Source organism: Adiantum capillus-veneris, chromosome 9, assembly GCF_014529385.1.
Source record: "Adiantum capillus-veneris isolate H3 chromosome 9, ASM1452938v2, whole genome shotgun sequence".
Lineage (NCBI taxonomy): Eukaryota > Viridiplantae > Streptophyta > Polypodiopsida > Polypodiales > Pteridaceae > Adiantum > Adiantum capillus-veneris.
In genome coordinates, this window is record NC_140939.1 from 133,097,017 (window position 1) to 133,169,105 (window position 72,089).

The 72,089-nt window shown below is 40.9% G+C and overlaps 2 protein-coding genes across 3 annotated transcripts; both read right to left on the reverse strand.

Annotated features, from left to right (window-relative positions):
• Positions 1-24,857: 24,857 nt before the first annotated feature.
• On the reverse strand, positions 24,858-26,230 carry LOC147451200 (uncharacterized). Its single transcript, XM_086520161.1, has 4 exons — positions 26,154-26,230; positions 25,726-25,751; positions 25,548-25,622; positions 24,858-25,104 (listed from the first exon to the last, which is right to left on the reverse strand). The coding sequence occupies exons 1-4, from the start codon at positions 26,228-26,230 to the stop codon at positions 24,944-24,946; spliced, it is 339 nt and encodes a 112-aa protein (XP_086376287.1). The 3' UTR covers positions 24,858-24,943.
• Positions 26,054-30,702, reverse strand: LOC147451201 (RNA-binding protein 1-like). Of its 2 annotated transcripts, XM_086520159.1 has the most exons (8): positions 30,546-30,700; positions 30,366-30,447; positions 29,672-29,772; positions 29,276-29,588; positions 29,092-29,153; positions 28,925-29,003; positions 26,452-26,621; positions 26,054-26,275 (listed from the first exon to the last, which is right to left on the reverse strand). In XM_086520159.1, exons 2-7 carry the CDS (start codon positions 30,439-30,441, stop codon positions 26,473-26,475), a joined length of 780 nt encoding a protein of 259 aa, XP_086376285.1. In that variant the 5' UTR covers positions 30,442-30,447; positions 30,546-30,700; the 3' UTR covers positions 26,054-26,275; positions 26,452-26,472. The 2 variants fall into 2 exon arrangements, with proteins under 2 accessions (XP_086376285.1, XP_086376286.1); XM_086520160.1 differs by lacking the exons at positions 26,054-26,275; positions 26,452-26,621 and adding an exon at positions 26,891-27,152 and having other exon boundaries at positions 30,546-30,702.
• Between the last annotated feature and the right edge of the window lie 41,387 nt (positions 30,703-72,089).

Below are 72,089 nucleotides of genomic sequence, written 5' to 3' on the forward strand. Positions count from 1 at the left end.
CACTGCCACATACGGACTACCTGTCTTTTTATCACCTCACAAACCAATCACACACCATCAACACTAAACTATGATAATACTATCTATGGAAAACAATCTAGGCGAGTCACACGCTCCCTAGCACTCTCCTAAGATCTCAAAAGTCCAACTCTCGAATCCTACCTAAAGTATAATAACAAGACTCTAGAGAACCACAGGAACTTCTACCTGATAGGACTAGTCTAAGGTCACCTACCTAGGGCTCTTGTCCATGGCAGCGGCGCCAATTTTGTCGGGTAGATACACTCCTCGGAGTTTCTAGAAAAGTTAGAACCAGGCGAACAAACAAGATGTCAACCAATGATGGAGCTTGACCCATAGGCGCATGGAAACAAATAGATGGATGTCAATCACCTACTCGACCTTCTAGAGATAATCACTACCAAGGGAAATCAACTCAAAGCACACTATGTGTATGCAGCTGCTACCTTACCTATGATACTTATGCTCATCGAAACACGACCTAATTTTTTCAAATCATCACGAAACTCAAGGGGTAAACTCTACACACCTATAGGACACTACCCTAAAGTCTCTAACTCAATCTACTACCATCAAACACTTGTGCCAAAAACGCGTCTGAAGACGGGCATGAAATCGCAAGTCACCGATTCTCAACATACTTAGGCCTAAAGTGTAGTTAAACTCATCGTGAACACAATGACCTAAAGCAATCACAAAACGGATGCGCGGTTATAGAGAAAACTCACTTTGAAGCTCGTCGGAGAGCTCTTCACGAGGAGACCGGAATCGTGCAAGCTTAGTGTGGAAGCGTAGCTCTCACCATTGCTAACACGATGTTGTAGTCATCTCCACATTGTAGCTTCGGTGGTACACGTAGAGAGGAGAAGAAGACCTCACTCCCTCTCCGACAAAAAGCACGCAATCATGGTACACTTAGTAGAGCTCCAAAAGATGATTCAGCCTTGGAGGTTAATACTCATCAAAATTAACTCCTACTTTCTACCATGGGCTCTGCTGATCCGCATATTTGATAAGTTACAATCTGGAAAGTTGATTGAGTCCCGAAAAATAATTACAATTGAGTCCGTCAACTTAAATAATACAAGAATGGGCTTTTTAGTTGTGGAGTATCTTCCGTTCAACATGTACATATGTACATATATATACATATACATGTGTACATATACATATATAGATATGTACATATACATATATACATATGTACATATATATCAAAGCATCGTTAAGCTCGACATCTTATGGCATACACACATTGGGATGTGCTCTTGGATTAGCTTATCACAACTTTTTGTCCTTGAATTTTTATCAAAGCTAGTTCTTTCCTTCACAAGGAAAACCTGTGGAATCTGTGAGCTACACTTTTGATGGGTAATATGCGGTTACCCGATTTGATTTCCATTGTTGCTTGTAGTTCTTCATTTCAACACGTTTCCAAATCCCAATTCTATTTGCCATAGCATTAGTGGGAGCTTGCTTCTTTCTTGATACTTGGGATTGCAATTGTAGTTGTGGCATCCCTTCAAAGCTCCTGGCTTCAATGACGTTATAAGCATAGAGAGAGAGAGAGAGAGAGAGAGAGAGAGAGAGAGAGAGAACTAATGGTCAATGGGACCATTGTTATCTATTTCAAGTGTCTTGCTTTCCCGAAATGTGATTCTTATACCATTTGCACATTCTTTCTCAAGAAAAAGAGGAGCTTAGAAAAAGGAGGATTGCATGGGTTTAGATTATTGAAAGAAAATTTGAGAATGGGAAGCATGTACTCTTGGTAAAACTCATTGTTGGTGATTCCAAGAGAAGCTTCTTGCACTAATTGGTGAAAATGGATTCTTTGTCTTGGAAAAGCATGTAATTGTATTTAGGACTGAAAATCACATTGTTTGGAGCTATGTCCATTAACTTTGCATCTTTTGTTCATGGTTTTGATAAATATGTAGAGATACAATTGTATCTTAGATTGAAAATCACATTGTTTGAAGCTATGTCCATCAACTTTGCATCATTAATTCATGGGTTTGAGAGCTTTCAACCAGACGGATTGCGATAAGCTCAAGCTCCATCAACACCTTCCCAACATCTCCATGCTCCTCTAAACTAAGGTAGAATTTTCTATGTCAAGCCAATGTAAAGTAAAGCTCCACTCTTCACCTTGTTTTTTAAAGTGTCTCAAGGTTGGGTTTGGATACTTATGGGTGTTGTGTATCTAGCCTAATTGTGGTGTACTTAAGAAAGAACAAAAAGGGCATCAGTGCGACGGAAATAAGGGTCTCTATTGGCAATGTACCATGGTCGTTGAAGATGATATGATAGTGTGTTTATTTAAAACAAGGGATTTATCATTTTGCTATTGGCGATGTACCATTGTCGTTGAAGATGACATGATAGTGTGTTTATTTAAAATAAGGGATTTATCATTTTGCTAGAAATTTACAGAGGGGTTATAAAAAGTTCTTACAATAAGTTACATACGGTTTTTAAAAGTGTCCTCGAGCACATGTGATATCCATGACTTATACATATTGGACAACTTGAGAGTAGGTGACATGTATTTGTTGGCAAAATTTAGTCAAGGATTGCTTATTTTTCGTTCAACAACATAGTAGGATGAGAACACGTAAGATAGGGGGCCTTTGGAAATACCTCTCTCTCTCTCTCTCTCTCTCTCTCTCTCTCTCTCTCTCTCTCTCTCTCTCTCTCTCTCTCTCTCTCTCTCTCTCTCTCTCTCTCTCTCTCTCTCTATTACCATTAGTGGGTGCTTAGCACCCAATAGTGATAAGAGAGAGAAAAAAAATAGAGCATGTGTAAAGAGAGAGTAGGATGAAAGAGATAGACTTAAGGAGGGTGAGGGCAAGATTATTTTTTTCAAATTAACTACTTTGTATGTCAATTTTCTTTATATAAACAACTATATCCACTCTTTATCCCCTACGCTCTCTCTCTCTCTCTCTCTCTCTCTCTCTCTCTCTCTCTCTCTCTCTCTCACGCTAGCAACTCTAGCGTGAGAGAGAGAGAGAGAGGACAAAATAAATTTTCAACCTATTCAAATCAAAGTATCTCCTTTTCATTCCTTAAATATTCCCTCACTAGGTCTCTCTCTCATTACTCACAGACAATCACAGATTTCCTTTCGACGGATTGTGCGATGAAAGAAGAGGGCTTATCTAGCTCAGCTAGAGAAGGAGTTCTATAAACTATTTTTGAGCCAGGACTCAAGCAAAGCATGGAGATTCTTTCATGAGCACTGATGCCCACCGGCTATCACATCCACTAAGACTAGGGCTGAGTATGCATCATCTCTTTACACAGTTCCAGGACAGTCGCTTCTACCATACCCCCCGATTCCATGTCCAGACATGCTTTTTCTTTACCACTGAGATGGTAACGGAGCACTTTATACATGTCCAAGATATGCTTGCAAACTTCTTGCATTAATGTTCAAAACGGAGCCATGTGTGAGGGTTTTCTCGATACTTGGAGTATGTCAATTCTTGTGCTTATTTTCAAGGCAAGAGATACAATGCTGCCTAAGAACTATCACACCATTATGATTGGCCAGGTTATATGCTTTTATTTTTGAGCAGCAATTGAGTAGATGGGCTGAGAGAGCAGGCATACGAGCATCAGGACAGGCATGTTTCATGAGATATTTTTCCACTCTTGATCATATTTTGACACTGAGAGCTATTAGTGAGGAGGGCAGATCGCATGCTAGGAGGATTTATTGTAATTTTGTGGACTTTTGCAAAGCATTTGACACAATCCCTAGAGCTCAAATGATGCACAGTTCACAAGAAATGGGTATACCCATAGAGCTAATTTGGGGGATCATGGCCCTATACAGGACAGTTGTGGGTCAGGTCCGCACTCCCAAGGGGGTATCTGCACTTTTTCACTCCACTATTGGGGAGAAACAGGGTTGTCCACACTCTCTACTTTATTTGGTATTTATGTGGATGAGGTTTTTTAATATATTGAGAGGAGAGGCGACAAAGGAGCACAGTTAGCAGGGACTTGGATCTCATTGCTACTATATGCAGATGATATTGTGTTAATCTTAGATTCACCAGAGGGAATGCAACGACATTTGGATACAGCACACATTTGCTAGTGATAGCGGCTTATTGGTGAACCTTGGCAAGACCAAGGTTATGGTGTTCAACACCACACCACAGTGGGTCGGGAGATCTGCACCTACCTTTGCATATGGTCAAGAAACGGTGGAGTATACAAATGCATACACTTACCTTGGTGTGGTCTTTAGCGGCCCATTGTTTTCTTTGAGGAGAGTAGTAGACACTAGGCTGACGAGAGCATATGCGGCTTTAGAGAAGATGGAGAGGATGTGTTCATCACAGGTTCAGTTTCAGGAACCTCAAACGAAACGTTGGGCTTTTCGACACTTTGGTCACATCAGGTACGCTTTATGGGGTGCAAATTTGGGGGCCATCAATGGACCGCCATAGTTGGCGGGCTGGCAGTACTGATGGATGGAAGTGCATGGAGAGGCCTCTAGTCTCTATGATTTCTCGGATGATTAGGGCCAAACCCTTTGTACCACATGAGATTATCCATGCAGAGCTCATTGCTCCACCATTGGTCATTGATTCACTCACCATATCTGTTTCTTTCATGCACAGTATCTAGTATCTCCCTAGAGACAAATATGCACGTCTAGCTTTGGAGTCTTCTTAACAGCTTGCCTCACAGGGAGACACCTCTTGTTGGTATGCATAGATGACAGCTTGGTTCAAGCTGCATGGTTTTGACATAGATAGACTACCCCCTTTCCAATGTTCGTTTGATGCACCCTCCTTGTCTCTCATACGGACCGAGATCACACTAAAAGGACATGGATATATCCGATGCATGTGCTTGGCACAAAGATTGCTTTTTACATAGAGCATCTCCTTGAGCTTACAAAGGATGGTTTTGTGATCAAGCCCGCCTACATGGACACTCACCTATCCCATGGATTACGATGTGCTATTAGACAGATGTGCACATTGTCACATCAGTTAGAGATTGAGATTGATAGATTTAGAGGAGTACCAACAGAGGCCAGGATTTTTCAGCTATGCCTGATAGAGCCAGAGACAGAGTTACATCACATCTGCCACTGCCCACCTACTATGAGATACGAGGTTGTTTCCACTGCGTATTCAGAGAGGGTTTTGGAACATTGCCCAAAGTTATGAGATATCAAGATCAGAGATGCCTTGGGCTATTTTTATTAGAGTTGCGCACACAGGGAAAGCCTCATGAGAAGACTAGACAGTAGGAGACACTCACAGAGGGAGATCACTCACTTTTTAGAATACAGGTGCGACATTTAGATGAGCAGGGATCGCAGCAGACTTCAGAGTCCACATGTATTAGAGGTACACTAACTGACAGGGCCACTAAACTTGGGAGATCCGGACGCCCACGATTGCGAGGGTCATCAAGACATTGGTGGAAGCTGCATCAGAGGGTCCGGACTACTTTGGCCAGACATGGGAGACACCCAATCAGACTATTCACTGAGGAGGACATTAATGAGCTCCGCCAAAACTCGATAATGGATACCATAAGATAGAATCTTGATCCCAGCATCTCAACCTTTCATCTCATTTCATTTTGTCTCATTCCTTTTCGTTTCATTTCATTTTAGCTCAGTTCAGTTTCAATTTTTCAGTTTTGTTTTGTTTGGTCAGTTTTTTACAGAGACATTGTATCAGATTCACCATTTGTAAACTCTTTTGTCTCATTGGTGAATTTGGCATTTTGAAGACGTTAATATATCATTTAATTTCATTTCTCTCTCTCCCTCCCTCCCTCTCTCTCTCTCTCTCTCTCTCTCTCTCTCTCTCTCTCTCTCTCTCTCTCTCTCTCTCTCTCTCTCTCTCTCTCTCTCTCTCTCTCTCTCTCTCTCTCTCTCTCTCTCTCTCTCTCCATTGTGTGTGAGATTTGAGTACTTAGCGCCCAGCTGAAGGGAGATTGTGTGTGTGAGTTGAGCGCTTAGCGCCCAGCTAAAGAGAGATTGTGTGTGTGAGCGCTTATTGTCCAGCTGAAGAGAGATTGTGTGTGTGAGGTCCATTGTGTGTGTGAGTTGAGCGCTTAGCGCCCAGCTGAAGAGAGATTGTGTGTGTGAGCGCTTATCGTCCAGCTGGGGAGAGAGAGAGAGAGAGAGAGAGAGAGAGAGAGAGAGAGAGAGAGAGAGAGAGAGATGGAGATTAATAGAAGATGTCGGGTTTTTTTTTTTTAATTCTCTCCTTCCTTCTCTATCATGTGTGAGTTGAGCGCTTAGCGTCCAGCTGAAGCATGAGAAAGAGAGAGAGAGAGAGAGAGAGAGAGAGATGGAGATTAATAGAAGATGTCGGGTTTTTTTTTTTTAATTCTCTCCTTCCTTCTCTATCATGTGTGAGTTGAGCACTTAGCGCCCAGCTGAAGCATGAGAGAGAGAGAGAGAGAGAGAGAGAGAGAGAGAGAGAGAGAGAGAGAGAGAGAGAGAGAGAGAGAGAGAGAGAGAGAGAGAGAGAGAGAGAGAGAGATTTTATTATCTTCCTCGAGGTCCAATATGACCTATGGGACCAAAGTTACATGTGATGTAGTATGTGTATGGCTGATGAGTGACTCTTGATGTTGGTGATGAGGGTCGCAATGGAGAGCCCACATTGTGGCTGGGAGAGGAAAGTGTGTAGGTCTCAGTCATGGTGGCTAAAAATGTGAGAGAAGCAAGTTCGGATGTGACCAAAAGTTGAGACTCTAGTAGTGTGTGGTACTCAGACTCGAACTTGCAGTGAGCATCAAGTACACAGGCAATTTGACTCTTCTCCATTGCCCCAACGCCCTGTCTTGCATCGCAGGAAATGGGAGCTAAGTCGAATGGCTGCGATAGTGCGTATCGCCGACAAGGGGATAGGATCAAGCATGTAAGTGTGACACGTTTTCCTCTTTCAGCAAAGAACATGGTTTTGCATAGTCATCTTGACTCTTCTCCATACTCTCTCTCTCTCTCTCTCTCTCTCTCTCTCTCTCTCTCTCTCTCTCTCTCTCTCTCTCTCTCTCTCTCTCTCTCTCTCTCTCTCTCTCTCTCTCTCTCTCTCTCTCTCTCTCTAGCACGCAACGGATCTCTTAGCGCCTAGCTCTAGCATGCAACGGATCTCTTAGCGCCTAGCTCTAGCACGCAATGGATCTCTCCGTTGCGTGCTAGAGCTAGGCACTAAGAGATCCATTGCGTGCTAGAGCTAGGCGTCGAGAGAGAGAGAGAGAGAGAGAGAGAGAGAGAGAGAGAGAGAGAGAGAGAGGGGGGGAGTGAGTATGTTATTAAAAAAATATTTTCTCTCTCTCTCTGTCTCTCTCTCTCTCTCTCGCACGAGAGAGAGAGAGAGAGAGAGAGTAGCGCCCACTCATCATGAGCACGAGAGAGAGAGAGAGAGAGAGAGAGAGAGAGAGAGAGAGAGAGAGAGAGAGATAGATAGATAGATTGAATTATCGTCCGCGGAGGTCAGATATGACCCATGGGACCGAGATCAAAACGTTACAAAGAAGTTCTTCTAAACAGGAGGATCGTGAGATACATCTCAATTAAGGACTGAGGGTCCAAAGGGGTGTCAAAAGGAAAGTTAAAATAAAACAAAGCTAAGAAGGGGAAGGTGAGGAGGGAGCCGGCTTGGGAGTTCGAAACTCCTGGATGATGGCTTTACCTCCTCGATAGAGTGCCCATTTCCCTGATGTGCGTGCTTCTCGCATCTTCTGGAGTTCTGCCTTTTTTGTTTGAGTTGTGCAGGTGTGAGATCTTCTGCAAACCAAAATTCAGTATCCCTGAGAAGACTTGATTGCTCAAGGAGTTCGATTCGGTTCGCCTTGGTCTTGAAGGTGAGGATTGTGTGATTTGTGCGATGCTCATGTGTAAGAAAGGTGATTGTTGTTGGATCCCATTGTACCAAGGGGGTTACTGCTTGGATACGGGCAAAGCACTCGTGAAACTTGTGATCTCCCTCCCCTTTCCAATCACTTGGGCGCCCGCCGATACGAACATTGAGGGAGATGTCCTCTTGTCGTTGTCGCTCACATAGCGTGGATGCCACATGGTTTTCGACCTTGTTGGAGATAACCTCTTGCACTTGATTGCCTTTGTGAGGGTGGTTTCTACCTCTGCCGTTGTTTTGTTGAGTCTGGCTTCCATCTGCTCTATCTCCTCTTTCTTGCCGTTTTCCATTGTGTTGAGTCGAGTCTCGATGGCAGCGATTCTCTGTTTCAGCTCGTCGTTCTCTTTGCGAAGTCTTTCGACTTCATTTTGGAGTTGGGCAGAGTTGTCCATCTTTGGGGGCGTTGCCACGACCCCAGCAAAAGTGATTTTGCCGCGGTACGAAGCCCTTGTAGCCATGCTTGTGTGTTTTTTCTGTGGTGGGAAAAGAAAAGCCAGTCGATTGGGGTTGTTGTTCAGGAGCCCATCCTGATTGGGGCTGCTATTCAGGAGACCCAAGGATGGGCTGTCAGTAGTCTCAAGATGGGAAAGGCCTCTTATTAGGTAGACTCTGTGGGTAAGCTTGGAGGTCGGAGAAATAGAATCCAAATGAAAGCAAGCCACTGATGTGACCAAAGCGGGTATGGGAGGAGCAGAGAGCGGGTATGGGAGGAGCAGAGACGCAAGGTAATGGCACGCCAGTACTTCTGGCTGAGGGCGGCAGTAGCTCATGACGAGAGAGACGCACGGCAGTAATGCCGGCTAGCTATCTGAGGGCGGCACTGGCTGGAGTTGGACCCCCCCGCAGGGCAGCCCCTCGCCCAGGGGGAGGTCGACGAAGCAGAAGACGACTAGGGTTGCACAGAGAGAGAGAGAGAGAGAGAGAGAGAGAGAGAGAGAGAGAGAGAGAGAGAGAGAGAGAGAGAGAGAGAGAGAGAGAGAGAGAGAGAGAGAGAGAGAGAGAGAGAGAGAGAGAGAGAGAGAGAGAGAGAGTTTTATTTGAAATTACATACCATAGCACATGAGACCTTTCAAAAGATACAAAGACCATAGACTACATTTATAGGAACATTGATATATCAATTAGACAGTCTATCCAAGTGATACATCAAAAAGTTACAGGCCATAGTGAGTAAACAGGTCCTATATAATATCAGTAGGTAAGTGCATAGCATGTCCATTTTTCCCATCTAAAGACGAAGGAAAGAGCACCCTTACCTGCATCCACAATAAGAAAACAACCAATCGGTTAGCCTTCAAATAGCATTATAGGTAACTTGGGTGACCCTAATTGTCATCCATGTCACCTAAGTTTTTAAATGAAAAAACTTAATGCTGTATGTGAAAAAAACAAATGATTGAGTAAGATTTCAGTAATTATTGGAGGTTATCTCTTCTGTCCAGTTCCCTTCTTGTTGTTATAAAAAAGATGAGTTCATTTAAAGTCATTCCTTTTAAGTACCATTAAATCCATTACCAATAACTTTCAGCAAGGCTCTATATTCCAACCCATTTTATGTTGTTACAAAATAGTGAAGTTCTCATTTCATAGGTGTAACAAAACCAGGCCGGTTTTCACCTTAAGATAGCAAAGTACAACTATCCAAAATGTACAGCAAACCTTTCACGCTTTTTAAACCATCTATGTACCAGAGAAGGCACAGCCAACCAATGTTAGTTAGCATTGATACAAGAAGTAAGTATATCGTGCACACCATCCAGATCAGCATTATTTTTAAGCCCAAAAAAAACCCATGATCCATTCAGTATGCCAAAGCTTCATATTACTAGAAAGTTAGTAACGAAAACAAGAACATGGCTATGAAGCCATACGGTGAAGCTACACGGTGTCAAGAAAAAAGCTAGAACCTTGGATCAATGAGTAATGCCCCAGTATATACTCCATGTACAAGAGTTATATCACTTGCAAATCCAAGAATGCAGACCAGCTACTTGGAAGATAATATAATACAGCCAGACCAGCAAGTCTTATACCAATATTATACTCACAGTAAAAACCAGTATGATCAGCAAAGTAAAAACCTTTTGTCAATCAAGCAATCAAATCCAGTATGGTCAGCCAACTGAACTAGTACTCCTTTCTATATTTTGGACCAGTAAGATTAGTAATTAAGAATACCAAGTACCAGTTCTATACAACCAGCCATCTAAGGAGACAAGTTTCCCAAACCAGGTTGAAAAAATTCCCAAGTGTAGAGTGTGTAGCCTTCAGTATGCAAGTGTTCTATTATATTTCTAATCCTCCATACCCAACTCAAAACAGCACAGCATGTGTACAGCATTAGGAACGAAGTCCTGATTCCTCATGTAAGCTTCATCCACTACCCAGAGCACCATAGTCAGTTCGGTTGTATCACCATAATACATAACCAATTCAGAGAGATAACTCCCTGCTGCGCAAATACAATTTTATGAATCATTAAATAGTGCCCAAAAAAACCGAACTATGTAGCCCTACAATCCAATTGAATGAATTTGGGGTACACTATGATAGCTTCTCCATCATGAATCATAAGGTATCTTGCTAGTATAACAAGCACCAGGTCATCAGTAAAAGATAGTTTAAATGGATGTCCACCTTATCCTATCGTGTATTGAAACAAACAAATCAGTTCGGCTTTCAAAGCCAACATCGTCAATAGGAACAACTACCCAAAGCTCAAGTAATTATAAAGTTTGAATGGGTAATCCCGGGAGTACACCTAATACACAGTTGCCCCATAAGGAACTACAGTAACCATATAGGAACATCACCAACCATAGTTTGATCAAAATGAGACTCAAACAACTCCAGTAATTCATCGGTTAAATCCTAGTTTACTCATTTGAATCATGAAAGAAATCATTAGGGAATACCTCTGAGGTTCTAGCACCAACGTTCTTACTGCATGCCATTTGGATGATGTGTATAGCCCTCACTCAGACAAGAAGGGAAAAATCTACACACAGTGAATGACTTGCTTAATGAAGGCATAGTGAGCACGAATGCTCACCTTTTATAGAATTCCAGGTTGCTTCATTCCGTATCTGTAGCACCTGTAGGTAGTAGCAATGGGCAATAGAGTCGGTCCACGGGTAGAGGAAGATTTCGCCCCAGATTCGAATCTAAACGGCGTGGTGGCAGGGAATATGCCCTTGCAGGAGTCGGTCCAAAAAACCATTACAGCATCAGGGTCGCGGTGCATTTACTTCTAGAGAAGTGCCTTATGCATGTGCCTATAGGATATTGTTCACACGTATCTCCGCAAGGTTAGGTAAAGACTGCCAATGTCACCAATACCCACCAGGTATTAAGAGGTTTTGAGGAGTGTTTTATGGAATAAAACTTCATACAACCTTAGCAGGGAACCAAAGCATAATTATAGGTTAGTGAGTTTTAATATATTAATGAATTGGCTTTTGAAGGACCAAACAAAGACTAGCCAGTTAATGAGCCACGAGGTATTAGAAGAATGGGAGGGAATAAAAGCAGACTTCTCAGACCCTGGCAAGGACTGAGAGAGAGAGAGAGAGAGAGAGAGAGAGAGAGAGAGAGAGAGAGAGAGAGAGAGAGAGAGAGAGAGAGAGAGAGAGAGAGAGAGAGAGAGAGAGAGAGAGAGAAGGAGAGAGAGTGTCATGGACTAGCAAGGGTCTATTAGTGAAGTGGAAGGGCTTTTAAAACCCTAGCAAGGACTCAGAGAGAGAGAGAGTCACAGAGAGAGAGAGAGAGAGAGAGAGAGAGAGAGAGAAAGAGAGACCCACCCTTTCCCATGGGAGGATCTACACTTAGTGTGGGGGGCCATCACCAAGTGATAAGACCCCCCCTACACCAAGTATTTAGTGTATTAATCTTAAAAGTTGTAAGAGAGTATCTTTGCTAGCTAAGGTGCCATGCCAGGGTTTTTTATTGATAAAACCTTTGATTGTGGTTATAAGTTCGGTTTTGGCAAACCCATTGGCAGCATATTTTTTGATAAGATGACAGATATCCTTGAAAGCAATAAAGAGTCGGAGGAAGAGTACATGATCAGATGCACCATAATCAGGCAGGTTTTAAGGGCAACGTTGTGGGGTCTGTTACTTCTTTTATATACGAATTCAATCTGACTAAGATTTAGGTCATCTCTTTTCCGTAAGAAATTGGTAGAAAATGAACCCGTAAGAGGTGAATGAAGATAGATTCTTAAATTAAGAAATGTAGTGTTAGTAACCCTGCGGAAGTTATTTACCATTACATATTCTTAACCAATCGGTTCAATCTGTAGGTCCTTTGGGTAGATCTCAGGCAAACATTCAAGAAATATTAAGTTGTTTATGCTAAGTACGTCATCCATGTATCTGAATGTGTGAAAAAATTGAGCCAGGCCAACTCTCAGAGGAACAATTTCTGTCTGTTTTAAAGTCCATTTGTATTCAAAAAAATCTAGGTAGAGGTTACACATAACAGGTGAGCATGAAAAACCCATCGGAATATCGTGTATCTGCCTAAAGCATTTATTCTCTAGTTGTATAAAGCAATTCTGTAATAGCCATTCAGTCAGACTTATAAGATCATTGAGGTTATAATAAAAGGGAGGGATTTCCTTGGAATTCTTAACCCATTTAGGACTTCTTTTCAGGGAAATTCTATGATAGCCTAGTGTAGACCTACGTTTAAAAACCAGTCGTCGGCAGATTTGTGTCAAGGTGTTAAGCAGCCTAGAATCTTCAAAGAGTGATATATTTTCATAACACTGTGTGATATCGGCTGTAAAAATAGAGCAAATGAATTTAGGTAGATTCATAAAAACTTATGTAGCATTTGTAGTGAGCCAAAAGGTATTTACTTCTAGACCTGTAAATGTTTTGATAGTTGTATGTTTTTCTTCACATATAGAGTGAAAATCAGTCAGCAGGCAGTGATCACTGATGTAGCCTGCATCATAATGGAATTAGATGCATCAGAGATCCATCTAAATTTATGTTTATGACTCTTGTATGTAGGAAAGAGAATTGGAATTTTTGTGTTAACAACCTCTAATTTAAAGTGTTGTTTCCCCTGGTGTCATTTCTGACAATGTGAATTCAGGATCATTTAACCTATTGTAGGCTGCTATCTTGACTAAGTGTTTACAAATAATAGTGGGGACATGAGGAGCTTTGTCTAATCCAACAGTAAGCCAATCAAGTTTGAACTTGTTAAGCCTATACGAGAGATATGGTGTTAGCCAGGTAGTATCTTGACTAATCCATGTGGGTGGGATGGTGTTAACACAATTTTGAAAGTGTGTTAAAAGTGGTTCAGATAGTCTCTTATGTTGGAGCTTATCTAAACCTAGAATGTCAGCTATGTCAGCCAAACAAGTGATTAGTGCGGCAAAAGCCAAGTGAGGGTTCAAAGGTTGAACTGGGATATGATTTAAACCTTTATTCAGTAACCCTTCAATTTCCTTATCTTTAACAATAGATAAGTTGGTAGTGCATACATGTAGACCAAAATCATTAAAATCTTTGCAAAAAGATGGAAATAAAGAGCACTTACAATCTGATAGTTGTGTAGAGGTTAAGAAGTCCGTGGAGTAAACATAGTTTTTCAAAGGTAGATCAAAGGTCCAACCAAAGATAATATCCTCCAACATGTCATAGTTCTCAAAAAGAGTGTTAAACAAACTCTGAAAGATAGATTTTGGAGAAAAATAATTAAAAAAGTTATTCGTGAAATGATAGTGTACAATATTTTTTCCATTGTTCACTGTTTTGGGAAGAAACCACTTTCCAGAAGCAGTTGAATAGATCTGAAACCACAGTTACATTCAGGAGTTAAAAATCTTCTTGATAGGTAGGTTTTTCCCTCTACCTTTTACATAGCTTCTAGATTTATAACGACCATCAGAAGAACCAGGTTGAGAAGATGGGGTAAGAAAAGAGGTGATGGAATGAGATGAAGAGCTAGGTAGTAAAGGTATTTTTAAGGTGGGTGTGTCTTTAGAATCCAGAGATGGCTTAAGTAATGAGAGAACATGTTTAATCCCTCTAGAGGAACTAAGATTTGAGATAAGATGGCCAGGTGTTTCCATCTTTAATTCTTTAAGGGCCTCATACATAAAATTCATGAAGTGTAAATAAGCGATCTGAGCTCGAACTGCTTCACGAGCTTGGTCTCCTAACTAGGAGAAAATCATTGGAAGAAAATGTTCCACAGCGTGCAAGGGAAATAGATTAGCCAAATGGTTTAAAAGGAACCAAATAGCATGGTCAAACCATAAGATATTGCTTTCACAATCTGCTTTGGCATCAAGTGCTTTGCAAGCACACTTGATGTAAGGTCTGTAGATGTTCCAGATGGACTCTGAATAAAACTCACTGCTTTGCTTTGAGAAGGCCATAGTACCTTTGGGTCAGACGTAAAGGCCAGACATTACAAGACATTTCCTTTGGTCAAGAAAATGCATGCTGAAAGGGGCTTTGATTACATCTCCTTTATCCAAAAGTTGTATTCCTTTGAGGATTTCAAGTCGACAATCCTCACTTGTTGAGGCTAGGAGGGCAGCTAGAAACACCCAGGTTTCAATAGAGATCGGGGCTACAAATGCCTTGTTCTGAAGCTCCCAGAGTTGATGGTCATATGCAATGCCTTCAATAGAAATCTGACTTGAGGGTAAGAAGGGAAAGCATTTTGACACCTTGGGGACAAGTTCCAGAAGAGTAGATTCACTGGAGGAACTAAGTCCTTCTTGAAAACCTTTGACAGCTTCCAGGGCCGCATCATCACGTCAAAAAATCCACTTGGGGGTTTTTGCCGGGTCAGCTGATCTTGAGGTAGCAAAACAAGATCCCATTCCACAGAGCTTTCTTATGTAATTGGACATTTCTGCTCCTTTAGATGAAAATTGCAGGAGGTCAGATTTGTGGCTCATTTCAATGGCAGGAAGATTGGCCACCAATTGCTGGAGGTATTGCAGACCTTCCCGATGATTAGTATCTAGATTAGCCAGGACAAGAACCCAATCATTAAAAGTAACAAGGTTCATTATAGAGTCGTGTCCTGCTCATTCAGGAATCTTGGACATTTGGTTAAGAAGAAGGATAGCATCATTATGGGTGATCAGCTTGGTCACAAGCATAGCTGCAGGAAAAAAGGTAGAGTAGACAGGTCAAGCCCTCCTGGAACAATGGCCATCTGCAAGAGACGAAAGGTTTAGAAAAAAAGTGAGATTGGTAGATAGACCAACTTGAAAACAACCAAGACCAAGGTCATAAGGGTTGTGTGGTACATCCCCTAAATCTAAGATTCTTTGGCTATTAGAGAAAAAGAATCCTAAACCTATAGTAATGTAGTCTAGGCCTTGATGGTTTGGTTAGCTACAACCAAACCACCCATATACATATTAAGAGAGAGTTTTATTTAAAATTGCATACCATAGCACATGAGACCTTTCAAAAGATACAAAGACCATAGACTACATTTATAGTAACAGTGATATATCAATTAGACAGTCTATCCAAGTGTACATCAAAAAGTTACAGGCCATAGTGAGTAAACAGGTCCTATATAATATCAGTAGGTAAGTGCATAGCATGTCCATTTTTCCCATCTAAAGACGAAGGAAAGAGCACCCTTACCTGCATCCACAATAAGAAAACAACCAATCGGTTAGCCTTCAAATAGCATTACACGTAACATGGGTGACCCTAGTTGTCATCCATGTCACCTAAGTTTTTAAATGAGAAAACTTAATGCTGTATGTGAAAAAAACAAATGATTGAGTAAGATTTCAGTAATTACTGGAGGTTATCTCTTCTGTCAAGTTCCCTTCTTGTTGTTATAAAAAAGATGAGTTCATTTAAAGTCGTTCCTTTGAAGTACCATTAAATCCATTTCAGCAAGGTTCTATATTCAAGCCCATTTTATGTTGTTACAAAATAGTGAAGTTCTCATTTCGTAGGTGTAACAAAACCAGCCCGGTTTTCACCTTAAGATAGAAAAGTACAGCTATCCAAAATGTACAGCAAACCTTCACGTTGTTTAAACCATCTGTGTACCAGAGGAGGCACAGCCAACCAATGTTAGTTAGCATTGATACAAGAAGTGAGTATATAGTGCACACCATCCAGATTAGCATTGTTTTTAAGCCCAAAAAAAACCCCCGTTCCATTCAGTATGCCAAAGCTTCATATTACTAGAAAGTTAGTAACGAAAACAGGAACATGGCTATGAAGCCATACAGTGAAGCTATACAGTGTCAAGAAAAAAGCCAGAACCTTGGATCAATGAGTAATGCCCCAGTATATACTCCATGTACAAGAGTTATATCACTTGCAAATCCAAGAATGCAGACCAGCTACTTGGAAGATAATATAATACAGCCAAACCAGCAAGTCTTATACCAATATTATACTCACAGTAAAAACCAGTATGATCAGCAAAGTAAAAACCTTTTGTCAATCAAGCAATCAAATCTAGTATGGTCAGCCAACTCAACTAGTCCTCCTTTCTATATTTTGGACCAGTAAGATTAGTAATTAAGAATACCAAGTACCAGTTCTATACAACCAGCCATCTGAGGAGACAAGTTTCCCAAACCAGGTTGAAAAAAGTCCCAAGTGTAGAGTGTGTAGCCTTCAGTATGCAAGTGTTCTATTATATTTTTTATCCTCCATACCCAACTCAAAACAGCACAGCATGTGTACAGCATTAGGAATGAAGTCTTGATACCTACGTTTAGACTTCAAACGAGCACTTATATATGCTGATATGGTGGACCAAATGTTAAGCATGATAGAGCATAAAGAGAGCCCAACATTAGAATGCAAGTGGAAAGTTTTCAAAGAAGTAATTTGCTCTTGTGCGAAGGAATGCTTTTCGGTGAAACACATGTCTTGCAAAAGGTCTAAGAAGGGTAGCACCAAGAAGAAATGGTTTGACATGGAATGTAGTCAAGCCCGAAAACACTTGCTAAGATTGGATGCAATCAAAGACAAGGAAGTTTACTTGAAATGTTCACACACATAGAAAGCACTTGTTCAAGAAGAGGAGAAGGTGGGCAGTAAAAAAAAACTTCTTTTAGCGCAAGAGAAAGCACATGCATGTGGCAAGTTTTGGCAAAATCTAAAAGGCAAGCGCGTTGAGAGCTTTGGTGACTTGACTCTTGAGGATATGTATATGCATTGCAAGAACCTTTATGAGCAGCCCAATGTTGATAAGATGGAGTGTTGTAGCTCCCTTCCGTTTATGTCTCTCTTCTTTACCATTGAAGATGTATGCCGAGCACTTGAGAAACTTGCTACTCGCAATGCAAGGGACCTTCAAGGTGTCAAGGCTGAAATGATTAAATGGACAAGCAAGAAAACACGATATTGGATATGCGATATGTTTAACCTTGCACTTCAATATGGCATGCCTCATGATTGGAGTGCAAATTGGATCAAACCTTTGCACAAAAGAGGAGATGTAAACAATGTGAACAACTATCGCACTATAATGGTTGGTTCTTTGATGGAAAAGTTATTTGGATGTATCATGGAGATGAAGATAAGTGAATGGGCTGAAAAGAATGGCAAACGTGCGCTTGGCCAAGCAGGTTTTCGAAAGCATCATAGCACTATTGATCACCTTGTCGCTCTTCGAGTTCTTATGGAAGCGTCTCGATTGAAAGGAAAAAAGTTGTATTGTTGCTTTGTGGATTTCAAGAAAGCTTCTGACATGGTACCGCGAGGAAATCTTTGGAGACATATGCAAAGCCTTCAAGTGTCGAGAGAATTTATGCATGCAGTCTTTTGCATCTACCGAAAAGTGATATGTCGACTACGTATGGGAGATGGAATTTCAGAAATTTTTGCAAGCACCATTGGTGTCAAACAAGGATGCCCACTTTCCCCAACCCTCTTTGGGCTACTCATTGATGAATTGGAATGCATGGTTCTTGATTTTATGCAGGAAGAAGGCATTGAAGAGGTTAAGATCGAAAATGCGGTGATCATGCTTTTGCTTTATGCCGATGATGTAGTGCTCTTGGCACATACCTTAGAAGATGCACAAAAGCTTATGAGTGTCTTGGAACGCTTTTGCCTACATAGCGGGCTAATCGTGAATGGATCAAAAACCAAGGTTATGCTTGTAAAGACCCTCAATGACAAAAATCCATGCATTGTATACAACAATGAGCAACTTGAAGTGGTAGATCACTTCAAGTACCTTGGCCTTGAGGTTCCATCCAATCATAAATGGAAGGATTGTGCAATACGTCGCTTGGAAGCCGGAAAGAGGGCTTATTATGCATTTGAGAACATGTGCAATGCTAGAGAGATAAGTGTTGAGCTCTCAAAAAGTACCTCTTTGACACATTGGTGACACCGGTGCTTCTTTATGGAGTGGAGGTGTGGGGTGGAAGCATCGGAAAGTCTACTTGGAAAGAGTTTGAGAATGTCCAAAAGCGTTTTCTCACCAACTTTCTCCAAGTCAAGACACAAACACCCTACATGCTCTTACTTCTTGAGTCCAGATCGCTTCCCATTGAGGTCTTGAGCATGCAAAGGGTTGTGGAGTACATGCGTAAGACACAACGTAGCCCTTTGCATCGACTTCCTAGAACCGCATATGAAGCAAGTCAAAAGGTTCAAAAGACATGCAAAAGCAAAATACTAAGTTCGGGGTGGATGCTTGACATCAAGAAATGGTTTGGAAGATGGGATGCATGTCACTAGGTCAAGGATGCATCGATCGACTCCCAAGTTAATGAGGCCTTCTTACAACGCCAATGTATCACGGCTTGGGAGAAATCCAGAGGTTCTTGCTTCAGCCATTACACCACACACATTGCCCCAAACTACAAATCTCTCTTCTTCTCCGAACGAGGTAACCGAACCCATCCCTACATCCTTGAGCCCATCCCATTGAGTGCGATCCACACCACTGCCTCCATTCGTCTTAGCTCCCATTCTCTACGCTGCGAGACAGAACGTTGGGGCACTGGCGAGGAGTGTCATCGACTTTGCACCTTATGCCCTCGTCAAGTGTGAGAGAGTGAGTACCACACACTACTTGAGTGCTCAGCTTTTGACCACATTAGGTCCTCTTTTCCCCATATATTCAGCCATGAGCTCTCCCTACATACCTTCCTCTCCCAACCACGATGTGGACTCTCTATTGCGACGCTCACTTCAGCCATTTTTGAGCATCGAGAGTCACTTATGACCTCCACTCACACCACGTGACATGTTCATTTGGTCCCATAGGTCATATTTGACCTCCGAGGATGATAATAGAACTCTCTCTCTCTCTCTCTCTCTCTCTCTCTCTCTCTCTCTCTCTCTCTCTCTCCGTTGCAATGGAGAGAGAGAGAGAGAGAGAGAGAGAGAGAGAGAATATGTATTTTTTAGACTTATAAAATGATAATTAAAGCAAAATCTAAGCTAATTTTTAATAAGGTCTATATAACAATGTCTTAGGAAAGTTTAACAACACGTGTTGAAAAAAGTTTCAAACTCAAGCCGGTGAACTTGAAGGTGATTCATTCATTCTCTCTCTCTCTCTCTCTCTCTCTCTCTCTCTCTCTCTCTCGTTAGTGGACGCTAAGGGGAGAGAGAGAGAGAGAGAGAGAGAGAGAGAGAGAGAGAGAGAGAGAGAGGGAGGGAGAGAAAATGTCCAAATTTTTTAAAAATATAGTTTCGATTGATCGTATTCAAGTTATTTAAAAAACCTCTTCTTTCTTGGTTTTATACTTCCGCTCCCTTTCTCTCTCTCTTTGATGTATGTTTTAAAAAAAATATCTCTCTTCCTCTTACTTTCTCACCTCTCTCTCTCTCTCTCTCTCTCTCTCTCTCTCTCTCTCTCTCTCTCCCCAGTTGGGCGCTAAGCGCCCAGGCAAAGCAAGAGAGAGAGAGAGAGAGAGAGAGAGAGAGAGAGAGAGAGAGAGAGCGAGCAAGTTTGTATTCGTTGTTTTAAGCATGAGAGAAAGAGTGGAAGTGAGAGAGAGAGAGAGAGAAACTTGGAACTATAGGGGTGAAAGATTAAGACCAAAGAGGGGCGGGGGGGGGGGGGGGGGGGGGGGGGGGGGGGGGGGGGGGGGGGGTTTTTTTTACAAGTAACTCTAAAAATTTGTGGAAGACATTTTCAAGGTAAAATTCACTCCTTCTCTTTCTTTCTCTCTCTCTCTAATCCTCTATTTCATTGCCTCTCTCTCTGCCTCTCCTTCCCTCCCATTCTCTCTCTCTCACTCTTGCTCGTGCCTTAGGTGGTCGCTAAGAGAGAGAGAGAGAGAGAGAGAGAGAGAGAGAGAGAGAGAGAGAGAGAGAGAAAATGACATTTAGAGCTATAGGGATGAGAAACTAAGGCAGAGAGAGGACCCCTATATAAAGGCATGGGAGGTTTTTTTAAGTGACACTTTTCTTCGAAAATATATGGACATTTTCAAGGTAAATTTCTCTCTCTCTCTCTCTCTCTCTCTCTCTCTCTCTCTCTCTCTCTCTCTCTATCTATCTATCTATTTCTGTACCTCCCTCTCTCCCTCTCGCTCTCTCTCACACTAAGCACCGAATCAAGGCAAGAGAGAGAATATGTGAGGTGAGAGAGATTGAGGGGGAAAGAGAGAGAGGTCAAATGTCTTTTTCCAATATCAGTGGGCACTAAGCACCAAATCGGCATGAGAGAGAGAGAGAGTATGTGAGGTGAGAGAGATTGAGGGGGAAAGAGAGAAAGGTCAAATGTCTTTAGCCAATATCAACGTATTCAAAAAAACATGGAGAGAGGGGAGATGGAGAGTAACGGAGAAGAAACAAAAAGAAATAGAGATAGTGAGAGTGTGAGATGGGGAAATTTAGGAGAGAATGTGTGGGAGAGAAAGACAGAGATTTTTGTGAGTTATAAAGAAGAGAGATACAATAGAGAAGGAGGTTAGTCACATATACTAGTAATATTGACGGAAAAACATGTACGTTTGAAATTTGTATTGTTAGTTTGTTGAGAGACTCAAGATGACCCGTGTGAAGAAATCTGATGTTGGAACATAAATTGAATTCGTTTATAATGGAGAAGAAATTGGCCAAGGCCAAATTGATAAGACATCAAACCTGGCTTGTTGTCATGGCACCAGATTGCTATCTAATTACTATTATGTTGTTGCGATATGATGGGAGTGGAGGATGCTCCACTCCCTCATGTCCCTTTGACAAACGAGGAAATCATTACCCTAAAAAAGATTTTAAAAAGTCTCATTGCATGGCCTAAAAGCGATGTAGTGGTATTTCTCACTATCGTGGTATTTCTCACTATCTCTAATGGTTAAAGATTTAGCTGGCCTATTTAGTTAAACAATTTGAAGTCCAATATTGATGTTTTTCAATAAAATTCAAAGACATCAAGGAAAGAACAACCAAAAACATCTCCATCTACTAGTACCTTACTTCCCAAAAGTAGACCAGTTACTACAATGCCATTGCCTCACATTGCAATATCAAAAACTACATCAAAAAAGGGTACAAAAGTGAAAGAGGGCACCTCTTCTAAAGTTGTTGCTGAGAAATTGATGACAAGGAAGTGGAGTCATACATGTCCGATGGAGCAAAAGCTGCAGGTGAATTTCTCATAAATGAAGAAATACATTGCATCAAGATATATTGTCCAAACATCTTAGAAACTTGAAGGCATATAAGAGCTTCATAAGTGTAGTGGAGCAATATTGGTAGCAAAGTATGGTTTTAACATGTTTTGAACCATGCAAGAGGAGCGCGAGATTCCATTACCTCGGGTTTCACTCTATCAATTGACAAAGTTGAAGAAAACAAGATAGGTTAGCTAGGACCCTAAACGAATAAAACCCTTAGCCGATACATTCTTGCTTGAAGGATATTATGAGCCAAAGGGATGCTTAATATGCTCATTGGATGCACCGGGTCATCCTTCTGTTGACATAAACGATGAGATTTGGCAAACTAGGGATCCCTTGTGGGAAGAACCAAATGATGAGTTTGGGACAGAAGCAAGAGACACTTAATGGACTGACTTGTCTAATAAAATGTTACACATGGGATGCAAAGCATAGGTTGGCAGTGTGGATGGGAAGTTTTAAAGAAAGTAAGTCTTATTATTGAGAGGATAATCTTACATATGTTTTTGAAATTCCCAAAATATCCAATTTTTATAAATTTTCATGTATATATCTAATATTAGGCCTTGCAAACATCTCCAAGGAAAATATTTTTGCAACTTTTCATAGGAAGATTGGTCTTCCCTCAATAGAAGATGGTAGAACTAGGATTTTATAGATTTTATATGGTATTGTGGTCTATTAAGATGAAATTGTTCATCATTTATAATCAAAGATTCCTCTTTTTATGAGCTCCCCCTTCTCGTAAAGATTAGATTATGCAAAAATCTTAACAGTAGTCCTCAAAGAGACACTATTAATGTAGGAATGGTACTACCTCCAAAATTAGTGAACTAGTGATGTAGACAGCATTAATGTACAGATAGCTAAGGCCAATGTTGGGCATGATTATTTGTGTACCATACCTCTCAAATACATCTCAAATCTTCATTTTACCACACAAGTACTTTACATGCAATTTGTCATTAATGTAACATGCATTTAATAGTAAACCAACACAAATCGGAAACATCTACAACCAAGGAGACTGTTACATGATGCACAATGGCTAAAACATGATGCCAACTATGCCAACATGATGCACAATGGCTAAAACATGATGCCAACTATGCCAACATGAGTTGCAATTACACATTTCCTTAGCCTCTCAATAAAACCTTTTGGCTATTCGATAAAACACCATGCAAGAAAGTATTTTTTAATTCTGCATTTATTGTTAAGCAACAAGCTCCACAGTTTGCAGCAAGAGAAATTAGCATGGACATTGCTACACTTCACCCTCTTCAAGTTGTCGTCGGTAGGGAGAGTAAGCATAAGATGTTGTGGGTAGCTAGCTCATTTGATTGCTATGTAGAAAGGGAAGAAGGTCCATGTCTGAGTTGCATATTTATGATAAAACATTGTCGTACCGGTGTAAGTTCTACATTCATTAAAAAGCCATAGTTTAAATGGAATAAATTAACTTCCAAAGTGGAAGACATAAGCAACAAGTCTATTTTTGAAGCGTTATCTTGACAAAAGTTTCCCTTGCAAATGAAGAAATGTAACTCTTTAGATTGTAACATCTTTGATAGCTTCAAGAAAAGACCGCTATTGTGCTCCAAACGGATAATGCAGAGATGCAGATATGATATAAAATGCATTCGACTTGTTAGTTGGTCACTCACGCAGTGTTCAAACATGAAAGAGAATGGACAACACGAAGCAACAGAGCTAATAGAGACACCCTGCTCATGCATGCTCACAACATTGTATATGAGAAGTCCACAATGCAATGAAAAGTAAACAATCTCTATGGAGTAACACGCTTGCTAGTAAGAGCAGTGTCAAGTTTCTTAGATTCCATATCATTATCTTCAAGCTCACGATTATCCACACCTTCAGATTAGGTCCTGTTATTCAATGCACATTCAAAGTGAGAACAAATAGTCATGCCCATGCCAATTTTTTTTCTACTAGTCTTCAAACTACCAAATCTATTAGATCAAATCTGGCTTACATTACCATCATCTCCCCTTCATTTTCAAAAATTGCTTTGCAGAATTGGCGTTAATTTACTAGGGTTGCAATATTGATGTAAAATTTCTTCCAAAGATTTGTACAATTTAAGATAATTTAGAAGGCTTAATATATTAGTACAGAAAACTTTATCTTGACATTGAGAAGAAAGATGAAAAGAGTAATTATTTTACACTACTCATATCATCAAATATTAGCAAAGCATGAATCAGATATGGGTAGACAAATTCGTTAGTGTATTCTATCAAACACAACATAAAATTAACCTGCAGAAAAGCCTGACACTCCACCTCACTTAAGATTAGCGTAAGAAAAGAGCACAATCAATTACTGCTGTTTGCCTCAAGAGCACATGTAGCAGAGCAATATCAATCTTTCCAACATACATTCTTTCCAAACCATTTACTGATCAATTCAAGAACCACTAGATATAAACCAACCGACCAAGCATTCCATTCACCATACTAAAACAGTTCCACTCATCAACTGGTGGGGATAAGCGTGCAACGAGTCGATACCTAACTTGAAAATATGTTTTCGCAAGGTATTTCATTAACCAGATCCTGTAAGGGTCGAAAATAGGTCACAACAGCACCTACAGAGCAACCAATGCGTGACAAAAACACTGCAGCGTGATTTTTCCACAGTAAATGCATCTAATGATTATGTATGAACTGCCTATTTACCAGCAAGTTCTGATTAAACCACTTTCACCTGCATTTGATGGTTTATAGTTAATTTGCATAAAAAATATAAGGCACACATTTTCTGCAGCTAAGAGTGTAGGCTTACGATTTGCCAGTCTACAACTTGAGATGGTACCCTCATACAAAGGCATAATAGCTGAGAGTAAACAATCATACATAGTACATTGGCCTCCTGACTTACGTGAAAGAGCTCTACTTCATGAGATAAATCCAGATTCCACCAATCAATCTTAACAAAGAACATGAGACGGTACAACCCCATAACAGATGGGTGTACGATACAGGACAGATAAGGTCCAACATTCTGCATACAACCCCATAACAGATGAACGTACGATACATAACCCCATAACAGATGAACGTCGTGTAAGATGGTAGACAACCCCATAACAGATGAACGTACGATACAGGACAGATAAGGTCCAAATTTCTGCATTCGCATATCTAGCTGAGATGGTTACACTTCTTTCATTTCTCCTTTAATAGACAAACTGACCAGATGAAGTGCTCTAAAATTTTCATATGGGTTTATTTTCTTGACACAAATCACAGCTTCCAAGTTGTACAAATGCAACAGTTTCAAAGACAGGAGATTATAATACCACGACCAAAATCACTTAAATACAAAATCAATTTTCACATCATTCAAGGCAAAAAGCAGGTCAATCACATTGACCTAAGACAAGATGTTCAATGTTGAAGAGGCAAAGTTTTACTCTCAGACCCTTTGCAGCAAAAGTGGAACTCCTAAGCAGAGATAGCGCTGAGCCCCTCCCCATTTGATGGAGCAACCACCAAGCTGCAAATGAAACAACCTGCCAATCTTCCAAAGAAAGAGGTGCAAGCAATAATCAACCAACAATAGACTTCTTACACATTCCCGATGCACGAGACATGCACTTACAGCTAATACACTCCCTGATACCAACTAGAACACTGCCTATATGCATTAAGATAAGCAGTCAGTATCCTCCGCATGAACACACCTGTACTAAGAGGGCATGCTCATAGGTCATAACCCTAGAAACCAGCAGTTTCCATTCAGGTGAAAAATCATCCAAACAACTTCTCTAAAAACCTTTTCTGAGCTCCAGTCTGTAGGAATACTTTATCACTCAATTCACCATGAGATTATTGAGTACAAGTAGACTTAGGGTACCTTGATGCAGTCAAGAGAATGACAGCTGCTGCTAATCCAATAATGCAATCAAAAGGGGTTTAAGATACACAATGAAAGTTCCTCATAGCACTTACACTGTAACTTACCTAGCCTGAAAGTCATAGTTGCACCAGCACCATGTTGTCCTTTCCTTGGAAGGTCAGCAATACGGGTCATATTTCCTTCAATACAGTTCATTCAGATAGACAAACATATATAGTCGCTTCCATCAGAACAAAGCGACCAAGTTATTAAAACAAGGACCAGGAAAGTTGGTAGACTGACTTGAGAGGACCCAAGGGGCACCAGAACTTTTAAGAATATCAATTCACAACAGTTGCTCTTCCATGAACAATAGTCCATACGATCGGTCATAAGCCTCTGGCCAAACGAATACTTTGCACTACACTGCCTACAAGCCCCAGATTGGGGAAAGAATGGCACACTCAAAAGATTAAGCTACAAGCAGGCACAACTGCAAAATTTGCACAGAAAGTAGTAATTCAAACTTAATTCATACCCATGCAACAGACAAATTGCGAAATCCCAACTTGCATAATATCTGCCAAAACTACACGGACCGTCAAGTGCATCTACTCTACTGAGGGAAAACTTCCAAAACAGCTACTTCAGAATGTTCATATATAGGTAAGGTCACTGAACTTCACATGAGATAGAAATTAGCTTCAAACTAGGTGGCTTCGTGCAATAACAGTTCCAAGTCTTTACTGCTCGCTGAAGAACTACAACCCACTTCAACGTCGCAAAGCTGTTGCAGGCATTTCCACATCGATCCTAAATAATGCTTCTCCTCGTGAAATGAATACCTTCAACGCTGCATAGAAATGCCGGAAGCGTAAGCGCTCGAACAAGTAGGATGAGTAAGAGCTCAAAACAGCTCACACCCAGCTAAGTACAACTAAACTTCCGTCCGAGATTGAACGAGCCATTAATGTTGGCTTCTGAAGAACTTCCGTAGATTCACAAACGAAGTTACGTAATCAACCTCACCTGCACTCCGCACAGCTTAAATCAGCGTCGAAAGGGCCGACCACCCCGGGGAAAATCATCACGATCGCGGCCCCCATGGAAATCCTCTCGACGGCTTTGAGGACCAGGGCTCCGAGCAAATTGTAAGCGTAGCGTTTCGGACTCGCGGCTCATCTCATCGAATTTATATCCTGAAAAAAGGATCAATCAATCCAAGAACGCCCACAACGAAGGAGATGTGTATTGCATAGGTAGTTAGACAAATATCAGAATCTGTGCGTATGTATCACTGAATAGACTAGTCATTGCGCAAAAACAACCGGCTAGGCTAGCTGCTGAGTGCGAAAAACGGTTATTCACTAACTGCGGAGGGCCCTCTTCCAATAGCTGCAGGTGTTACGGAGTGACACTAAAGAGTACCTGAGTTTTATCGACAACAACTCCTTAAGCCACCTGCTAGTTTGTACGAATAGGGAAGGTACAAGTTGATAAAATCCAGTACACAACAGTGTTTTCAGCTCTTCGGCTTTTAATTCCTGTATTCCTCCATGAATTAAGAAATGCAAGGTTCTTTGACGAAAGACAGGAGGGGCCAGTTTACACAACAAGTCAAATCATACAGTCTTAGCAGGATAAAGATAATAATTTCTAATTCTAGTATAAGCGGACTTGATGATTTATCAGCAGACCAGTAACTTTATACGTTCTAAGCTGCTCAAAGCCTGCATATGGAAGTATGAAACAGTGGTCATAACTTTCAGCAAGCAACAATGATCAGATGTAAAATGAAAAGGCAATCATCAAAATCAGCCAAGTATTCACAACACACATACATCATATGAGACACTGCTCTTAGCCATAGAAGTTCTGTCAGAAGACAAACACTCAGTGCGCTCCAACAAGAGTAAACTCGTGAGTGTAGTACTTGTGAAACAATTCTCGCCCTCCCATGATCTCTTTCTGTAAAAACCTTTCATCAGCTACAACTTGCTCAATAATTTCCTGATTCACCTCCTAGACGCCTACAATTACAAGGGTATGCAGCATGGTGTTGCATACCAACACTCGAATCTATAAATGGACTGTTCAAGTCATCCTCGGCAAAAATTCCTCTAGGAAAAATCTTGGAAATCGGCTCAACTATGCAAATTGAGAGAGAAATAGATCGAGAGCTCTAAATAGCAAATCTCTGCATAGGTCACAAAAACCAATCCCTACGATCTGCATCACGACCAGTCTTAAGGAGGCATTTGCCATCAACACCGAGCTTCAATATCCCCAAAAGTGTGGATCCATTGAAGCAATAGAGGCTATCACCTCCTAGACGCTACAATTACAGGAATATGCGACAGATACTGCCTTCTAGAGGCATTTTCCATCAACACCACATGGACATCCCAGCAAGTGCACATCTGTTGAAGCAGTTGAGGCTCGCACTGATGTATGTATGAGCAAACGACATAGCAAAATCACTACTGCACTGTATGCACGTATCATTCGAGCATATCAAATACAGAATTGTAGTCCTTCACAAGCACAAACACTTGGCTGTAAGTTTGGCCTCATCCACCCACTCTATAACACCCACCTCTTAGTCAAAACATGCATAAGTGTCTGCTATGCTTAGTGTTTACACCGCAGCACAAGCACTCACAACCAAAGTGAATTCACATCACTTTCCAACCAAAACAGATGGAGAGTGGATGTGAGTGCACCGGCGAGGCAGTAACTTGGCACTATAACCCATTACCAGTACCTTGGGTGTTTTCTTTCAAACCCCCAATCTATAACTGAGGAACACATACATCATAGCATGAGGCAGTATAGAATACCCTAGCCACAGTCATAGAACTATAGCTAACATGCTCCAACCAAACTAGAAAGAAAAGAAAATTGCTCTAATCTGGATAAGAAAATACCCATCCCTTTCAAAATCAAGCCAAACGATGACCAAAAACAAATGTAACACTTGATAGAGATAGAAAAATAAAACCGTCAAACAGTCACCTTGGTAAACACTTAACCAACAAAACATATACAGTTGTGAAAATGAGCCATGGTGAAGGGACTGTGAACTTGCACAAAAGACACAATCAAGACACAAAGACCAGTGAAAGAAAAAATATTATATTATCTTATGTCAAAGGGAGAAATAAGACATTCTCTCCATGATAAAGACAAACAAGACACATCAAAGAACATACAATTCGAAAAGAGAACATTGACTGGTAAGGTTGGAATATTAACCAAAGCAGTCATCATCTATTGCTCACTCATTCTACTAAGAACATTGTGCAGAGGAATCACAAGGCCAGCTACCAACCATGTACAAAACGAAGGTGTCACATACAGGCAAGAAACCCCCCCCCCCCCCCCCCCCCCCCCCCCCCCCCCCCCCCCCCACACACACACACACACTAAACCAATCCAGAAATCATCCACATTTCTCACAAAACTCGGACCAAAATTACATCTCCAGCAGAAAGGTACATACCTTGCAAAGCCTCCAAAGCATTGGCCGCATGTTGAGCATCGTGAAAATCCACAAAACATAAGACGATAGGGCTCCCCGACTGTAACAAAGAAGAAACGGCCTAAGCTACCAAATTGCTCTGAAAGGAACCAGGGCAATTTAGATCTTTAACCACAAAATTGTCTAACCCGTTTTCCCTCTTTGCGCACGAGCCGAACTTCCTTAAACCCAAAAAATGGACGGAAGACATCTATGATAAAAGTTAAGTAGAACAATGGTAACAGCCAAGAAGCAATCTACAGCTGAACGACAGCTGTTGCCTTCAAGAACAAAACAAAAACAAACCACCAAAAAACTTTACTGGAAGGATACGTGCAGCTTCCCTGCGTGTGCAATCAGATGGAAGGCCTTCGACAAACAAGGTGGGAGAGGCATCAGGAGGCAATGGAGCTCGTGCTCTAGGGGGCACTTGGCTCTCTTGCCTGGGAAGATAGTCAGGTCTGCCATTACTAATTCCCAAAGGAGATGGCTTCATCATGCTGGATTCTAAACCAAGTCTGCTATGTCCCAGGAAAGCATGGTCGTCATGGGCAGATAAGCCAAGGCTTGTGGCACTAAGTCCACCCAGCCCAAGATGCCCACCTGGAGCCATTTCTACTCCAGATAGCCCCGAACCATAGCCAACCTGCCAATAACAAGCAACAACAAACTTAGCAAACACAGAAAGGCAAAGCTTGCTAAAGATACTTAATAGCAAGGTGCATGTACCCCCAAAGATTCAGGCTCCCTCAGCATGAGGCGGCCTTCTCGGTCATCATATCGGGGTTCTTCGCGAGGATAGTAAGTTGCACTGGCAGGAGCAAGGTCATCTGTCCAAACAAAGATCAAAGTACATCAAGCAGCTAATTCTTGCAGATTCCGAAATAACTGGACGTCAAAGCTATAGTGTAAAAATAAATATACAAGGATATTGAGGATTCCTGGCCCAGATTAAATACTCTTTAAGATGCTCGAAAACAATCCTCACTCAAACTTGTCTACAGGCTATGTCAGAAAAACAGTAACATTTAAGCCTTCCTACTCAATCTTTGGTCAAACACATGTCCACAACTCAAGTCCAATGACTGTCAAGATAGCCTCAATGACAACAATATAATTGCGATGCATGATAGCAAACTCGACATGTAAATGAAAAGCAGTTACAAGCTGGAAAAACTCAAATTACGCAAAGAGTACCATCACAATCAAACAGGGCTATACAGTTGGCCCCCAGACATGCTGTAATTCTGAGGCACAAGGCATTCTGAAGAAGGATGCTCAATAACCCCTGCAAACTAGCTGCAATATGCTCGCTAATTCTCGTCATAGCTACTCTCCCACTTACATAAAGGGTTCCCACGCCAAAGCCAGGAAACCCACAGAGAGCAGAGGACTAGACAAAATTAAAATTCAATAGCCTTACCATACTCGGCTCTCAGACGCTTCACAGGCACTTGCCCGGGCGCCAACCTGTCCCCGTACCGCCAGTAATCAGCCATGGCGAGCTGCAGAAACGAAGAAAATCAGGGGAGCTGAACCCTGTGCGAGGAAAAAACACAGATGGGTACGAAGAAACGGAGACGGGTAGCGGGGCAGAGCTTACCTCGACAGCCAAGCGGACGCAACCCTAATCGATAGCGGCGAGCAGACGTTACAAATGAATCACAGCTACTTCTGCGAGAACCCTCGAATGGACATTAATAGAGAGACGGGGAGAGAGAGAGACTGACTGCTCATGGATGATTTGGGGGGCGGAGAGAGAGAGAGAGAGAGAGAGAGAGAGAAAGGAAAGAAGAAAGAACTAGTCTTTTTATTTTTACCATAAAGGGCGAAAGCAGAATTATATTAAAGAAAAAAGCAATTACAAAGGACTACCACATGGGATATAGTTTGGTTAATAGATACAAAATCTTTGGTGTTCAAAATTACAATCTTAGTGAGGGTTCTAATCTGTCAAGGTAATCAGGAACTCGTGTAGGTGGGCGACAAGCCGAATACCATTACTATGTAGCCTCCTTAATCTTTCCCCATCCGCTCGGCATTCATCCAGCATTCTCTGTAAGTGTGTATATGATCCATCAAGAAGTACCTCTTGATGTTTGTTTATATTGGCACTGTTGTAGAAACTCATGCAGTACGAGAGTACCTTGAAGCTAGCTTCATGAATCCGGCATTGATCCAGCTTTAGTTGATTCACTTGTAAGGAAAAGTAGTAGAACTGTTCTCTTAGACTTTTAGTTTGGTAAGTTATGTTAAAAAGCCTGTCATTTCGGTCAGACCAGATAATCCAAAAAAATTCCCCTCTTATTCTATTCCAGACCACTGAAAATAACGACACTAAGTCACCCAACAGTAATTGTTCCCAACTTAAAGTGCACCCAACCTCCTCGGCCCTATTGCATCTCTTGCAGAGCCCAATGCCTAGCCCTGCAAGCCTCATCCTGTGACTCGTCCATACTACCTTGTGGAGGATTAACCAGAGTAGAACTGAGTGTTTGGCTGGGATTCCTCTATTCCAAATTGCCTGAAATTTGAAGGCCCATTGGCGGCGATCCAGTGAAGTCCTCCACTTTCTGTTGAGTGAAGCGTGTAGTGGTTCTGGAAGGTTTGGGGCTAGGGTGGGAGGGCTAGGCAAAGCGCTCCCACTAGACCAGTACATAGCCTTGAAGGAGGGGTCAAGGTCACTCAAGAGTGTCCACTCCAACTCCTTCGGGAAGTGGGATTTCCTGCTGGAAATCAGAGATAGTTCCTAGGGTTGCAGGTTGTATCGACTTGTGAGCTCGATTTGGGAGAGCCACCTGTGCTCCAATCTGTGCCACAAGTTTCTCCACATTGTAATGCCCTTGTTGTGTATGCGCTTAGCTATCCTGCTCTGAGCCTAGTTGAGGGGGGGGATCGGAGACATCGACCACCAAGATTCATGGGCTCTTAGGTTAAGGCTGTTTTTTGAGTCCCACTTTAATCTAAGGTGATTTCTGTACCTGTTCCACGCTCCCCACAACAATTTAAGGAGGAGGGAGCCATTGGGCGTTATCTCGATTGGTCCAAAGAAGACTGTTAGCCATGGAAGAGGGTGCATCCCATTGTTCCCTTTAGCTTTGAATTTGCTAATGTTCCTGAACAGCAATGAGGCCCACTCGTCCTCCGGGTTGTCCAATGTTCTGAGGATGAGTTTGACTGCTAGTTTGTCTGCCCATCTATTGAAGTTGGTGAGGCCGAGTCCCCCTTGTTCCTTGGGGAGGCAGCATACATCCCAACTAACCTTGGCTAGACCCTTCCTCATCGGGTCACCTGACCAAAGGAAGTTTATGCATACCCTGGTTATGTCTTTCGACTGGGAGTCAGGAGGTCTCCGACAGGAGAGGAAGAACAGGACATAACAGAAAATAAAGTGCTTGACGACCAGAGCCCTCCCTGCAATATTCGCCTGAAATCTTGTCCATAGATTTTGTTTGGAGGAGAAACGCTCCAGTACCCATTGCCACCTCTGTGCCATAGATACCCTAAACCCAAATGGGATACCTAGGAGCCTGAAGATGACCCCGTCTTTTAAGATTGAGCATCCTTGTTCAGTAATCCATCTTGGGAGTGGAGAGAGGGATGCTCTAATTCCAGTCTTGGAGTGGTTAATCCGAGATCCCGAGGCAGAGCAGAAAGTCCTCAGACATCCCCAGAAGCATTGGAGTGATTGCTCATCGTTGTTGAGTAAGCCATTGGTGTCATCAGCGAATTGTGAGAGGCATTGTTGTCTACCATCCGATAGTGAGATTCCTTTGAGTGACCCATTCCCCATTTTAGCTTTGACCAACCAATTGAGAGAGTCCGCTGAGGTCGCAAAGAGTAAAGGGGCAAGGGGGCATCCTTGTCGTACCGAGCGATTGAGAGGAAATGGGTCTAAAATGCCATTGTTGAGTGCTACCCTTGCCTGGATGTTTCCTAGAAGAGTCTTGACGAACCTGATCATACCTACACCGAAGCCCATCATGGTCAGGCAGTCGAGGATGAATGTCCATTCTAATTTGTCGTAAGCTTTGTCGAAGTCAACTTTGACAAAGACAAAATCCTGACAGGACTCTTCTGCATATTCAATACCTTTCCACATAGCAATAACGGCTTCCATGATTCTCGGTCCTTTCATGAAGCCTTTTTGCTCAGTGCACAGCCACTCTGCTAGAGCTAGGGAAATTCTAAGTGCTATGGCTTTGGCGAAGATTTTGTGTGTTGAATTCCGCATGGTGAGCGGTGTCCAGTTAGAGATGACTTCCTTGGGGCCTCTCTTATGTAGGAGTTTAATGACTCCCCTGTGGAGTTGAACTGGTAGGGATCCTTGTTTAACTGATTCCTCCCACACTCTAAGGAGGATGGGAGAGAGTACTTCCTTGAACGTATGATAGAATTCAGCTGGAAGACCATCTATGCCAGGAGTCTTCTTGGGTTTTAAAGAATCAATTGCCCTTTTTATTTCCCACACTGTAAGACCTGATTCGAGCTGGACCGCTAGGTGAGTGGGGATCACTCTCGGCCTGCATTTCCTGATTTTCTCTCAGGCTAAAGTCACCTTCTCATCCGGTTGCTCCTTAGGGTTGAATAACAGGGTGAAGTGCTCCCTTGCTTTTTCTAGATTTTTGTATTCATTAGTGGCTTTGCCCTTTGGTCCTACAAGGTAGGGGATGGATTCTCTCAGATGTTTTTTCCTAATATTTCTAAACATTTCTTTTGTGGGCTTATCCACTTTGCCTGTCCACCATTCTCTAAAGAAGGCTGCAGTATGCCTGAGGGTGAGGTCCTCCTCCACACGAAGTTGGTGTCTCAATGTGGATATTTTATCTTGAGTATCAGTATTAGGGCTCTTGCTCTCAATGTGGATATTTTATCTTGAGTATCAGTATTAGGGCTCTTGCTGCATTCCATCTCTGCAAGTTCACTGTATATTTGGTCCTTACGTTTCCTTCGGATCTCTGTTACTTTTTTCCTGAACATTATCAATTTTCTTGAGTGCTTTATATTGCCATTGTCCACACTTTGGATGGAGTGAAGCCCTTCGAGAAAGCCTGCACCCATATTGCCTTAATGCTACTATGTACTTCCTCCAGTCAAAACAGCGAGGTGTTCGTGTGGAATCAGTGATTCCTAACTTTCCTACATTTGTCGTCCAAGGTTATCACTAATGGATAGTGGTCGGAAGTACAAGACGTGTGTCTGGGTTTGGCTTTGATTCTATTAAAGCTTCTGGCAAGGGAGGTGCTTATATAACATCTATCTAATTTGGCTTTTCTAGCATTGGGGCCTTTGGAATAGTTTTGCCATGTGAACTCTCCGGGTGACTTGACGTCCCACAGATCGAGGTGTTCTTTAAGCTGATTCCACTCCTGAAGCTTTGCTCCTGAAATAACCTTACCCTGGTTTTGGAAACGGTCTTCAATGGTCTTTACCATATTGAAATCCCCAATGAGAATGGTTGGCTCATTTTGGGTTGAAAGATGCTTCCACAATTGAATTCTGTCTCTGGCAGAACCTCCTGCATAAACAGACACAATCATGCATTGGACGGGGAACTTGACTGACACACCTACCCAGTAGGCTCCTTTGTCACATTTTTCTGGATTCACCTTCCATGTTTGAGGAATGCCGATTGATGTACCACCTGATCCCCTTTCGTGCGAGGAGCAAATGCCAAAGGTGTTCTTTTGAGATTACAGAGAGTCTTTGAGAGAGCTCGTCCCCTACTGTCTTTATTTCTTGGAGTCCAATGACATCGATAGGAAAGGTGTTGAGCCAGGCCCTAATTTTTTTTTGCTTTGAGTGGGTCTGACAGACCTTTAATATTCCAAGACACGATTTTCATCGGGGAGTACGTCTATCCTTGTGGTTTTTGGACTGGGATCTAGGAGAGGCTTGTGACACTGAGGTGTGTCCCCTCTTGTCGTCCTTCTGAACCTCCATGGGGGCTGGGCCAGTCTTAGCCGTTTCCTTCTGTCCAGGGCCGATGTTTTCTTTGTTGGGTTCGTTGCTTGTGGACGACTTGTTTAGGTTTAGGGCTAATGTGTGATCAACCTAATTCACTTGCCTTTCCAGCCTTGAATCCGCGTCCTCTTCTTCTTCTGAGTCGGGGTCAATGGACTCTGCCACATCAATATCTTCCCACTCTGGCAGTTATGCGAGTAGGGCGAATCTGTTGGGGCCCCGAGCTTTTCCCTTATCCAGCTAAGTTTTATGAGCCATTGGTTTCTCTGGCTTGGGGGGTTGCGGTGGGGAGACTAGTGGGGATGGTTGAGTGTTACCTTTGTTGTAAGCTGTGCTAGGAGAGGCTACTCTGGTTTAAGGTTCTTTTTGGGCATTTCCTAACGAAGTGCCCCTTCGTTCAGCAATGGAAACAAGCGTTTGGGAGGTATTTGTAGATTATTGGTTGTTCAAAGCACTCTCCGTCATCTAAAGCGATTACCATGGATTGGGGGAGCTCCACTGAAATGTCCATTTCAATGAGGGCATGTGGATGCCATGCCGGGATGTAGTCCCCTCTGGGTCGGCCCCCTAGAACTTTGCCTAGTTGAGCACCTATGGCCCTGAGGTGGTTGTGATAGTGAAGGGTGAGGTTCGGGAACTCCACCCAAATTAGGAAGTGGTTGAGGGCATCGCTCTCCACTTTGTACTCTTTATTCCATTTGAATAGGCAGAGGGGGTCGCTCGCAACAGCCATTGGCATGTGCTAAGCACTCTGAAAGCCATGTCCGCAGTTTTAAAAACAAACACATATTGGCTTTTGGGGAGGGCCTGTATGGTCTCGACTTTTGCTCCTATTGGCCCCCATTGGTTTCGAATCCACCCGCGTAGAACATTTGCTTCGTAGAACGTCTGCTAGTGGGCGAGGGCCAGCAAGAAGCCCTATCGGGGCCCTGTTTTCCAAATCATTCTGAGTTTTTCTAACCTGAAGAGCAGGCAAAATAACATAAGGCTTATTGTTTCCATTCGATTGATCGCCTCCTGCAGCAGTATTATTGCTTCCTCCCTGTTGAGTGATTGGGGCAGGGCCATGGGTGGCTAGAGCGGCAGGGCTTTCAGCAAAACCCGAAGGTCCACCTGCATGTTGAGGGAGAGTTGGTTGCTGGGAGAAGAAGCCGAAGTCATGTCGTAGCAACCTTGCGGCTTCAAGCTTTTCTGCACTTCCAATGAGGGGGATGTGATGATCGATGCCATTGAGAAGGGCAGTAGCTAATGGGTTGTGTGGGGAGAAAGAGCTTGGGTCGAAGTCGTTGAGGCCTCCGCCATGCAAGAGTGGGCAGTTATTTTGCACGAGTGCTTGGTGGGGGAGTGCACCTATAGCCCAGATATTGGGGGGTCTCGCGCCAGTTCTTTGATGGGGTGAGATGATGGGTGAAGTCATCTCACATGGGGCGTGAAGGAACTAGTCTTGCTTGGTGGGCGTTGCTATAGAACATTTGTAAAACATAACAGGACATATGCAGATTGACATCAAGCATCTAACACTTAAGTAAACAAGTACAAAGTGCATTGGAGAATTTTACAAAATAAGTGCATGTGTATTTATTAAACATGTATGATGATTGATTACCTCTATAGTTGTCTGTAAAATGGTCCAATTTCACAACTTTCTGTACACATGTTTGAACAGTGAGACCAAGGAGCTACTCTTTTTCGTACGTGTTCTGATAGGTTTTGGAGTGCAATTGGTTAGTTGGTTGTTATTGTTGTCGTTTTGTTGTGGAACACGAGTGGATGAGTAGAACCAATTGATCGGCAACAGCTTGGTTCTTGATGAGCATTAGGAAGAAGCAAGTTGTGTCTTATAGCTCTCACTGTATAACTAAGGGGCTACTAAAGGGGGTAATTGAATTGAGCAAAGGGTTGCAACTTAATCATTTTGCTTAAACCCTACTGCTTAACCTACTTTGGTAGTTGTTTGCAGATTATCATTCAGCTTGGTAATATCGTGGGACCCATCTTTGAGGTACCCATCTTACTCTAAGTCAAACGTAGTCAATTTTTCCTTATTTCTCATAGAACCTGTGTGTGTGTGTGTGTGTGTGTGTGTGTGTGTGTGAGAGAGAGAGAGAGAGAGAGAGAGAGAGAGAGTTACATGTTGTCACATCCGGAGAGAGCAAGGAGACTTGGTTGTCGATCCCAAAACCTGGTGCAAAATATATCTGAGGAGAAAAACGTTAGGATAAAGGGTTGTCCTCATGCTATAGAACGGTTATGTAGAGGAGAACGTTGGGTTGCAATATATAAGATGCATTGCCAAACAACGGCACATACGTAGATTGACATCAACCACCTAGGAATAAAGTAAACATGTACAAAGTGCATTGAGTATTGTAATACTTAAGTTGAATTGCCCAATTGTGAGAAGTGCGTGTCTATTTGATATATGGATATGATGATTGAGATTGAGCATGTACTAGTGAGGAAAATATGTAGCTAAACTAAACTTAAGGAAGCATTGACAAACTCAAAAAAAATACGAAAAGCATCAACAGATTATAAAAATCAAATTGCACTATCGACCTGATAATTGTGTATGGGTGTCATCCAATCGTACAAGCCAAAAGAGAATGTGTCAAGCTACATAAAAGCAATGTGAATAGTTAAATATATTCATCTTGCAATGAAACATTGCAGAGTAAAAATGCTAAATATACAATGCACATCATACAGAAGTGCCATACAAAAGTATGGTCGATAGCTGGCACTATAGTCTCTCCAGAAATTATAAGAAACAGAAGTCTTGTCATGCCCTAGGTTTTATGTGTTGACCAAGCAAATGCATAGGCATGGGGAATTGGATGCAAATAACAGACCTTGCAGTGTTGTCGAGCCGAAGTCTTGGTTGTGTAGTCGAAACATCCACTATTGTGAACATTTTTGTGATACACAAGACAAGAGTTAACACAAATACAAAAGATATGTTGGAGATAGATTTAACTTAAAAAGAACTAGAGGTGACTTTATGTTCTATGTCGTAGACGGTGTACGATTTATTGTAGTGACGAGTTCTAAGTTCATAAGCTCCGGTGCAATCACTATAGTAGAATGGCTCAATTAGTAGGCTATGAATTCTAAGCTTGGGGGTGGCTCATTTTGTTGTTTCTAGCTACCTCTATTTCTAGACCTTTAGTACAATTTCTTTCAATTGTCCCTGCATTTCATTACTTGATATCTCATTGCGCTCCTAAGCGTGATAACAATTGTGGTGCTCCAGGTAGAGGTTAGGTAGGTTCAACGGTCTTGCAAGGTCAAAATCCTCGAGCCGTGGGAAATGTAGGTGAGGATCTATATCATGGGAGTCATCCATCCTCCTACCATTTCTTTCCTCAACAACTCCGTATGCATGCAAGGTCAATTTCATTGCTACAGGAATCAAGAAGTAGAAGATATTCTGGGAGATGACTCGACTGGATGACAAAGGAAGCTACCCGTTCACTGGTTTTGTCACATCTCAACAGCAACAGCAACAACAACAACAACATCAACAGTTTTTCTTGGATGCATCCATAAAGTTCTCATCTAGGGGGCATGTGTCAAGGTACACGCTTTTGTGCTTTTCTATGGGCACCATTAAATTTGGCATGCATATGGAACAAAGACTTTCCAAGCATGACATGTTGCTCCAAGGGCCCATGATTAGCAAACAATTTATGATCATTATTGCTTCATCATCTCTACTACGATAGCTTTTCATTATCTTGATTTTTGCGTTCACTTATGCTATCATGTCTACCATCACCAATGCTTATGTGTTGTTCCTCTTCTTTCAACTTAGCCTCGTGTTCAAGCTTGTTTTACATATCTTTGATTCTCCCTCACAAAGCCCAAGGAAGAGTGAGTCTAAATGCTTACTTTTGTTGCACTCGTGCTCAAGCTCATGCAATTGGGTTGGAGGGCAAGGACTTAGATCATGCCAAGCAGCCACATGTAGGCTCAAGAATTCAAAAAATCACGTTAGGCTCACCAAGTTAAGAAAAGCATGAATTAGGCGTGCAAACTTGGTGAGTGTGTATTCTCTTTGAGGCTTAAAGAAACGTTTTCAACTTTCTAATTTTTTTCCTGCTTTTCACTCTTTTGGGCGTCAGCTCTGCGAGCTTTAGCACCACCAGAATTTTAGATATCAATGGGAGGGGCACATAGCGGTTCTTGCTTCCACTGTGTTGAACAAGGTCGATGTTGAACTCTGCTACCATTCCATAGGAACATTTGAATTTGGCTTCCACCTTGTGTAAACCTTCAAAATGAGGGACAAGCACTTTAAAGCTTTGTATCCATCGTCGCCTGTCTGCATGTTGCTAAGCATTGCACTTTCACAAAAGCATGCGCCATCAAAAAGCACGAGGTTGTTCAGTTTGAGTTAACACAGGCGATAACAAAAGCATGGACTTGTTTAGTGGATCTCAAATTTTGATGTTGGTTATATGTAATGATTGGGATTACGCTATGTAGATCATTCTCTACCCTCCTTTCAAAAAAATTATTTAGGCCAACCAAGTAAATATAGAGAGCCTCAAGAGGAAGACAAAAATCACACTAGGCTTATCGAGTAAAGAAAATTTTATCTTTTTACATAAGAAAATGAATCAAATACACACGTGTGTGTGTCCAAAGTGTGGGAGATAATGGGCAACCATGTTTCACCTCCATCTATTAGGAAAGGACAAAAGTACAAGGTAAAAAATGTGGGGTAGTTCTATCCTATGTCAAAGTAGGGGTGTAAGATCTAATATATGGGTGACTGTGGTGTGAGGGTTATGCATATAATCGCAACATCTGAGCAAATATCTATTGGGCTACTTGGCGGTGGCAAGTTTAGATCTCCTGCGATGGAGTCTTGGAGCTCTATACCCTAGAGCTCAAGGGTGTCTCCTATCTCTAATCGTCTTAGCCTATGGTAGGGTGACCCCTCCCTTTGTTTGTGTGGCCGATGGCGGTCCTCTAGAAGAAGTCCATAAGCTATGTTTGCTACCCTTTGGTACAACTACATGTGCCAACATGGTCTTTCCATGTCTATGTATCTTCATGTAAAGATAGGGCAAACAGGTATTGATCTATAGTCTCCATGATCTACATAGGGTAGACTATCCTCTAAAAAGAGCCTCGTATTTGTCTCTATTGATACTCTTATATGCTCTAGATTTGCAAACAAAGTCTCCCCATCCTTAGTTACCCAGCTTGGGGGGGTATGAGCAGCTCTTCCTCCTCTCACTGTGTGAGAGCTACATGAAGGGTGAGTCCAGGTCATGATGGAGGGGTGTAATCTACCCATGTGTAGTCCATGTGCTCCAAACCACTCCTACACATGTGAGTACCAAGATTGTTGCTCGCGTGACTCTATAAGCTATCTGGAGGCCTCAAATGCTATTTGTGTGTGTCTATCTTATGGAATCTTTCTCATCTTTTAAATGAGGGAAACTGTCTGGAAAATAGTCTCGACTAGCGTGGGTGGAGCTAACTTTTCACTGATAATGTCATGTGGTAGTGAGAGCTTGCTACAAAATAAGCATGATATCATACATATTTGTGGTCTCTCAATCTGTGTCCATGAGGTGGTTGATAGTTAAGGGGCCCAACTACTGTAGCATGCATCAAAGTTGGGTGACCAAAGTGTTGAAGAGCCACCACTTGGTGCAGGACTCTCAAAAATATGCTTAATGAAATCTCCTGTCTAATGGCCAAGGCTACGCTGAGCATGTCCCATAACCACCTTTGCCATGGTGAAGTGCTCGGATGGGTTGGCAAAGGTGACTCCCAAGTATACATAAGACTCCACCACCTCTACCTATCCACTTGTTTCCATAAAGACTACACCCCTCTTGACTACCTTGGAAGTACGAGTGACCACCTCCTTCTCTGCATGGTCTTCAGTCATCGTTGCTCCCCCAACCAACAACTTTTAGTGCAATGTTGCACCAAATTTCAAACCAATATTTGCATATCATTAATCTCCTTGCTCTTTGAAGAGTTTAAAGTCAATTAGCTTTCATGCTAATAAGCGAATGTCTATCTTTGTGTCAACTATGAGAGAGAGAGAGAGAGGGGGGGGGGGGGGGGGGGGGGCATTACAAAGAGAGCAAGAGAGAGGAGATGAACCAACAATCTAGTGCTATGAACGTCCCTTGATAACATACTAATTGCAAGAAATGCCCATCTTTGCCTCGTGTGCTAACTTACAAATGCAAAAATTTGTACATAAGGCCATGGAAGAGGCTCAAAGGAGAAGCTTAGGATCTTCTCTTTATCACAAACCATGAGGGTTTGACTTTTGCACCTATTGGTTAAACCTTTTGATGTGTTTCATTGCCTCTTAGGTATTAAGCATGTTAGTAGATTCCTAGTGTTGCAAATTGATTGTGAGAAGAATAAACCATGAGCAAGGAATACAAACAATAGTAGGAGACTACCACAGTAGAAGCAAGTTTAGATTGAAATACATTGTTTGAGAGTGTTGTAAATGTTGGGGTATAAAGCCCAATGTGGTCGCCCAAGTAAGTGGGCGGGCCGCCAGGTATGTACACATATTCTTTTGTAAAAACCTAATAAGAACTCACTATGCTCTACACATTACAGTAGAGCCAGTTCACCATATCGTCGTGCTCTTCTTCTCGCACTCTCTCTCGCGTCGCACTTCCTCTTGTACTCCTTCAACTAGTATCAGAGCTCAGATCGAGGCTCGGGGCAGCACTGCAGGAGGCTAGAGTCACCAACTCAGATTGGAGTGAAATTCGACAGGCGAAGACACGGCCCCAAATCTCGTGGGTGTGCTCGAAGGACTCGGTGTTGTCAGAATTTCATTCTGAGGTCATCTCGGTCACCGTTCGGCTTTGACAAAGTTCAGCGCAGGCCATTTTCGACTACGTGGTCTCAGCGGGTGCAGATCCGACTCTGCAAATTTGGGGTTTTTGGCCTACGACTGCAGGTGCTGAGGATATCGACACTCCCAGAGTGTTGATTTGTGGCTGTCTACACATCGAAGAACGGCTCACAGTTCTTGGAGGCGTGACACATACGACACGGGCGCATCTACACACAGACTATAGGCGACATCCACTAGTTCATCAGGTAGCTTGTGTTTGTTGCTTGATATTCCAGATTTCATCCTGACATTGCAGGTACTTCCACATGGGATGTATTGTCTGAGATGATGTATGTCTGTTGAGGGTTTGTTGGCTATGAGTCACGCAGCAAACAACCGCCGCAACGGTTACAGCATACAGTGGGAAATTTGTGGATGTATGAATTTGTGGAAAGTCTATGTACTGTCAGATTTACTGCAGCCTTTGTTGAGGGTCGAGTGAGGTTTTATTGAGCTGGGGGATTCTCGAATGTTGAGATCCTTTCGGTGATACAGGTCTTGGAGCAATCCCTCGAGCACCCTTAGATAGGCAGCTAGGATGTATTGACTGTGAGTTAGACAGTTGGGATTGCATCTTTGCTTTACTGCCGTTGAGGCATTGTCACAGTCTATGCTTACAGGACAGTGACAGGACAGTCAGAGACAGTACAGGTGCAGGACAAGTTTACCCACAGCTTACAGTGTCAGAGAGACAGTGTTTTTGAGCTGTTTTTTGGTCTGTTTTTGAGTACACCAGAGCCATTTTACAAAGGAGACTCTGCCGAAATTTATGCAGAATTTGAAGCTTTCTTGGTTCATTTGACAGGTTGATATGGGTTCAGAGGTCAGTTTACAGGGGAAACTCTGCCGAATTTTTCCCAGGAAAGTAAACCATTGTGAAGCGTAGTTATGGCTGGATCACAGGACACTGCTCTTTACAATATCAAGAAGCCGGATGGAACCAATTTCCCATTGTGGAAGCAGCAGATTTGGCACGTGTTGGTACAAAAGAAGCAGATAAAACCTATAAAGCTCAAGGGGATAAAACCAAAAGATATGGACGAAGATGAATGGAGAGAAATGGATGAATTGGCACTTTCTACCATTATGCTGACTTTGGCAGAAAGCGTTACTTCAATGTAGCAGACGAGATGTCGGCTTATCAAGCATGGTTAAAGCTGAGTGATCTTTATGAGAAGCAGAGTGCAGCTTCACAGGTATACTGGCTTAAGAAGCTTGTTGACTTGAAGATGAAAGAAGGGACACCTATGTCCAATCATCTGAATGAATTCAACACAATCTATAGTCAGCTGTCAGCTCAAGGTGTCAAGTTTGATGAACCTGTTAGAGCTATGTTCCTGTTGATCACATTGCCGGAGAGTTGGAACACTTTTCGCACAGCTTTGAGTAATTCTGCACCTCCAGATGGTTTGAACATAGCAGGTATAGAAGGAAGTCTGCTTACTGAAGAAACCAATAGAAAGACAATGGACAAAGGCAAAGGAACAGCCTTAGTTGTCAGGGTAAGGACCAAAGAAAAGTACAAAGGTGGAAAGAGGAATCAGTCTCGTAGCAAGTCCCGTAGTGCTAAAGGCAAGAGTGACATAGAATGCTACCATTGTGGCAAGAAGGGTCACATGAAAAGACACTGCAGAGAATGGAAAGCAGAAAAAGGCAAAGAGAAAGCTGAAGACCATGGTGAGAAGAACAAGTCCTCAGTGAAGATTCAAGAAATAAATGTGACAAACACTGTTGCAGAGGATGACAGTCTAGTGTCAGGAGACATCTACTTCTTGAAGAATACAATGGACTCAGCTCTTCTTACAGCATCTGATGGAAATGCACTGAGTGACTAGATTATAAACTCAGGGGCATCACTTCATGTGTCTCCAAACAAGGAGTGATTTACCTCTTATGTGACCACTAAAGATCATGTTCGGCTAGGCAATGGGCAGACATGTGAGATCTTAGGTGTTGGAGATGTTCAATTGAAGTTTCAGAATGGCTCTTCTTTCACGCTGAAGAATGTGAGACATGTTCCCGCAATTACAAAGAGCTTGATCAGCACAGGTTTACTTGATGATGCTGGCTACGTCACCACTTTTGGACAGAACATGTGGAAGATATCCAAGGGCTCTATGACAGTAGCACATGGAGTAAAGTCTGGAGGACTTTACATGATTCATAGTAGGCCAATAGAAACCACGGCGTAAGTTTTAAAAAGTAGCAGCAAATCCTCTATGTCTAGAATAGGGTGGTTTGTGCAACTCTTTAATGATTAATGTACAAAAAGGTTTAGCTACACACAATTTTTGTTTAAAATAAAGAATTTTTCTTCAATAGTGTATTCCAAAAATGTGTGCACATAATTGTCAATCATATGCAACCAGGTGGTTTTGAAATCATCATTTTGTACAAATGTGTCAAACATTGAATCAAATGAAGTACCCGTAATGGTTGATAGATTATTAAGAGAGGGTCTTCGATTCAAAGCATCAGCTACAACATTTTCCTTACCAGGTTGGTATTGAATGTTCGGTTGAAAACTTTGAATGAAGGCAGTCCACTTAATATGTCTATCATCTATTAAAGGTCGAGACAGTAAGTACTTGATACTTTGTTGGTCAATTTTGATGATTAAATTAGCACCCATTAAATAGTCTTTCCAAATTTTCAAGGCATGAACAACAACAGTCAACTCTTTGTCATATCTACTAAATTTGGTTTCAGATGATTTAAACTTACGACTTTCAAATGCAAGTGGATGGTTATCTTGCATAAGGACTGCACCGATACCTTTTCCACTAGCGTCAGTGACTACGACAAAGAATGGTCTATCAAAACTAGGTAATTGCAGTACTAGTGCATTTATCAAAGTGCATTAGAGGAACTTTCTTGCAAGTCAGACCATGCATTCCATAAAACAAGAAAAGAACGTAGTTCATCCAAATTTTTTGGGTTTAGGTCCAATTTTCTTGGGGTCTACATGTGTTTCCTTACCGGATACAATGTGTCCCAAATATTCAATTTCACATTGGAAAAATGATCTCTTTTCAAGATTCAAATACAAGTGGTTTGTGCAAGCCGATCAAATACAGTGCTCTTGTTCCGATTTATTGAATACAAGAATGTCGTCAAAGAATACAATCATGAAATCTTGATGGTCAATGAAGATTCTGTTCATCATGCGTGTGAAAGTGACTAGTGCATTTGTTAGAACAAATGGCATGATGAGAAATTCATAATGTCCCGTTTGTGTTCTGAAAGGAGTTTTGTAGACATCTTGGTCAAACATTTTGACTTGATGATACCCTGATTTGAGGTCAATTTTGCTAAAGATGTTTGCCCCTTTCAGTTTGTCTAACAGATATTCACTCTAGGAATAAGGAACCTATTCTTGATGGTGATCTTGTTTAAAGCCTTGTAGTCAATACAAATACGAAAAGTTCCATTTTTCTTCTTAGCAAGAAGTAGTGAAGCTCCGTATGGTGAACTACTAGGTCTTATAAGTCCTCTATCAAGCAAGGCAATGATTGGAGTTTGTATCTCACCGTGTGTAGTTGGATTTACACGGTAAGGTGCTCTACAATGAGGTTCACTACCCAATATAATATATATTTTGTGGTCTTCTGGCTGTGAAGGTGGAATTCCAGGTAGGTCATGCATGAAACAATTCTTAAATTATAAGAGAAATTCATCATGTGAGGAGTTATGTGAAGTTTCAATTTTAGCGAAGATTTACCAACACCAAATATGTTTTTCCTTGTTTTTAATTGCTCTTTTGGCTTGAATCTGAGAGAGAAGTGGAATTTTTTATGTGCTAGTGTTGCTTGGATGGAGAAATTTTAATTATTATGAGTGAGATACATCCAATATACATGTGGTAGTGACGTGTGTGAACACACTTAGGACCGTCAGGACATTTTTTCCCTCACTAGGAGGTTTTTTTCCCCCGTGCATCGTATATACGCCCATCACTCTATGGCTAACTTATCTTTCCATTGCATACTAAGTAATACACTCTCTGTTGTGTGCCTTGAGCTTCCTGCAACCCTAATTCCAACAATTGGTATCAAAGCAGGTTGCGTCCTCCCGATCTTAGTCGTAGCAGCTCTAGTACACGCCTACTCACTTTCTCCGATTTTTGTGAGCTTTGGCGAGCGTTTGTAGGTCAACAAATATTTTGGGTGAGCTCAAAGAGCTGAGTCTACTCAGATTTCTGATTCGGGCGCATTTCGGCCTCCATGTCCACTACATGCAGTATTGTACATGCTATTTTGTCATTTTGTGCATAATTTTTGTCAGTGCCGTTTTTTGCATAACAGGTCCCTTATAGTCTGCCAGTTTGTGCTATATAGCACATGTTGTTCCCACTTTGTTTCTTCTCTTTTTGGGTAGTTTTCACATCAGGTGCATCATTTACCATGGCTAACAACAACATAGTTGTGTTCAAGATGTTTGCTGCTGCTGATGACAAAATGGATGGGGACAATTACCCTATGTGGGCTTGCATGATGCAACATGTTCTTGTGTCAAAGGGTGTCTAGAATAGTGTGATGGGCATTGATGTACGTCTTGGTTCTGAGGATGTAGGCGATATTGAGGATGTTGTAGGTCTTGCTGCAAGGATTGCTGCTGTTAGAGTTGTTTTGCCTACAATATAACAAGATTGTTGGGATGTAAAAGATGTGTAGCCTCAGGAATTGATTGTGTTGTCTGTGAAGCACACTATTACTCCTCGCATCCGGTCAAAGAAATCTGCAAAACAGGCTTGGGATATTCTGGCAAGTCGCAATGAGGCAAAAATTGCATTGTTGCGTAAAGAGTTGGACTCAAAGATTATGCATGAGGAAGATGATGTGGACACTTTCCTCGTTGGTGTCAAGGATATCAATGAACAACTTATTTCTGCAGGTGAAGTCATTTTAGACAGTTCCCTTGTGCAAGCTGTTCTTTATGCCTTGCCAGATTCTTACCAAATTTTTGCTAGTTTGGAGACTTATGACCCAAGGAAATCCTGAAGTTGACAAGTTTGATGCATTATGCACATTGTTGTTGCAAGAGTCGCTTTCCACAAAAAACAAGACTAAACAACATGTAGTTGAATAGGCCTTTATTGTTGCTCAAAGAAAATGTGGTAACAGTAATGCAGCCACTTCTCATGGTTCTTCTACGAGTGGAAAATCCCTTGTTCCTAGTGCTTCTGCTAGCAACAATTCGTCTGGAAATTATGGTGATAAGGGCAAAAAGAAGTTGTGTTGCCATTATTGTAAAGCTAATCACTTAATCAAGCAGTGTCCTAAGTTGAAGGCCAAAGAGAGGCTAAGAAGAAAGAGGCTTGTTCCACTACAAATGCAGCTATTGTTGAGTCTTCTGTGAAAGGAGATTGTGATGTTGATGTTGATGCAGAATGGGCTTTTAATGTGAAGAGTGGACTTATAATCCTGATGTCCATGAGGCATGTATGTCAATTGCTACAGATTCACATGTGTGGTATTTTGACAATGGTGCTACAAAGCACATTACCTCACATCGTGATTTGTTTACCTCTATTGATTCTATCCCTCATGGGAATTTAGTTACTTGTGCCAACAATGCCTCTTATCCGATTCAGGGAGTTGGAAAGATTGTGCTTACTGCTGCAAATGGCAATTCTTTCACACTTGTTGATGCACTTTATGTACCTGGGATCAAGAAGAATCTTTTGTCTATATTTGCACTTGCTAGACTTGGACTTGTAGTCAAATTTGTGAATGACAGATGTATAGTACATGATCTTAGTTCGATGATGAAATTGTTGCATCTGGCATTTATGTTGTGGGATGTATAACTCACTTTGTATGACAAACGTGGGCAGAATTTTGCAAAAACAATTGTGGACTCAAAGGCTATTTTAGATGCAAAACTTTGGCATGCATGTTTTGGACATCTGAATTTTGCTAGTTTGCTACGTTTGCAAAAATCTAATATGGTTGCTTCATTGCCACCTCTTGAAGCACCTATCAAACATGTTTGTGTCACTGTCTAATATGGTTGCTTCATTGCCACCTCTTGAAGCACCTGTCAAACATGGTTGTGAAGGCTGTATTTTGGGTAAGATGCAGTATTCAAAGTTTCCAAAGGATGGTTCAGTTAGGACCACATGCAGGTTGCAGCTCGTGCATAGTGATGTTTGTGGGCCCATGCAAACTCCGTCCTTAAGCAATTACCTTTACTTTGTGACTTTCATTGATGATTACTCTAGGCGTGCATGGGTGTATCCGCTTAAAGCAAAGTCTGAAGTTTTTATGCGCTTCAAACAATTTTTGGCTATGGCTAAAAATGTCTCGAAATGTACTTTGGGAACCCTCCGTTACGATCGAGGGGGGAGTATATGTCTCATGAATTAAATGCATTTATGGTTAGTTGTGGGATAAAACACCAATATATAGTGCCTTATACGCCTCGGCAAAATGGTGTTGCTGAGAGGAAAAACAAGTCACTTATGAAAATGGCACAATAGATAGTCAAAAGTTAAGCTTTGCCACATTCGTTTTGGCTTGAGGCCATCATGTGTGCCACTTATGTACTTAACATGTGACTTACAAAAGCTTTGCAATCTATTACTCCATATGAAGCATGGCATGATAGAAAGCCTTCTATTGAGCACATGCGTGTTTGGCTGTTTGGCATATGCTTTGGTGCCACAAACACAACGTAAAAAATTGGATGATAAGGATGTCAAATGTATTTTTGTTGGTTATAGTGCTGAAAGAAAAGGTTATAGGTTGTATCATCCGCAAACAAAGCGTATCTTGGTCTCACGAGATGTTGTGTTTGTGGAAGATTCTATTCAGTCCTTGTTGTTATGTACTAGTAGAGACAATAATGTCAGCTCACAAAACATTTATGACATTTTGTTGCCTCTTTTTAGTGGTGGAAGTTCAAATGTAAATTCCAATGAGACAAATGTACAACCTATGTGCTTATGTAATGTAGCCTCGCGTTTTTGTCAAGAAAGGACAAGAGGATAAGGTGTGCAAATGTAACAAAGCTTTGTATGGGTTGAAGCAATCTCCACTTGATTTGTATGAGAGGGCTTACACTCATTTGGTCAAACGAAGCCTTCGTAACAGTTCAACAGAAAGCACATTGTATGTAAAGCGTGAGGGTGATGTACTTCTCATTGTGGTTCTTTATGTAGATGATTTGACGATCACTGGACCAAATGAGAGACATATTGCTAAACTTAAGGTTGATTTGAATGCTACTTTCAAGATGAAAGATTTGGGGTTGTCGCATCATTACTTGGGTATACAGTTTAAGCAGTGTGATGGTGGTATTTCCTTGTGTCAAAAAAGTTACATAGAGACATTTTTATGTAAGTTTGGACTTGAGGATTGCAAAACTTTGCCACTCCCATGGAAAGAAGTTTGAAATCGAGCCTTCATGATGCTGGTGATTGTATAGATGTCATTCTTTACCAAACTATTGCTGGATGCCTCATTTGTGTATGCAACATGAGGCCAGATATTTAGTTTGCAATCTCATAGGTCATTAGATTTATGCATAGCCCAGGGTCTAAGCATTAGCAGGCTGTCAAGAGAATTTTCTACTACTTGAGTGGCACTTTACATCTTGGCTTGTTTTATCCCAAGGGGGGATTATTGCCGCCAAACTTACATGCTTTTTCGACTCAAATTGGGCTGGTTGTTTTGACATACAAGTGTCCACAAGTGGCTTTTGTTCATGTTTGGCAGCTCGTGCATATCATGGTTGAGTAAGAAGCAACCTACTGTGGCCACTTCCAGTTGTGAGGTTGAGTACATGGTAGTCTTCACAGCACAGTTGAGTGTGTATGGCTCAGATTCCTTATGGCCTGATATCTGCCAAAGACCTAACTTTTCTACTTGGGATCCCCTCGACCCTTGCCGAATGGTCAACTGTTGATATAGAAGGGTTCTATAATGTTGGGGCATGCTACAGTTCAAAGTCTCATTTGATTTGGTTGAGGTCTTTGTGCATTGCTCGAATTCTAGGGTTTTTTCTAGGGGTTTATAGTAGCTACCGACCGTACAGAATGAATCATTGATAAGTATAGAACTTACCCATCATGTCTCGTGTGAGACGGCGCTAAAAACAAGCAATTGTGGACTCCAAAAAATGCGCGCGAAGAAGGCCGAAAAGCTCTCTCTCCAAAGGCAACAAGTGGAAATGAGGTGATTTTAGCATACCTTGGGTATCTATACTCGGACTTCCCGAACCATTTTTTCCCAAATCCTTTGTTAGTCCTACTAGGCTATGAAATCTATGTTAGACTCAAAAATTTCCCCAATCGGATTCATGTAGCTCATTTTACAAGAATTTTGCAAAAGTAGGTCTGGCCACCTAATTTAGGCTTCCCGCTTCCATCTGTCGATTTGATTGAATTTTTTTGTGCCTGTCCGCCTTGTCTTTTTGATCATTAGCGTATCTTCAATTTTTCCATCTGAGCTCCTTTGCTGTTTATTATTAATTTTTGATTTGTTTATTGAAAAATCAAAGAAAATAATAAAATGCGAAAAAAAAATCATTGAAAAACACAACTTTATTGTTTTTTGTTGGATTTCTCCAGTTTTAAGTGTCAATATCAATTGATGCTTTTCTGATAGTATATACGCTATTTACACTCATCGGGCAGATATCATCAGTTAATTTTTTCATGTTGATGAATTATGAGGGCATTATTAGGTAATTTTGCAAAAAATTACACGCTAACATCAAACTTTTTCCTCTCTCTTTAAACATTTTCCTTAATTACTTATTAGTGCCCTTCCACCCCTCCTAGATGGCGTACTCCGGGACGACTGTGTGCATGGGTTGAACAATCGTGCCTATGCATAGCCTTGGTTGGCTCTATTGTGCTTTGAAGATCAATGCAGTTCAAACCATTATTTTGTGCAAGAGTTGGGTCTTGAGTAGTTAACTCAAGGGTTTCTGATGTCGAGGTTTTCTGACGATGTCTGCCAAAGAGCAAATCTTGTAGCTTGTGTGCTCTCTGCTTGATTGTACCATCAGGATGCTTTAGCATGCTGATTTCCTGAGCTAGTGATATCACTAATGACTGGTGTCGAGCGTTTAGCCGCCATTGATATCCTGGTTTGCTTTGGTTAGAACGGTGTGGTTGAGTTTTCTGAGACTTAACTCTACACTGCTTGATTGATTTTACAGTTTGCCGAAAAGATAAGTGGTCTTTTTCTTCCAAATTCATTTCGTGTTAGGTTCTTTGTTTGGAGGTGCTCCTCTTCGTGTTTTGATCTTTGGAACCGTCTTTGGTATTGTCGATAATGTTTTGGGCACCCATTTTGAATCGGCTTGCCCTTAAGTTGTGCTTTTGGTACCCAAATTTTCCTGACTCCTTGTATGCTACTTGTAGCATTTGCTTGTCGATAGGATGGAGAAGATTGATTGCTCCACGATTTACTCTGTTGGTGACCTACTTTCCATTCCTCTTTGCTTGGTGCAATTGGAACAATGAGTTGTCCGTCTTTAGGTGATAGCTAGAACTGATTTGTATCCCTGCTATTCCAGCTATCAATGACTGACTTGTTGCTTTCTTGTATGTGAAATAACTGACAGCGTTTACTCGAGCTCCTGTGTCGACCAATGCATTTGTGCTATGATTGTTGAGTTGTACTTTAATGTGAAGGTCCATTCCATCTAGCCATTCATCATATATTGACACTGCATCTTTCTGCAATTCCCATAGTCGGTCATCTATTTCCAGAGTGTTGATGGGAATAGGTATTTATTGATTCTTGAGAGCAGCTTTTCTTTTGAGTACTTGAAGCCGAGCTTCTTCTTGGGCTTCATCAATAACCTGTTTTCGTTTTATCTTCCTTTACTTAACTGCATGCATTCTTTCTAGCAATTCATTGGTTAGTGGCAAATTGTACTTCTTTAAACGACATCCACTAATCCAATCAGCCATTGGTTCACCATTTAGGGTTGACAACTTAACTGCTCCACTTGGAGATACATCTTCAATGATAAATGATCCGTTTCCCTTTTTCTTAAACTTGGGAATGTGTTGCTTAAGGGAATAGACTAAAACTAAGTCCCCTCTTTTGAAGATTTTTGTAATTAAATGGGTATCAAAAAACTGTTTTGGTTTTTGCTTTTGTGCATAGATGTGAGCTACAGCAGTTATCCTTTGCTCGTTTAGCTTCTCTAAATCTTCAAGTATTTCTGACAATTCATGTCCAGTCCACTCAAGATCCTTAGCTACCCTTAGTGTCGGCAATAGAAACTCTATTGGCAGTATGGCATTAAGACCATAAACAAGGTTAAAGGGTGTAGCATTTAAAGCTGTTTTGAATGAAACTCGATAAGCCCTTAGAGTAGCATGGAGATTCATTTCCCACTCTGTCCTTCCTAAACTAACCACTTTAGTCAATACCGAGCTAAGAATTTTATTCGTGTGCTCAGCTTGTTCGTTTGCTTGTGGGTGATAGGGAGCTGATTTGTTATGGATGACCATAAATTCATTAAGCAAGTACTCAATTACCTCATTGAAGAAATGAGTTCCCCTATCATTGACTATTTCTATTGGCAGTCCATATCTTGTGAATACACACTCATATAAGAATGCGGCGGTGGTTTTGACATCATTCTTTTGAGTTGCTTTAGCCTCGGCCCACTTAGTCAAATAGTCCATAGCTACAATGATATATTAAGCTTGGGTTTTATAAGCCGGTGGCTGTATTGGCCCAACAAAATCTATACCCCATTTTGCAAAAGCTCTCGCCCCCATCATTGGTCTTAAGGGCATGCTATCTACACGTGTTGGCATTTTTGCTCGTTGACAAGCATCACACCTCCGAACATATTCTTTGGCCTCTGCAAAAAGTGTTGGCCACCATATGCCTGCCATTAAGATTTCTCTTGCAGTGGTCTCACTAGAAAAGTGACCTCCAACTAATCGAGCATGTACTTGTTCTATAATATTCGTCTTCATTTGCACAAAGATGCAAGTTTTGATCCTTACCTCTCTGATCCTTTTGCTTCAGTTTCAATTGCTCTTTGATGGTGTTTACTCATATCCTCAGGAAATGTTCGGCTTGATAAGTAAGTAACTAGATAGTTACTCCACGAGGAGCATGCGACATTTGGAACAATGTTACATGAGGTATGGGTGATTGTTTTTGACATTGAGGACAATTTTTCAGAAAAGAATGAACATCACTCCTCATAGTTGGCCAATATACTCCAAGTCTCAAGATTTGTCGCATAGTTTGACCTTATGTAAAGTGAAATCCTACTATGGTAATATGTGCTTGACTTAGGTATTGGGATTTCTGAATTAATGCATAAGAGCAATATTCCATCTCGATTTCTTTTGTATAGCCCACCAGCTAGTAACTGATATCTAGCCGATTGCTCAATTAATCCGATTGTAATAGTAAGTGGTATTTGCAAATCCACTTGAGCTATGGTCATCAATGATACTATATTTTCTGACCATCGAGGTATCATTTCCATGGAGAACAGATATGCATGTGGTAGATCATCGTCTACTCCTTTAGGTGGTTCCCCTGAAACAATCCTAGATAAATGATCTGCTCTCTGGTGAGCAGTGCCCTTTTTCACAACCACAGTGAAATCAAATTCTAGAAGAATGATGAACCATCTCACTATTCTTCCTGTGCTGCATGGCTTGCTGGCCAAGTACGATACGGCTTGGTGGTCCACAAAGAACACAAATTTGTTGTCTAAAAGGTAATGTCTATACTTTTTTACTGCATAGATCATTCCTAATCCTTCCCTTTCGGTGGTGGTATAGTTATTTTCTGCCATATTCAACTGTCGGTAAGCATAAGAAATAGCAAAAGCAATTTTCGGTTGAGCTAGTATACACACAATGGCAAAATTGGAAGCATCTACATGTATGTGGAATATCTTATTTCAATCTGGTGCTTTCAATATTGGGGCTCAAGTGAGCTTCATGAAGGACTCTTCACATGCCTCAGTCCACTCAAAGTGTGTAATCAAGCTATACATGGGTTTTGCAATTATAGCGTACATGTAAATGAACCGTCTGTAATATCCACAATGCCCCATGAAGGCTTGAACCCCCTTGACTATTGTCGGTTTAGGCAAATTAGCAATAACATGAATTTTGTCCATATCAGTAGCTATTCCATCTTTCGACACTATATGTCCAAGAATTTTTTCCTTGTCTACCCATGAATGTGCACTTTTCAGGATTTAAGCAAATCCTATAAAGTTTACATTTTTCGAATACTTTTTTGAGGTGTTCAAAATGATCAGCCCGGATTGATGAATGTACGCATAGATCATCCATATATACTTCCAAGAATTTCTTAATATATTTCTTAAAAACATGGCTCATCAATCTTTGAAAGGTGGCAGGAGCATTAGTTAACCCAAAAGGCATGACTTTAATAGGAAAAAATACCCCATTTCGTTACAAAAGCAGTTCTATGCTGATCTTTTGGGTCAGCCAAAAGTTGATTGTATCCCAAAAATCCATATAAAAAGTTGTAAGCTTATTTACTTGCAACTCATTCTAAAACATGCTTAGTGATTGGAAGAGGAAAGTTGTCTCTAATGGTAGCTACATTCACTTTCTTGAGGTTGACACACACTCATAATTTTTCATTTTTCTTGGGTACTACCACAATTGGAGACACACAATCTGTGTGTTCAATTTCATAAATGAATTCAACCTCCCTTAGCTTTTCAATCTCTTCTTTGATCTTCCTGGCAATTGTTTCATTGTATGTGTATGGCCTTTGTCTACTTGGTTTTGCATCATCTCTCATGGGTATGTTATGTTGACAGATTTTTGGATCAACATCCTTGAGATCCTTAAAAGACCAAGCAAAGATATCTCGATATTCTTTCAGCAAGCTTAACAAAAGTCCTTTTTCTTCTTCCATAAGGTCATTTGCAATGTAAGCTGGTCTAGGCTCTTCTCTTGGTTCAACCAAATCTATCTTTTTTGCGTTTTCAAGCCCTTCGTGTGACTCACCCTGTTTTCATAGTTCTCTAACAGGTTGTTCGACTATGATTTTTAATCTTGGAGAGTATATTTCTTGTAATGGGATGGAACACACATTACATCTTTACCCTCTTCTTCAGTGGTTTCCATTTCAGTTGTATATATATCCTTTAGAGCTTTTTTCAACTCTTGATATTTCTTTTTTCGTTTGCTTGTCATGGTTGAATCCTTGTCCTGGTTTTTAGGTGTTGCGTGAGTTTCTTTTCTTGTTTTTCTCAACGTTTTTTTCATTTCATGTTCTTTGTTTAAAGGATATCTACCAGTAATTTTGTCCTTGATAAAATCATGTGCATCTATTTGCATCAGGAACTGTGTTCTACTGGAAATTGATGGCATAGGTCTAGCTTTCAAACTTCTAGTGTCTCTTTTTCGTCTATACCATTTCTGTCTTCTTGGTTTTTGGTTAGGAAAGTCAAAAAACTTTTCCTCCCCTCCTTTCATGAGTAGCTTAGCTCTCACATGTTCTTTTTTCGAACCCGAATCATATGAGGTAGCCGAGTGTTCTTCTAACTCATTTATTGCATCATAGTAGAGGTCTGAAAAGACTTGTTGAGCTTTCATCAAGTCCTTTGGTTCGTGAATTTCATTTTCAATGTGGAGGATTGAGATCATTTGTATGAGAATTATGTCATAGCCGTCCTTATTGCAAAATTGAGTAGGCATAGACGTATTTACACATACATCCATTGTCGCTAAAATTTGAGTCCACTCAAATGGCTCAAACAAATGCTCCGGAAAGGGTTCAAGTACATAGGCTTCATCCGTGCAGTCCCTTTCTAAGATACATTCTTCTCGTTTTAAGCTCCCAGTTTCTGAAGCTCCGCACATCCAAATAGGAGTGTCTTTGCTCAACCAAGATGGAAGCTTAGTTTCAGCTGAAGAGATTGAATCGAACTCCTGTATGGGCGTTTTCATGACATCTCTATATGTGCGATCTTTTAGATTAACCCTTGTTATCAATCCCACTTGCTTCAAGTACAGGTAATTGTTTCCCCAATCTTGAATGAGTTGTACTTGTCGCATGCAAGGTCTTCCAAATATGATTTCGTATTGAGTTTCTTTCCAAAGTCTACTATGGCAAAAGTGTGTTGATATTCAATCCCACACGAATTAACTATTACATTTTCAAGCAGTCCTAATGGTCTTTCAATGTGTCCATCAGCCAATTGAAATTTCATTCTAGTTTGTCTAATGGCTGGCTGTCCCCAGAATTCCCATACTGCTTTCGTGGCTATGGCTATGCCTGCCCCACTATCCAGTATTGCCATGGTTTCTATGTCATTATATTTCATTGGAAGGGTTGTGTTTCCTTCTTTCCCTTCATAGTATTCGTTCATTGGACCAGATCAAATCTCTTTGTTGTCCATTTCGTGTTTCAATTTTCTCAAATTTTTTACGATTAGCCCCATTATTCCCACCTTCTCTAGGGTTTTCTAGAGATCATTCCATAGATATGGCCTGATTTTCAATAGTTCTCCCAAAGTAAGAGTGCATTGGATGGGTGTAGACATGATTGAATGAATGTTGTCTACTTATAGGGTTTGTTCCGCTCTTTTTACTTGAGTGCTTATACACACTATGGATTCATCTTCGTTATCTCCCAAGTAAGAGGGTAGTGTTTTCAAGGTCAATGGTTTAGACATCCCCAAAGCTTCAGATCCGCAATCCCCATACAAGGATTGTAGATCCATGTCCATATCAGGAGGAAGGTTGTCTAACCAAACTTCCTCTATAGGAGCTGACTTAAGAGTTAAGCTCCCATCATTGATCTCTCTAACTTTTTCCCATAAGTGTCATGGCCAATCGTCTTCTACAAATGGAATTCTGTCTAAGGCATCTTCGTTGTCCGGCATTATAAGTTTTGGCTCTTTTGTTAAAGGTGGGGTTCTACCACCACTTCGGATTTTTCTTTATTGTCTCTTACCACAAGCTCCTCAGGTTTTGTTAGACTTTTGAGCTTGGGTTTTTGTTTTTCTAGCATCTCTTGCGTGATTCTTACCAAATTTTGATAAGCTTCAAGCTTAGCTGCTTCCATGTCTGGAGAAGGATAGTTCTTCCATTTGTTTTCCATGTTTTGGCCTGCTTTAAGTCCCGCTTGGTAGGCTTCCAAGGATGCATTGATAGGCTAAAAAATTTTGTCAAACAAAATTGATCCTCCAGATTTCAAGGTGGTTTCCTTGATTTTGCTTCCAGTTTCTTTCACCTTTTCCTGGAATAGCTTCTTTGCTTTCTCCTCAATTTCAGCCCTTTGTTTATGTTTTCTCATCTCATACCTTTTGTTTCTGCTTCGTTTGGTCTTTTGAGAGGAAATTTTTGTATTTTTTGAATCATCAGAGGAGTTAATTTCTTTTTCTTAGCCTGGGCTCTAGTGATTATTTTGATTGGAACAATCGGTTCACTCTCAGATGAGCTACTAGGTATCACTTGGATTATGTTCATTACTGTTTTACCCTTGTTTAAAGGATTTTTTGGACAATCTTCCGGGAAGTGTCCTCCCTTTTTGCAACATTGTATGCAATAAGCTTCAACTGGCTTGAGGTTTTTGTCAGGCTCTGGGCATTCATTTTTCCAATGATCATCTGCACCACATTTATGACAGTTTCCAGTTCTTGGCTTAATTATGGGCTTACCATAGGAGGTCTAACACCTTGATTAGCCACATAATACATTGGTGCAAGCTCTGGTGTAACATAAGTCACAGGTTCTTCCATTGATGGTGGATGTGAAGTTGATCCTGTTTCGAGTTGTTCAAACCAGTCTGTTGGAAATAGTGACTCATGTAGCCCTGGAATGGCTTTAGTGTCACCCGGTTTTCTTTGTGATGAGGTCGTTTTTGGTTTCTTAACATTACTCTTAGAAGATCTCTCACGGTGCTCATCTCTTGGAATAGTTTCTGGTCCTTGGCCCAATATCCAATCCCTTATGGAGTACCCTTGGTATTTGGTTTGTTATAACAAAGTTGTTGTTATAACAATCCCTAAAGAGGTAGGTTGGTAGATTTGTTGAATCCTTATCTTTGATCTTGAAGATATAGATGATCTTCATGGACATTAGTTGTCCCGATTTGGCATGCGAAGTCCATAGAAGATCTTTTACATTTCTATCCTCCCAACAATAAACTCCGATCCTAGGATTATCTGTACTAAGCCGTTTCAAGGCTTCAAATCAACTTGATAGTATTCCTCGAATTCTAAAGTTGGTGGTATTTCTTTTGCTGCCATGTATGGAATTATGGTGTTTACTTCTAACCCCCATTTGTCTATCACGTCAGGGTTTTTGACTTGTAAATATTGAGTTCCGTTTCTATCCATGTACATTTTTCCTTGTTTGTTTGCCCTAATTTCCTCTTCAAAAATCAATACCATGGTTATCAATGCGAATAGCATACTCTTTGTTTGGGTCTAGGTAAACCTAAGCTCCATGGCGATTAGTTTTATAAAATGAGAGTATATGCTTGTAGCGCACTGTCGTTCCGGTTTCTGAGTGAGTCGAATAGGAAGACATTTCAGATGCTGAATCTGAAAAAGTGTCTGAGACTTCTTCAAGGATAGTGTGCAAGGGATTGCCTTGATTCACACTCTCTTCGGTGGATACTCTACTGGAGGTTTCTCCAAATATGACTTGGTTTCCTAGTATACGACCAGATCTAAGGTTCATATAGACTTGTGAAGCCCTGGATAGAGTACTTATCGTCGGATTGACTTGTTGATTTCTTCCATTTGGCTTGATTACAACTTCTGTCAAGCTGCCGATTCCTTGTCTACAACCTGATTCCTGTATCAATTTTGATCAATTTAGCTATTCTTTCACAAAGATTGTGTAGTTTTTGCGAACTAGTGTGATTGGTCTATGTGGATCACTTCAAATTGAGCTATGAGAGTCAGTAATTGAGACTTTCAGGTTCGACTTTGGCAAAAAATCAAAGGACTAATCTGCAACCTGAAAACTGAGTGAAGATGTACTAATTTGGATCCGATTGAACCCAAAATTTTATGGTGGCCTTGTATTATGTTGGTCTAGCATTGTACAAGTTCAAAAGTCAAAATTGATGTCTCTGTGTAGCAATAGTAAATAATCACGATCATTTACTTTCCTCAGTTTTTTGCACTTTTTGGCTTGATTTGCCAAGTGTGTAGCCTGTTAAGGTCCCTGGACAAGTTTCACTAAGTTTGGATAAAATTTGTTCAAGTTTTATCAACTGTTTCGTGTTCGCATACTCGATTTTCAAGAATCTGGCTTAAGTCTCACTTTTATGATCCAAATTTCACCAAAATTGATTTGTGTGATCTAGTTGATATGCTTGACCTTGTGGTATACTCAAATGTGTAAGATTATCAATTTTTGTAGCAGATGTAAATAATCGTGATTATCTATTCTAGCTACTTTTTTGCAAGTTTTTGTCCCAATCTTGACACAGATTTGTTAAGCACCTCAACTTGAGCACCCTAGCCAAGTTTCATCAAGTTTGGAAAATTTTTGTTCAAATGGTCATCACTTTTGTGTCCCAGACTGACTTTCCAAATTTGGTCACAATTTTCAATCCAATGATCCAAATCTTACCAAATTTGGTTTGTGGGCTTATTACAACATGGTAAAGCTATTGGTATGCTAACTTGGTCAAAAAAGTTGAAAAATGGGACAGATATAAATAACCTTGATTATTTACTTTTGGTAAATTTTTGCATCTTTTTGGTCAATTAAGCATATACACGTGTCTATCACATCAATATAAGCCTATGAATCAATTTTCATCGAGTTTATACAAAATTTTTTCCCAATTTACACTCAGGTTTCCAAAAGTCAATGTTTTTACCCAGTTTTTGGTCAATTTGGCGATCCAATGTGCCTTTCCAAAAGTTGTTTGTACACATGCAATGAGTCATTGATATCAACTTGGTCAGTACTATCTATGGATGTACCAAAATCTACTTGATGCTCTAGGACAGGCATCCGTGACTCTCAAAAATACATGCGATCATCTTCATCCGCATATAACATACTGTCATGCATCCGTCGTTATTGAACGGTCACTAGCTAGGATCATGTGTCAATAGTATCCTCAGGAGATGTAGCTACAATCTCATGTCTCGATTCTACCCTCTGGACTCGATAGAGTACCTCTATGGAATCTATGAGATGATCACGCATTGTAGGGTGTGCACTGGCTCTAAGCATCTGGAAAGCAAGAGTAGAATGATCATGAGGTAGAAGCCTCACATAATACAGAGCAATATCATGATAGCGGAGAATAGGTGAATCACGATAGCATAAAAATCCGTTGTACTCTCCTATTAACCGTAACAATACTGAATCTGAGCCACTAGGGGCCATGGTCATCATCTAAGTCAACGTCGGTATGCACGAATGCTCAACATGATTGTACGCTTTGCCATACATGTCGAAGTTGGGAACTTGCCTATGCATTGTGTGCGAGCCTTGTAAGGCTGCAAACACACAACTAGAAGATCCTAGCAAGCTCAAGGGGCAGGGGTGTGTCACTCACCGCTCAATGCTTCTGTCGTGAAGAATCCTATGCTACAAAGAAGATGGAGCCGCCGTCAATGTCACACTCAATCGCCTCGCCGCCGTAATGCTCAATCTCTCTCTCTCTGTGTCTCTCTCTCTCTCTCTCTCTCTCTCTCTCTCTCAAGCAAGCACGCACACACACACACGCACGCACACACACACATGTGAGCACATGAAGGAGAAGGAGACAGAGATGGAGCAAGGGCACTTCTTAGCTTACACCTCCAAGAATGATGATTTTTAGGTCAAATGAAACTTTTATAAGAGTTTAACCCATTCACACATGGGTGCCCACAGTGGCCGGTCATTGCAAAACTACTTTCCAAATAAGATAAGTGGTGCGCCTCTCATCGACGATCACCTACACACCTATTGGACCAACAAGTATGATCCATGACTCAATCAAATAAATAATATGCATCCATTAAAGGTGATAAGATGTTCGTGAGGGTTAACATGTCCCCCTTCTTCATGTAGATTCCATCCTCGGAAGCTATTGAGATGAGGTCTGTTCGTCGAGGTGGAAGAGCGTCCGAGATTGAATGCCCTTAGCCTTCTTCAATCACTGCAAAATCAACCAAAATTGGCACAGTAACTGCATTCTCATATACAATTATAAGTCATATGCACTTGTAGGCACACAAATTGATTGGTAATAGAATATTAAACAATTTGTCAGTAGTAAACATTAAACTGTAATATAATCAAACGCATAAACAATTGTAAAGGTAAAAAATCTAAACAAGTCTGGGGTCGCTAATTTAACAGTCGAAAGGCACTAGAGGTCAACTATTAATACCATGGACAAGTTTCTCAATTTGCTTTGGTCAATTAAGTTGCTTAATCATGAGAACCTTGTAGTTAAGCTACGACAAAAGGAATTGCTCATGAAATCATCGCTTGACTTATTTCCTTTTCTTTGACCCCCCAAAGTCTTTTCACATTGATTCAATTTTGATGTCTGTGCTTATTTTGTATGCCTTCGGTTTTCTGCTTTTCAAGGAAAAGCGCCCACACTGGGAACCTCTAGGGCTCTAGTACCATTGGTGATACATGTGAGTGAAGTACCAAGTCAAACTAGGATTTCTCTTTCCAGCTTAAGATTTTACATTGTGGCACTTTTGATTTTTTTGTTTATTCGTTTTCAGCATATTAAATTTGTAACTTTGGGGAGTCATATAACATTGTACCCTCCCCAAGATCATCACACTATTAAACTCCCTTTATAATACTTAAGCTAAAGGTTAGTAGGGACTAAGCCCACTAGAAAGCACTAGTACATTGCACACAATGCTGCCTAAATCGGATTAAGAGCCTAAAGTAACCATTAATTATTAGGAAGGCATTTTCCATGGTATTAAGAGAATATATCTAACTCCTAACTTGGTCAAACTAGCTTAGTCAGACTGCTTAATTCTTTAACCTAGACAAGGGATTATGACAGAAAATTATATAAGATCTAATGTTTAATCTAAGCAAATGTGCGGAATATTGTGCTACCAATCACATTTAAAGCATACAAACATGGATGCAAAAACAAAGACAAGGGACAATGCTAATGGTCAAGAAACACCTATTTGTGTTGATGACCACGCTTGATTTGAATGAACAAGAGAAAGATTCCATGAAGCTCCAAATCCCAACAACAGCAACATGTTCCTGTACACACTACAAAACACAAGAAATACCTCTAGGAGGCACATCAGTGTGGAAGAGGCACCAACCTTTATTGAACACAATCAAACAACATAAGGAACCCTAACCTAATTATTTGCACTCCCCTAGAGAGTCAAGGGAGCAGGATATTGTAGAGACGGGGAGGTAATCCTAAGGCTATATCTCTACCCTCATCATCGTCAAGAAAAACAAAGTCATCATCCGTGAGACCATACGTGCCATCCATATGTAATCATGTAAATATTCTTCATCATTAGAGGCACCAATGTTTACTAAGAAGGTTACTAGACGTCTATAGTCATGTTGGTCAAAAGGGTAGACTTGTGCAATGGGAGAGATACTCTCTACTAAGTATAGATCAGTCATGGTGAAGAGAAATATAAACCCTTCTAACTCCTCAAAATTCCTCTCACATGCTAGCGTACCTACCAAATCCCATTCACAGGCAAGCACCGGAAAGACTATGTGAAACACTTGTAAAAAATAAAGAGGGTACCTCTCACCCAAGGTAGGAGTGGATGACTCTAGGGTACTAGCCATATCTGTACACACAGATAATTGATGGTTAGAGTGCAAATATTATAAGGGCCATGTCGAAAGGTCGTGTCCTTGTGCATAATGTGTTTTTATGATTTTGTGTCATATATAGAACTTGTAAGTTTCCCAGTATTGTTTAGTGGCTCTTGCTTTTTACTTGTCTATCTTGTTTTTGTGAGTATAAGGCTTTATATATACATTCCCTAAGATTGGGAGATTGAGAGGTCAGGGAGGAAGGTTAAGAGGGGAGTAAGTGAATGATGATTGTCGGCAAACACTCCCCCCTTGGGTAGATCATAGCTTTTGGAATGATGTCGTCACCTTTTGAAACTAAATGCTCCAAGTTGTCTTGGGTGAAGACTTTGACCAATAGTTAAAACTGCCCTAGGCATTTCATCTAGTTGCAAGGGTGGTAAGGTACTCTCCCATGATTTTATTTGCAACGTTGTTGTAGGTGGTGAACTTACAACGGGAGGTGAAAACTCTTTTTTTGTTTGTATGGATATGTACAATGGTAGGTGGAGGTTGTGTCGAAGCTTCTATTTCTGTATATGAACTACATGAAGAGCAGAAAGCTTCATTCATTTTTTCTATGGTTGAGCTAAGTGAAACAAGCCTTTCTCGCTTGGGAACCCATACTAGCGGCGGATTCGGTGTATAGTGTTCTATGGTTTTTCCTTTCCCACGATCTTTCATCGGCTTTGTCGTCACACAGGATTTGACTCACACGGGTCAAGTGACAGTTAAGAACACAATTTACGTTTTGGCACCCATATTTGATCATTTCCTTGATAATAGCCTTGGGCTTTTAATAGTTGTTTAGGAATCCAACGCAACATTTTCTTACATTTCTGAGAGCGAGTGGGGCGTTTCTTACAAGGCTCTTGTTTTTTAGCATCAACCATGGTCGCTAAAGAAGCTTTAGGGATCCACTTGTATGTTTTCTTAGTTATATTGCGATGGGTCTTGTGTGTATCAAGCTTTGTTTTGACTACAAAAGTCGAAGCTCTAGGAAGTTGGGCTACCGAGACATATGGTTCAACCTCCTGGACATACAATGTTTTGGGTTTTATATCCTCAGGAGGTAATAGATCAGGGACTATGGCTTGAGTGGCAGGGCTATGAGTTGGTTTCTGTGTTGTGACACTCCTAGTCTCCCAATCAATAGTGCCTTTGGTCATTATCATCCACATGCGTCCTAGGTTTATATTGCCTTTCATAGTTCCAACAGGCATGACCAAAAATCTTGAGCTACAACTCCGTTTTCATAACTGACAGAAGTGTGCTAGATACCAAAAAGCGTAGTTTTTTTCTTGTTGACACCCTTGAATTGGATAGTACTCATAGATAGGGGTGGCTTTCCTAACTGACACCACACCCCATATGATAGTAGATTATACTTAGCACCCATGTCTAATAAGGCGTTATATAGCACATTCCCATAGGTGCTATTTAACTCAATAGGGTATTGTAGAGGTGTATCAGAGTCCAATCAATCATCCTCTGTTTCAATGTGGAATGCATGTGTAACTCCAAGGTTGGCCTCTCATTGGCATCTTATGTGTTGTTGTCGCTCCTTAACCTCAGCTTGAGCTTGTATCTTCTTCAACTCTACTTGTGCCTTGGTTGCCTTTTTTTTATGGATGGCACATAGCTCCTCTTGGCTTAAAGGATCATAATATCTTTTAAATTTTCTCCCATTGAGGAATCCAATGGTTTCAACTCCATCAAGAGTTTCCACACGAATGGTACCTTGTGGGGTGATTTCACATACTCTATATGGTCTTTTTTCCCCATATTTCAACTTTTTATTCTTGTTTTGCACCCCATACATAAGGACTTTATCACCAACATTGATATCTTTGTTCTTTAGATGACGGAAACCATTTCTTCCTCCTATCTTTCTCCACAAGTGCATTTTGCACAGCGAATTGTCTTTTTTCATCTAACCTCTCAAGGATATATAATTGCTCAACTAAAGGGTTACCATCCCAACCTTATTGTGAAGCTATGCACATACTAGAAATTACAAACTCCCACGGCATAACTGCTTCTTGGCCATATACCATTTTGAATGATATACAATTAATAGCCACTTTGTAAGAAGAACGGTACGTCCATAGAGCTAATGTTAGCTTCGAATCCCAATCTATGCAATGAGCTTCCAGTGTTTTGGTCAAGATAGAAATTAAGATCTTGTTAGTGTTCTCAGCTTGGCCATTTGCTTGTGGGTAATACGGTGTAGACTTATGGTGAGCTATCATGAAGTTTGTTGTGAGTTTCTTTATCACTCCATTTATAAAATGAGTACCATTGTCACTCACAATTTCAAAGGGACAACCAAATCTTGTAATAATTTCTCAAAGAGAAACTTGGCAATTGACCTTGCATCAGCCTTACGCGTCGCCCTGACTTCCATCCACTTTGTCACATAGTCAGTGGAAACGATAATATATCGAGATTGAGTGTTACGAGTTGCCAAACTAATTGGGCCTACAAAGTCTAAACCCCATTTTTCAAATGGTTGAGTCCTTTAATAGGATGTAAAGGCATCTTATCCTTTCATTGGGTGATCTTGTAACGTTGGCATTCATCACATCCTTTTGCAAAAAGTGATGCATCCTTGAATAAGATAGGCCACCAATAGCCTAATTGCAACACCTTTCTAGCAGTTAGTTCCCCTGAGAAATGTCCTCCGGCTATACCCATGTGGGCTTCTTGCAGTATGTATAAATACTCATCCTCACAAGCACAACGTCTAAGAATATCGTCCTTCCCTAGCTTGTAGAGAGTTCTTGAAATGAGAGAATAAGGTTCACATTCTTTTAACAACTTTTGAGCTATATCCTTACGAAGCTCCTTGGGTGCAAAACCATCAACTAAAAAGCTCACAATCTTCTCACTCCATTCAGGCATGGTCTCGACCAGAAACATGGAAGTATCGGGCAATTCATCATCAATTCTAGTAGGGGCTTCACCATTGGGTATGCGAGGCAAATGATCTGCCATGACATGTCTTTTACCAAGTCTCACCAAAACAATAAAATCAAATCAACAACCATCGTGTAATTCTTCCCATGGAACAAGGTTTATTTACTAGATACAACAAGGCTTGATGATCCACATAGAAAACAAACTTGTTGGCAAGGAGGTAGTAGCAAAATTTCGTTACTGCGTAAATCATAGCTAAACCTTCCCTCTCTGTAGTGGTGTAGTTTCTCTCAGCATCATTTAATTGACGACTTGCAAAGCTAATGGGGTAGTCCTTCTCCCGGTTGAGCTAGAACACACCCAATAGCAAAGTTTGATGCATCAATATGCACATGGAAAATTACATTCCAATCGGGTGCTTGTAGAATGGGAGCGCTTGTCAAGGTCTTTTTCAATGACTCGCAAGTATGGTCACACTCCGCGGTCCACCAGTGGAACTCAATAAGAAGCTTGTACAAAGGATGAGCTATCTCGGCAAAGTTTAAAATAAACCGTCGGTAATAACCAACATGGCCCATGAACCTTTGAACTCCTTTATAGTTTGTAGGTGGTGGCAATTCAGCAATGGCTTTAATTTTGCTCTCATATGTAGAAATCCCATTTTTGGACACTATATGCCCTAAAATGACTTCATGTTTAACCCAAAATTGGCATTTAAAAGGGTTTAAGGAAATGCGATACAATCTTCACTTCTCAAACACTTTTTGTAAACATGATAGATATTCTTTCCAAGAAGAATAAACACAAAGGTCATCTAAGAAAGCTTCACAAAACTCCATTAAATATTCATTAAAAGCAATGTTTATTAATCTTTGGAAGGTAGCATGAGCATTAATAAACATAACGCGAAATATGAGCACTCTGAATTTGGTTATAAAAGCCGTTTTAGCTTGGTCCTCTAGTACAATTTGATTATGTTTTTTAGCATTAATTAAGCCAAAAAACATAACGCGAAATATGAGCACTCTGAATTTGGTTATAAAAGCCGTTTTAGCTTGGTCCTCTAGTGCAATTTGATTGTATCCAGAGTACCCTTCTAAAAAGCTATAAGCTTCCTTTCCTACAACTCTTTCAAGCACATGTTCTAAATATGGCAAGGGATAATGGTCCCTCCTAGTAGCGGCATTGACCTTCTTGAGATTCGCGCACACTCTGAGTTTCCCATTCTTTTTTGGCACAATCACTATTAGAGACACCCATTCTGAGTGCTCAATAGGGTATATGAATCTGCATTTGACAAGCTTTTTAATCTCTTCTTGAACAATCTTTCCATACTTAGGATTCATTGGATAAGGTCGTTGCTTGACTAGTTTAGCCATGCTATTCATGGGGATTGTGCATTGCACCACGAAAGGTGGAACACCTTTCATATCATGATATGTCCAAGCAAATATATCCTTGAATTCCTTGAAAAGTTCTTTAAGTACATACTCCTCACTCTCTTTTAGATCTTGGGCGATGAAAACAGGTTTAGACTCTTCTCTTGGGTCTGCTAACTGTATTTCCTTAACTATTGTTGGACCATCATAGACTCCATTACTTCCATCGATAGGTGTCCTCTGTGCCTTTGTATACACAACCATACGTTCCTCTGTGGTGTAGGATTTGCAATGTTCAGGTGAAGGGTGTAAGTCTGCAGGGTCTTGTTGTTCTACGGACTGTACTTTCTCTTCTGCTTCCTTTTGTTGTTGAGCTAACTCTTGATTTGTCGCCTCCTTACGGTATGACTCAACTTTGGCTTCTCTATAGCCTCTAGCTGTTCGATGTCAAGGGGTCGTTGACTACACCACATAACGCTTTGAAGGTATTCACCCCAGTTATCTACCAACTTCCGATGAACATCACATGCCGCTATATAATTAAGCCATTTTGCGATTATTTTTTTTTCATTTATTCTAGCACGTACATTTCCTTGATATCATCGCCTCTTATATCTCTTACTCTTCTTGTCTAATTTTCGATTAGGACCGATCTCTAGTGAAGAGTCACTAGATGAATCGCTACTTGTGTCTTCTGCTCCCCTAGATAGATTGTCATCTAGGGTACCACTGGGCCTTGAATGGTTTGTCCCCACATTTGCATTAAGATTTAACTCAAATTCTTTGTCCTCAGAGTCAATTTCAATTGATGATTCTGGCTCCAAATTGTGTGGGCTATAGTCTTGTGAGATGCTACTGGTTCTGATGTCAATCAAGCCTTCATCTTGTAGGCCATTAGAAGCTATATGCATTGCTTCTATCATATTTAAGGGTACAAGCTGTGGAATTTCATCCCCCTCAGGTGTTACCCAGGTCATCTCCCTATTTCCCCAAGTGTCTATGGTTACTGCTAAGTGGACCCAATCCACATTGTCAGACTTAGTCATCCAAGGTAGAACATCCATATAAGGAGAATCTTCCCCAACATTAGTGTTCATTTTACATGTGTAACAATACTACAATGGGGCCAGTTGAGCTGTGGTGTCAGATCTATGATCAATTATAAATTTGTTCCCTAGAGGATGTGCTCAACTAGTTATAAGATCCACTCAAATGGACAGAATCTCTGAGTTGAGATTGCAAATTCAGTTGCTCTGGATTTATTGAAGTCTTACATCTCTTATTAGAAGACTCAATGGGATTTTTTTTTTGCCTTTGGTGGAATTTCCTACAACAACACGGTTCACTCTTTGACGATGAAGGCGCCATTTGAGATAATTGAAGGTGCTCGAAAGGTTCCACCCTTTCTCAACACTAACAACAAGATTTTTGAAGCTGACCAGTACACGAGGGACTTGGAAACTAAGTTTGCCAAGGTCCTCGAGGCTTTCAAGAAATCTCAAGAACGACATAAGAAGGCAGCAGATTGACATCGACGAGACTTGAAATTAAAGGAAGACAATTGGGTGCTCTTACATTTTGAGAAGGCATGCCTAAGGAAACAAAAGGGAAAGGAGTGGTTTTTTTCCTAAGGTTAGCATGATGTATTATGGCCCTTTTGAGATTAGAGAAAAGATAAATGATGTCTCCTTTTGATTCAAGCTGCTCGATACTTGGAAGATTCACAATGCATTCCATGTGAGTCTTTTGAAGCCTTTTAAAGGAGAGGTGCTAGTTGATGGGGAGCTTGATGAGCAACACAAAGGGGAAGAGAGCGAGGAGATACTCGTTCCTAAACAAACTTTGGCACACAAGGAAAGAAAGATGTAAAGTGATTCGGTGGTTCTTGGTTAAATTCAAGAACTATCCGACATTAGATGCAAAGTGGATGGAGGAGGACCTAACAGATACTCCTCAAATTTTTTAGAACTTTACCTTGAAGCTTTTTATTTAGCATCATCTACTCCAATAGATCCCCGAACTCAGCAAGGTTGAATCTGGTGCGGAGGGATTGCATAAGAGAGGAGTCACTCGGCTCCATTGTCAACATATTACCTCGATTGAATAAGGTCACTAATGTCCCGTTTGGGTTTCGGGGATACTGCTAGGCTGACAATATTTTGTTGTATGACTTTATGAAATGGAATTCCCACAATTGAACATAATTGATTTGTACTCTCTCATTTGACTTGTTTGAGTGCAGGAACTGAAAGACAAAATGACTACAACATTTTGGTCTCATAAATCTCTATAGACATGATTGAAATAAGGATTAGTTAATCTGGCATTGGTGAGATTCAGGATGGATCTAGATGCGGTTACTAAAAATACATTGCTGGCAGTCATGGTATGAGATTTAGAATGATTTTTTTTTGATTGATTTGTCATGTGATGTCCTGTGATGTGACTGTCATCTTTGTACAAGTGCTAGATGGGTCATGTCTAGTGCATTGGTACTTAGAGTTAGTGTCTATTGAATTGGTTTATGACCTCTATCTATTTTGCAGGTGTAATCAAGGGCAATTACAATTCTTTCAAGAGGGGGTTATGTCACAAACTGATGACATGGCATGACCACCCACGGGCTGACATATGACATGGTAGCAGACAAGAAGAAAACTCCAAAATTTCAATTGACATGATGACATGGTAGACATTATGGATTTTTGTGTTTTGCATTGACAACTACTGACATGACAGGCTGTATGAAAATCCCTCTTTTCCATGCTGACAGAACTATACAAAAATTTCCGATTTTTGTGTTGGATATTTTTAATGGCATATTTTGGGACTCAATTGCTTTTGAGTTTCATGCTTTGGGGCTCTACTTTTAGCACCCCTTGCAATCTTTATAAGTGACCCAAGGGGCTCACTTCTTAGGGCACCTCTGGACACAAAGTCTGAGAGAGAGCACCCGTGGGAAGTTGTACTTTTCTCACAAATTAATATAAAAGAAATACAAAAAGGGGCACCAGTCTTTGGGGCCAATCTCTCTTGGCACGGAACTACACCGGGGCGTCTCAACTCTCTCTTGAATTGTGGATTGTTTTTAAGTGAATCTCTATTGTGTCGCAACAGAATCTAGACTTGGGGTGTCCAAGTTTGTTACACTGCGTCTACACGATGTTTTGTTGGGAATTTCATGGGTATTCTGAGTGCATGGAGTGCTAGATGTTTTCCACATAAAGGTTACCTTGCAACATAGAGGCAAGATTCATATATTGTATGTAAAGCTGAAAGGAGAGTCTATCCCAATTGTATCAACTTTTGCTACCACTTTTGTAATTAAAAATAAAAATCATCTTTCTGCTTACTTGATTTTTGCAGTGATGTTTCAGATAATTGTCAGTCAAATTTATCTTTGTTAGATAAAGAAAGGCTAGCTTTTTGGCTAGAGTTGAGTGCTTGTTTTTTTGATTCATTACCGTCTCAATTACCATCAAAGAGGCCTAAGGATCATGCAATGGTGCCATGATATATGTTGGGGGTCCTATCATTGCAATAGCTCCAATGACCAATAAAATTATCAATCCGGAGGGATGAGCTACCCGGCTAGGGCATGGAAACACTCACATGGTTAGTGAGCTAATCATGGCAACACGAATGGTTAACTCTACGAGGTGAGCTTCTCGGCCTATGAGGAGCTAAGTCACAATGAAGGACAATCTCCACATCCACTTCTCTTCACCTTTAATCAACCCAATCACACACGCTACGATTGCAAGACGCACACAACACTAATCCTATCATGCAACACACTAATCGCAAGCACACACACATAGATCTATCGAGCACCACACTCCAATCAAACCTACATGCACACACAAGCAAAAGAGGGCAATCACACAAGATTAGAGAGGGATTAACCACTAATTTGTTAAGATCTAGCTAATCTAAGCATCATAGGCAATCATAAGAAACATGAGAGAGGCATAGTAAAAGAGAATGAATCATTGATTAGTGTTAATCAAGTCTCATGAGCAAGGAGAAGCTCAAGGACTCCATAGCCACACACCTCAAGAGCTCTCACCAAAGAGTGCTCTCAACAAATGAGCTTGATAACCCTAATTTCTTTTACACACTGCCTTATATACCTACGATAAAATATGCAATATCTGAGCACCTAAGGCCTTTTGGGCTCCACCACTTACTAAATCTACTACCTAGGCACACTAACTGACCTGTTCTTTACAAGTTGAAACTCCCATTGAGCCCATAACACATAAAAATATTACAATGGCTTGAAATAAATCAAGAATTTACAATACGTGACCATTTTGGAAAAATGTGAAAAATGTGTAACTCCAATCTTTACTGCTTGTTCATGTTCATTCTCGACGTGCATTCGTACGTCTTTGGTCTTTAGCAGCTTCTGTTAACTGAAGTTGACTCAATTAACATTCCCCCCTTCCGATTTTAGTGCTCATCCTCGAGCACTGTTGAAAAGTGTCTGTGGAGAATGTGGAAGGTTTTTGATTGGCTGTTGATGGCCTAATTGTCTTCATTTCTCGTTGAATTTGTTGATGAGGTTCTATTTGTTGCAGCATCTTCATCGGTCTGAATAGTTTGATGTGAGAGATGATGTTGCGTTTGTCCGTTGTAATAGCATAATGATGAGGCTGATGTTTATTTATGAAAATTATGTACAAGGGAAGTAGAATGATGAGGTTCTAAATTAGGGTCCAATACCTGGATGACCAAAGGGGAAAAACCTAATGGAAAAAAAGTGCCTTTGAGATACGCGCATTATTGGGGTACTTATTAGCATTGGAAATATTAATAAAGTACTCAAGGGATTATTTGCTGATAGATATGGAATAAAAAAGACAACAAATATGAGAGTGTAGCATGATGGAACATTGGTTTGCCTGTTGTAGTCCACTCAAGGTGCATAGGTGGAAGAGTGTCTAATGCATATGTCCAATGAGGAGACATCCTATTTATGCATGCACAGAAATGCATGGAAAGCAATATGCTGTGCAAGAAAGATTTTGAGGGGTTCTTCAGAAAGATGGTGTAGCTATAAAAGCATATGACATGGCTTTCTAAGTTGGCACCCGTTTAAGAATGATTTTTTGTTGTTGAGGATATGTGCTCTCATCTTACTGTGCACCGTGCATGAGTGTTGGACTCTACGACACTCCACCAATTGTAAGTTAATAGACTTTGACTCTTATG

Excerpts from the sequence above, each read along its gene's own strand:
- LOC147451200 (XM_086520161.1), bottom strand. The coding sequence starts at position 26,230 with ATGTGGAAATGCCTGCAACAGCTTTGCGACGTTGAAGTGGGTTGTAGT. Across the intron at positions 25,752-26,153 it reads AGCAGTAAAGACTTGGAACT|TTCTGGTGCCCCTTGGGTCC; the intron begins GTTATTGCACGA and ends TATTCTTAAAAG. Across the intron at positions 25,105-25,547 it reads AACTATGACTTTCAGGCTAG|ATTGGCAGGTTGTTTCATTT; the intron begins GTAAGTTACAGT and ends TTTCTTTGGAAG.
- LOC147451201 (XM_086520159.1), bottom strand. The coding sequence starts at position 30,441 with ATGGCTGATTACTGGCGGTACGGGGACAGGTTGGCGCCCGGGCAAGTG. Across the intron at positions 29,589-29,671 it reads GGGAGCCTGAATCTTTGGGG|GTTGGCTATGGTTCGGGGCT; the intron begins GTACATGCACCT and ends TGTTATTGGCAG. Across the intron at positions 29,154-29,275 it reads CACACGCAGGGAAGCTGCAC|ATGTCTTCCGTCCATTTTTT; the intron begins GTATCCTTCCAG and ends CTTTTATCATAG.